This window comes from Gastrolobium bilobum, unplaced genomic scaffold (genome assembly GCF_033153095.1).
Source record: "Gastrolobium bilobum isolate Gb01-03AN ecotype WA unplaced genomic scaffold, APGP_CSIRO_Gbil_v1 utg647, whole genome shotgun sequence".
NCBI lineage: Eukaryota > Viridiplantae > Streptophyta > Magnoliopsida > Fabales > Fabaceae > Gastrolobium > Gastrolobium bilobum.
Window position 1 is genome coordinate 647,126 of NW_026899122.1, and position 71,839 is coordinate 718,964.

Sequence of the window (71,839 nt, forward strand, 5' to 3'; positions counted from 1 at the left end):
TCTTTCTTTTATCTGTTAAGAATATAACACTTGATTATCCTTATGTGCATATTTTTTGACTAGCTTACTAGACATAAACAGTGTTTTTAAACATATTTTTTCTAGCAAATACAGTGTTTTTTTTTTCTTCCCCCATTTTGAATAAACATCTTATAATGATAGTAATATGCTCATCGGACGGAAATAACATTCAGACTATTCATATATATCAAATTAAAATATGTTACTCCCCTTACCAAAAAAGAAAAAGAAAAAATGTCACTCCAAAGTTACTTAATTTATTAATTTATTATTTGTTAAATAATAATATAGGTTCTTTTGAATTTTTATTCTTTTATTGTTTAGTTTATTTATTATTTAAGTTATACAAATATTTTTCACTTTCAATATAATTTTTAGAGATTTTAAATTAATTAATTATTAATTATGCATATTTTTCTTGTAATTTTAGATTTTTAGAAGATATTTTCATATAACTTGTAGTTTTTAAAATTTACATAAATTTGAAATTTATTTTTATATATTAAACTAGAATATATTATTTTGAAAGTGTCTTATATTTTGTGTTGTTTAATTTTTTTTAATATATATTTTAACTAATAAGTACAAAAATTCCAACTCATTTTTATGTTTAATCAAGAATAAAAAGCGTAAGTGCTATATATATACATTGTGGTGTGCCATTATATTCTCTCACATAATCATTTTAGTCACAGTTAGTCGTAAACCACTCATGTCATCGCATTTGAAACGTGATAGAATTTTTTTAATGTTCAGCGGGTTAGATGTAACAACATCTGAGTTGTGTCTAGTTGTGATAAAAACTTTTGAATACGCAAAGTAACCAGCTCGATCGGAGTAATACACCCTTAAGTTAAGATTACTTCAAAAAAAATAAAATATAAACTTCAAATTTACGTGAAATTTGATCCAAAATAAATAAATAAATACTTTAGCGTATTGTTAAAAAATTATTTAATTATAACACAAAGGTAAAAATGGGGAAGCAGAAGAGGGAAGATGCCCACATTACAATTGTAATTGAAGTGTAAAGAACTCGGAATTCTGATGAAATTATTTTACCTAAAATCATTTTAGATAAAATGATTTTACTTAAAATCGGAAGGAAAATAAAAAATTATAAAATATAAAATTTTAACGTAAAAAAAATCATAAACAATTTGAAATTTTGATAAAATTATTTTGATAAATTTTTTTGTAAAAATACATATTTAAATAGGGATTTAAATTACTATAACTCGCAATATATATATATATATATATATATATATATATATATATATATATATGAAAAAAATATTTCTCCAACAACTTGAGATAAGTTTATCTACGGCCATCTCAAAATTTCGTCGTTTTGTTTATTTATTTCCTTATATTAATTGATTCACCTTTGAATGGTTATGATTCCCTTTTTCTTTCTCTTCCTTTATCATCATTGATCTATCTTTGCACGGTTATGATTTAATAGCCGGAGATAAAATTATCTCAAGCAGCTTGAGAAAAGATAAGGCGTATATATATGTATATATATATATATATATATGGGAAAAATGATTATTCTTTTAAATGACACAACTTATATACTTTCACTCTCATAAAGAAGTGAGATCCACACCTTTATTTTTTTTGTCAACTCTCTCTCCCTTTATCTATCTCTTTCTCTCTCTTAAAATGACACAATTTTACATCCTTTAAAATGACACACACTTTACCCTATATATATATATATATATATATATATATATGGTCAGGATCATTTTTTTATTTTTTTGGAAAGCAGGGTCAAGATCATTTTACACCAGTGTAAGTTACACTCTTAATTTTGTTCGTTAATCCCATTTATATCTAAGAGCTCAAATTTTTTAGTAATATGAGCCATTGGATACAATCAATGGTCAAGATTGAGTGTAAGACTTATAACTCTTACACCGGTGTAAGCATATCCTACCCCAGATATATATATATATATATATATATATATATATATATATATATATATATATATAGGGTCAGGATAATTTTACACCAGTGTAAGTTACACTCTTAATCTTGACCATTGATCCCAATTATAAATAAGGGCTTTAATTTTTTAGTAATGTGAGCTATTGGATACAAGTGGATCAATGGTCAAGATTTGTAAAGAACCTTGAGATACACCACCCCAAAAGCTACCTCAAAGGGTGAGAGTGTCCAAGGCCTTATAAATGCCACTTTAGTTGCCCACACAATAAATGTGAAACTATATATCTCAACACGCCCCCTCACGCAAGAGCCCTTTAGGCTAGAAGCGTGGAATTGTACAGGTCCAATTTTTGGTTTACCTTTTTGTGCTTTTTATTTTATTTTATTTTAATTCCACTTTTTAAAGCGGGGGACGGTGAGGCTCTGATACCATGTAAAGAACCTTGGGATACACCACTCCAAAAGCTCGCTCAAAGGGTGGGAGTGTCCAAGGCCTTATAAAGGCCACATTAGTTGCCCACACAATCAATGTGGAACTATATATCTCAACAAGATTGAGTGTAAAACTTTTAATTCTTGCACCGGTGTAAGAATATCCTACCCCATATATATATATATATATATATATATATATATATATATATATAGGTAGGATCATTTGACACCAGTGTCATATTTCAAATTTGACACCTCATCTAAAAGTTATTAGATAAAAAAAAATCAATGCCCGTGCTCTTAAGACTCAGACTACACATTTATATTCACTTTGTAGTTAAACTAACACGTAACCTTTATTTTCTATGAAGAAGGGTTTATTATTTTTCCATTGACTTAATATAAAGTTATCTTCAGTAATCACAAAATTATATCATTTTTAAAATTGAAAAAATTAATAAAAAGTGTTTTAATTTTTTTTATAGTATAAATTTTATCAAAAGACTATTTATTAATTGTTTCAATTCCCAAATTACGTTATTTTTGAGATTGTTGAAAATTATTTTATGTGGAGAAATAATAACCACTTAAAAAAATATTTAGAATCTTACACATTTTTGTAATATACTTTACATGAATATGATATGTAGTGATAAAATCAGAGCACAAATATGTAAAAAATTTAAGTTGCATGAGATAATTATTTCACGCAATAGAAATAAAATAATGAGATCTACTAATTTTTTTTAAAAATAAAATAACGGACTCTACTATATTATCTCTATTGTATAATATAATTATTTCATACAACATTAAATAAATATATACAAAATTTTAACAGGTCTAATTGTAATTAAATAATAAAAACTGATGTACGCGGATTAAGTCCCATTTTAAAATCTTTTGAATACGCTACAAAACAAAAAACTTGCACTTCCTTGCAATGCCACCGGTAACTTTTGTTACTTTCCCCATTAACAAATAACAAATAACAACTGAACAACACAAGTAATAAAACAACATTGTCAGTCTCGTGACTCTAGTCCTGTTTCTATTTTACTGATCATGGGCTGTGTAGTAACTTACTTATTTTACTCGGGTCAGGCCCACTGACTGCAGCCTAGCCACAGCCACAGAATTAAATCTCATTGAAAAATGGAACCATCATAATGTTATTTTAAGTAAGGTTATAGAAGAATTGATTATAAGAAATCTAACATTGAAATAATTTGTTGTGAGTGATTTGATATTAAAAATTATATTTTTGATCCTTATATTTGTTTCTAATATTCGTAATGGGATTTGAATTCATATCTTCAAGAGAAGAATAATATTAATTTTTTTTATTAGTCATATTAAATGAAAACAACTTAAACTAACAATTTTATTAATTTATTTTTCATTGACTTTAATGTTTTTATAATAATGCATATAATTTATTTACATTTACTCTCAAAACAACATTGTTTTGGATTGAAAAATTAAAAAAGTATAATGATAAATACTGTTATAATTTTGGAATAAATTATATTTATAAAAATATTAATTTTAACTCTAAAACGACGTCGTTTTAGGTTCAATGTAAATAATTTATCTGTATTTAACGCAAAAAAACAAATCCTTTTTCATTTTATATTTAAATTTTAAAATATTCAGCAATACATGGTGTTAATATATTTTATAAAGTTTTACACCTAACTTTTTTTTTTTTTTTTTTTTTTTACACTTTCAAATTACAATATAAATTTCTATTCTGATGTGACGATTAAGAGATGAGAACTGGGTGGAATTTGGACTCATTGTCTTTTATATATTAATAATAATTATTTTTTTCCATTACATTGAGATTCACCTTCCATAATTATTTCTCAGTCAATAAGCAACTTTAAAGGGTAGTGGGTTTCCCAAATGTAAAAGAAGACATATTTCAAACTTACCAATATGGGTTTGGTGCCAATTGCCAAATTATTTGTTGGAATTGACTTTGCCATTCATCTCATAAGAACAATATTTATCATATCAATGTAAACAAATATTAATGATTTATATGTTCACACAAGGATAGAGGTCACAAGTTTTTATATCCCCGATACAGAAAGTTTTTTTTTTTTTTTTTAAAAGATATAGAAACATTTTGATAAATTCCATTGTAATATTAGGAAAATTATAAACTGCTTCCATATTTATTTTTAGAATAGATTTTCACTACCAAATCAATAATAATTTTTGAAAATTATTCATATTCATTCATTAGGTTTGGAATTGTTATGATCTTTATCTTTTTGGTATCTTCACAAATCAACGAGTTAAAAATGCTTTTTTTTTTTTTATAAAAAAAATCCAACCATTAAATTCGTAATTTTATTTGAATAATTTAAAAAATCTTTCCATATTTTTGAATGACTTTTTCATATTTTCATAAATTATATATATCTGTATATAAGATTTATTTTGAATTTATTACCGATATTGTATTACGATCTTATAATATACTTAATATATTATTTAAGATTTACTAATTCTTTTATTTGTCTAACTAATTCTTGTGTATAGATGAGTTTGATACCACCTACGTAGCACCGACACTGACACGAGACACGTGACACGACACTCCGACATGTTAATTCTAAAAAATGTTAAATTTTTACATGTTAGGACACATTTTGATATTAAATAATATATTTACTTTATGTAGTATATATTATCTTTAATATTCAATAATTTAACAAAAAAATGTATCTAAACTTATAATATTCATAAATTTTGCAAAGACACGTAAGATATTCCAAATATTTATTTTAAACTCAATAAAATGGTAATCATAATCTAACGAATCTAACCGTTGGAACTAAAAACTCAACACAATTTAACCTTTGAACCGTTTTTTGAATTTCAATAACGCGTGTTGAAGTGTCGGAGTATCCGAGAGTGTCGGGAAGTGTCAGACACGACACTTTAGAGTTTTTGAAGTGTCGGTGCTTCATAAGATACCACACATATTTTTGTATATCAGATTTGGATTCATGATTTCGTGATACGAGACACAAAAACGAGTTTAATAAATTTTAATTATAATTAATTTTGTGTAAATAGAGAATAAAATACATGGAAGCTACCTTCCCTGATTGTTTGTTTTTTTTCTCACTTTTAGTTTTAATTACCGCATCAAATTTTGGAGAGGTGGCACTTGTGTTTCTCTCTTTTCTCTCTCTCTGACCTGACCCTTTCTTCTTCTACTTGTTCTTCTTGTTGTGTGGCAGTGCCTCACTCACTCACTCACCCTCTTTCTTTCTTTCTCCGACAATGGGAAAAGGTGGATCTCTGAGCGATGGCGTCGTGAAGAAGATCATCCTCTCTTACACCTACGTAGCCATATGGATCTTCCTGAGTTTCACCGTCATCGTTTACAACAAGTACATCCTCGACAAGAAGATGTACAACTGGCCTTTCCCAATCTCCCTAACCATGATCCACATGTCCTTCTGTGCCACCCTCGCTATTCTCGTCGTGCGCGTCTTCCACCTCGTAGAACCAGTTTCCATGTCGCGTGATGTCTACCTCTCTTCGGTGGTCCCCATCGGCGCTCTCTATTCGCTTTCTCTCTGGCTCTCTAACTCAGCCTACATCTATCTTTCCGTCTCCTTCATCCAAATGCTCAAGGCCCTCATGCCCGTTGCCGTTTACTCCATTGGGGTCATCCTTAAAAAAGAGAATTACAAAAACGACACCATGTGTAACATGCTCTCGATCTCGCTCGGCGTCGCCGTTGCCGCTTATGGCGAGGCGAGGTTTGACACATGGGGTGTCATCCTCCAACTGGGTGCCGTCGCTTTCGAGGCTACGAGGTTGGTCATGATCCAAATCTTGCTTACCTCGAAAGGGATCTCGCTTAACCCCATTACATCCTTGTACTACGTTGCACCTTGTTGTCTGGTGTTCTTGTCGGTGCCGTGGATCTTTGTGGAGTACCCTGTGTTGAAGGAGACTTCGAGCTTTCACTTTGATTTCGTGATATTTGGGACGAATTCTCTGTGCGCGTTCGCATTGAATCTGGCCGTGTTCCTTCTGGTTGGAAAGACATCTGCTTTGACAATGAATGTGGCTGGGGTGGTGAAAGATTGGCTCTTGATTGCGTTCTCTTGGTCGGTTATTAAGGACACAGTCACGCCACTCAATTTGTTTGGGTATGGTCTTGCCTTCTTGGGCGTCGCATATTACAACCATTCAAAGTTGCAGGCTCTTAAGGCCAAGGAGGCACAGAAGAAACCTGAGCAGCCTGATGAGGAGACAGGGAGGTTGCTCCAGGACAGAGAAGGAGATGCCATCGGCAAGAGGAACGACCAGCAGAATTGATTTTATTTTATTTTATTTAATTTCCTAGTTTACAAAGATTCAAGAATGGAGGAAACAAAAGAAAACCAAAAAAAAAAAAAAAAAGAGTATTAAAAAATAAAACGAGGAGGAAGAGCAATCTGGATTTTGGATGCAAAAAAGGAATTGGCGTTCTCAGGACAAATTACTGATTCGGTATGTGTAGTTTTCTTGATCCTCCCGGTGATTACTGTTATCAGGGATTTGAGATCTGCATTTGTTGCCTATGGAGCCTATTACATGTGTTACTAGAGTAAGAGTCTCAAATCCTTTATTTATTACTATTTTTTTTTTCTTCCCCATTCCCCCTTTTCGGTGCTTAGTTTTATGTAATGTTGTTGTAGGGACTCAATTTGTCGAGTTTAAATGCTTATTTATTCATAATACATTCCTATTTTGTGATCTAGCTTCTGGTATTGTGAATTCAGGGTTTCTCATACAAATGTGATATGCATGGTGTTAAAGGCTAAGCAACATATTTGGTTATGTCTGACAAATGAAAATTTTCACTCAAAAGTCTAAATGTTAACGAGCGAAATATTCTGGTCTGGTAATATGATCTTGAAAAGTGATAAAATATTTGGGGGATGACTAATCACTGGATGTATTAATGGTTTAACTCTGATGAAATCTTGAATTTATCGTTGTTTTAGTTAGCCAAGATTTTGCCGATTTACTCTGCTTTGGTTAGATGTTTTCATTGTCCCTTCTGTTTACTACATCACTTTTTCACTCCACCTTAGTTTTTGGATTGCCGAATGTTTGAAAAAAAAAGAACTTGTTGATCTTGTGAATTATGGTCGTCTCTGTTCGCTGAAACATGGCCATATGAATATTGTCTGATGCTGTCATTGGGATATCATGCATCCCCTACCCGTGAGAGAAATCTGATTCGTTTTTTTTTTTTTTTTTTTTTTGAATTTTCAACCATAATTCAAGACGTTGAGATTGATATAAACCTGTTTTGATGTTAGAAATGCATCATTAGACGATTATGAAATGGACGCCTGAAGTTGGAAATTATACAATGTCTGATGATGATCTTCTTGTTAAGTTATCCTCACATCTGCTAAATATATGGGCGAAATCCTCACCTTACGACCTAGCTTTTGGATTGAGTCAGACACAGTTATTCTAACACTTATCACTGCCTTCTTTTGCTCTTGTTTGTTTTGTCTTCCTCTCTGTTAAAAATTGCTATAATCCAAATTCCAACCTAGAATGGACAGGGACATGGTTCGTCCACTGGCTGAAAATCTAACACTCTTATCCGAATTGTCCAACAAGCTGAAGAAAACTTACTTTTTATTTAATAAATAGTGATTTGCACGTCTATACAAGTATGCACAATGTCCAAATTGTCCACATAATCTATTTTCTGTTAAGGAACTAAACCAAAGTATTTGAAATCACGCTTGTAGTTTTTGTCTTTGTGTGTATTGTGGGCATCACTCATCAGCTGTTGGCAATATTACAAAGATAGTAGTAACACGTGTTATATTTCTGTGATAAATACGAGTAATTGAGCTGTATTATTTTGTTTTCTCTATTGCATTGGGTTACAGCTGCTAGCGAGTGCACGGTTTTGTTTAACTTAAGTATATCAGCTTAAAAAACCCCTTAATTTGAGTTGAACTCACTACCTTGACAGTTGACATCTGCTTTGGTTTAAGCCTAGTACGCGCTCATTCACGATCCTTAAGGAATCTCCTTTCACAAATATTGTGAGTTCATTACAGTAGTACTACCCATGAATACTCACACTGCCATTTGTGTGGGTTTGATTTCCTTAAAGCGTGCGCAATCATGGGCCATTATGAAGCTTAAGTGGAAGGTACACTAGTACCGAGATGGTGATAAACTAGAACTGAGTCGAATCAACGTCGAATCCACTCTCAAGTTCGTACACAGTTCAGTTTATTAACCGTATGTGATAACAGTTTTAACTCGTTTATAAATGAGTTGAGGTTAACCTTTTACATATTCAACTGTTTAATCTGTGAACCGGTTTAATATTTAAATATAAATTTTTAGATAACAGGAGATAACTTAGAATTTAAGGTTTAATCATTTTGATATCAGGAGAAATATATTTTTATAATTTTGATTTGTTTATGAACAATTTTTTTTTTTCATATTAGGTGATTTTAATATGAATGACAAAATTTTTAAAATAGGTTAATCTGAATATGAATTTCTCGTGTCCTATATTCCGGATGATGTTGAAAATTTCTACCTCTAATTAAAACTATAAGAGACTAATTTTTCAAGATACGATCGAACCATTTTCGCGGGAATTATTAACTTAGTGCTAGGTTGATACATAGGAGTCGATGGGGGGAAAACAAACAAATTGAATCCTGCTTGATGCAGAATATGTTAATGCTACTAATTGAATTATTTTTGGCCGTCAATATTACTTTGGAGAATTATTATGAAGCTGAATTTTTATTTGGCCAGTCCATTGTGCTTACTTGCACCACTTGAAAACAAACACTTTGCCACTAACTATAGTATTAGGTTATCCTAAATATCTATCATGCACTGAGCTGCTCACTTTTATGATTGCCCTTTTTAGTTGATGCGTTCCCTACCACTTTCTCCTCGTATGCTAAGTGGCGTGCTTGCTATACTCAATTTATGCCTGCAAGATGTTGAACTTATTGGTGGATATGTTGAACTGAAATTTGCGACGACCCATTATGAATATATTATAACCACTCATACTGAATAAAACTGATCGAGACCTTTCCAAAAATGGGGTTGACTCAGTGGAGGTTTAAGCCTCATCTAGTGTGACTATTCATTGGTTCATGGTCAAAATCCATTATCTTGATTAATCTTCTCTGTTTCCTGGTAAAGCTGACTGAATCAAATCTGAACATTCAAATCTGGCGATAATAATATTGGAACTTCCATTGTTTCCAGCATGTTCATGAATAAAACAAGCCAAGCAGAGGAAACATTTGATTATTTGAATATTCAGTATTGCCAACATGTTCTAGATACCAATCCCCTTAGAAAATGCTAGTTGATTTCTGAAATTGTTTTTATGTTTATTTCTGTAAAACGTGTTAGTACTGATTCATAAGTTAACCCACAAACATTGTATAAAACCCTTAATCAATTTAATTCTACATAATGGATGTATTATGTATATAAGTTAAAATTTTGTCTAGAGATTATGTTCCAAGATTATATGGAAAGGATATAAAGGTGAGGAATTAATCGCATTCCTGAGAAGAAATCACCAACAAAACAGAAAGATACCCAAGTAATTTCATGTTAGTTTTGCTGTGTGTTAATCTCAATTAGGCAACTGTAAATCAAGGTGGAAAAGAATAGGACGCCTCTCTTTTGTATACATGAATTGGGTTGAAACTATCATATTTATTCACAGAGCATAACACCAAAACCCACATGTGAGAAGTGCTTAGCAATATACCCTTAATCTGGGTTTTATAAAATATAATACTAAATGATAGTGCATATAAAATAATATCTATCAAAACGTGCTTCCTTATCCAAAAATAATGAACATAAATTCCACGAATGGTGAAATATGTGATTTGAATTGAAATACTGAAATGCTTATTGTGCCTGTGACATGTGAAAGCATTAAGTTTCCCATCTATAATGACTAGCTAGCAGTCTTATGAACTGCTGCAATTTTGTCGCTTGAATGTGTACGTGAAGAGATTTCAAATTACACAACCTTGCTTGTATCCTTAAACTTCCACACCATGATCGAACAGAATGCGAAAAGAGAGGTGCCATTTTGCACCATATTGAAGCACTAAAATTCAATTAAAAAGCACTAGATATATATATATATATATATATATCCCCTTGTGCTACTGGAAGAAACCTTTAAATATCGTTCCCACAATGACAAACTTGTGTTTTTTCGTTGATCTTGAATTCTTTGTACACTATTCAGTCCACTAATTAAGTACACAAAGCCTAGTGGAAAAATGGTAGTGCCAGCTGAGACAAGAACATCAAGCAACTTCATGTTCATTAATTAATATTGGTATAATCAGCTTCAAGTTATTCATGAACTGATGACGCTTGTTTCTCTAGTTTTAGATTGTTGTTGCGAATGTCCAATTCCAGTTTCAAATATTGTCGCGAGTCTTAGCCATCCAGGCATATATACGAATTAATTCTGTTTTCCCAAATTAATTATTATATATGCTATTATAATTAATTGACTATCAACAGTGTCAATGACATAGGCAGTGATGCACGCACGCATTACAATTTATGATTGAAACAGGACAGGTCAAAAGTATTTTATTAGATCAATGCTTTGGCTCCAAGAAGCAAAATCTTGCTTACTACTAAACAACAACAACCTATTGACGTGACGTCAGGATATCAATTAGTAGTATATGGGGTATGGCTTCTGAATAGAATTAATGGTCATATCCTGTAAGAATTGAAAAGCAGTGGAATTAAGATGATAACTTGGATGATGACATAGGAGCATAGAGAAGATAAAAAGATATATGTATAAATATACTTACTGGGTAAATTCAATATTGATTTTTGCAGCAGAGAGGCGTGAGATGGCTGCAAAGGCATCATTCGACATGAGCATAGTGTTGGAACATGGAGACCTTGGACAGAAATCAACCACTTTAACGTCAATACTACCACTTTTGCATGGCTTATTGTTTCCACTCACACACCTTATTCTGTATCGCCTTCCACATGCTGCCCCGTTATCCCACAACCCTTCATTCACAGCCACAAAAAGATTTCCCGGAGGAAACTGATCTCTTCTATTTCCATCACAAGCAGTAGCTGAGCAAAGATGAAAACCAAACAATTACGAGAAATCAAACAAACAAACTAAATATAAGACATAGGTCTCTTTGTCTTCTTGTGAAAGAAATACAAAAGAAATTTAGTATTGTATCTTTCCACTTATATTATTATTGGAGCAAGAAATAAATTGTTCACTCACGTATATATGGGGTTCCATAAGAAACAGCAGTACCAACATCTCCAAGAGCTAGGCTCACTTGTTTGAGCAATAGGCTTACAAAGATTGCAAGGGGAAAGAGACTCATGATTATTAATTCCACCTAAGGATATGATTTTGCTTAATGGGACATCCCGTGCGATCTCAATTTATATAACTATCAAGGCTTTATATCTTACCAAGCTATATATTCGTATTTATCACAATGTTTTAACATCAAAAACTTAAATTATATCATTACTTTTTTAGGAATACAAATCACGTGACATATGTTCACGGTTAAAATTAATTTGATTAATTGAAAACTTCTAGATGAGCTTTATGAGATTCTTATGGCTGAGAGTTTTCCCTCAGTTTGTTGCACATCTAATCCCATTTGACTCTGCCAAGTAGTAAACTATATATAGGATAACGATAAGACACATTAGAGTTTACTTCGTAGACACGTATACATCCAATTTATTGGATCATTATTCATCCTGTTCTTGATTATGTGGATTCTCGAGTGACCATGCCAATATAACGTCCACGCTTAATTTTTTAATGAGAAATTAGAGTGTGACGCTTTACAAGATTGAAAGGGAATTTTTATTTTTAATTTTAATTTCTCACCCGCTTCATCAAATTAATTGAGGTTGAGTTGGCATTATAAGGGCGGCAAAACTCTTCCTATCGAATAAATCTTTGGTACTACTGTTTGTACCTAGATTCAGTGCATCTCATCAATGAAAATATTACACATCAGAGGAGAGAGAAAAAATTTGACAGAAAAAATAGAATTTTAACTTACATGTAATATTTTCATTGGTGTGATGCACTGACCAAAGATTTATTCCTTCCTATCATATTATTAATATAATATGGGCTGTATATCCAAAACTCAAACGTGGAATTCTAAACTTCTATATATAAAAGAACGGCCGCCCAAGGTGTTAATGGTGTATGAGAAAGCAAAGCACTTTTCGTGCATGAACTCCACTGTCTACTGGTAATATGTGATACTTTACATTCCATTCTAATTTCTTTGGACTGTAGCACCGTTGTTAATCGAAGATATGTAGATAGCTTTTTTGGTTTAGCTTACTGTTTTGAGGTTAGAACATCGTTTTTACCAGTAACTTAAGCGACATTTTGGACCGATCCCAATCCAACTAAAACCAATCTTAATGGCTAAAAAATTTTATTTTATAAAAAAGAATTGTAAACAAAAACTAAAAATCATGGTCGTGGGAATAAAATAGCGCACCATGCAGTTAAAATATTAACTACAAACGATCCGTATTGCATTTTGGACAAATCTTTTATTTTTTATTTATTCCTATGGCGCCAGAGAAATTTCTAGTACTAAAAGAAATTTTTACGTGAACTTGTTTTAAAATACATAAATAAAGATGTTTTTATTTTTTAATTTAATTTCAAATACATTATAATTTTAATTCTTTTTCCTATCTATTATATTACCATATAAAGAATATGCATTTAGTATTTTGACAACAAAGAAACAGCTTTCGCATATCCAACTCGGCCTTTATTACATGAGCAGACTACATATGTTATCGTCCATAGTTAAGGCATGACTTTGAAGGAAGGGTAACTGATGAATGTACATGACTTCATAAAGACATAATCTATATCATAATTTTATGAAGCAACAATACCCTTTATATTTTATGTCATATTATTAGTTTTGACCTTCACAAATGACAAAAAAAGCTAATTGTTTGTTTATGAAACTTAGTTCCAAAAAAAAAAAAAGTCAAATGATACCAAATTCATTTGGAGACTCCCTGAATTGAGGAACAAATCCGAGTGAGGCTGTTTGGCACTTCACCTCTATTTTCACTTCCGCATTCTCTTTATTATTGGACTTCCTTTGTAATAAAAGAATAAATATTTTAATTAATCTTTTAAGAAAAAATTGTTTGTCCTTTTAAACACACAATTTTAATTACTTTCACAAAAATGTGAGACCCATACATTTATTTATTTTTTTGTTCACTTTCTCTCCCCATGATCTATCTCTTTTTTTTCTTTCTTAAAATGACATAAGTACACAACTTTACCTACTTTAAAATTACACACACTTGTTATCAAAAAAAATAAAAAAATTACACACACTTTCCCCATCTTTTAAAGATAAAATTTTTAGACATTAATTTGATAATTTACGTACAATGTATAATAAACATTAATTTCAGAACCAAATTGATGTCTAAATATATAATAGTGGAATAAATTCATAGTCATTTTAGGAACTATTTGATGGTGTCCTGGTTTTTTTAATTCTTAAAATTATTTTGTAAAGTAGTCAATAAAATAAATATTTTTGTATTTTTTTTTAAGTTAAAAGTCAAAACATAAAACAAAAACAACTGAAATATATTATATAAATTTGATTCTAAAAATTAAAAAATAGATATAATTTTAATTTTTTTTATTATAAAACAGGCATTATCCAACAGTTTTTTTTTTAAATTAAAAAATTATTTTTGAAAATAAAATTCTGTTTCTTTGGGTTCATCTCTCATTAGCACTTGAACCTGGGCCTGTTTCATAAGAGTTTACTTTTATAGGCCAATGAGGCCTGAATTCGATTATCATCGAATTTGAAAGGCTTACCAGGAAATCAGCTCATAAGAAATGTTGAATTGGGCCGAGTACATTTATACAAGCCGAAGAATAATGGGCAGCCCAAGAAACCAACAAGAAACACATGCTGTAGCGCATATCCGCACACGATAATGGCAGAACACGGCGTGTCGGCGTGCAAGAGTTTTCCAAAGCAATTGAATTCTGCAGAAAGCAAGACTTTGACTACTGGCAGTAAGCTCGACAGAAAAAGGTAGAAAAAGGAAAAAAAAAAGCACTAATTTATTTTTTATTTGGAGTTACCCAACCCTATTTACTTTTTTGAGGCGAGTTGGCTCTCTCCGGTATACCCACAAGCTTCGACTCTTTGAGCCGGCTATGAGACTAATCCGAAGTGCGGAGATCAATGATGGCTAAAGGTTCAGCCCCTCCTCAAGAATGCATTCAGCGGAATTCAAATACAAACAGACCGGTTGGTCAATTAATCAGTGACAAATTTTAGCTTCCAGTGTTTTGGCAATCTTTGGAGTTATGTTAAGAAAATTGATCTAGTGATTGTTTTTTTCTTTTCTTTTTTTTTTTCTTTTTGTAATAATCTAGTGATTGCTTTATCTCCAAATATACATAAATTTTAATTTCATTTTAATTAAATAACAACAATATTGTTTTATAAAAATATAAAATTGTAAACCCATGAGAGAGTTTTTTTTTTTTTTTTTTATGATTGCGAGCGAGCAAATTAAATATGACAACATAGATAGATAGTTAAGTTAAATAAAAATAACATATTTGAAAAAAAATTAAACCTAGATATATTGAGAAAATTCTTTTTATAATAATGTATAAAATAATATAAATAATAAATGCAAAGGTGACGAATTTGAGGAACAAAATAAGAAAACAAGTCAAACGACGTCAAAATGCGATCTCTTTCAGTGGAATTAAGGTTTTTATTTATTTTCATTTATTTAATTTACGAAAAGAAATATAAAATAGAGGTTTTGGATTTGGTGGCACCGCAATGCTACGCAAGGAAGCAAATACCTAACTTCTCAACCCACCAAGAGGTAGCAGCTGCAGAAAAAAAAAAAAAAAAAAAAACATAACAAAACCTGAGATTTAGATTGCGATATTTAACGTAAGACCCCTTTCGTTCCGAGTAGAGGTCTAGGGACAAACAAGACATCTTCATTCATTCAACCTTCTTCTCTCGATTTTGTCTTAGAATGACTGTATTACTATCTCTCTGAAACCATGAGTGTGACATAGTTGTCTGTGTTATTCATTAAGCCTTGGGAGAAAGAAAAAAGCAAGCTTTATCACACATCACAACTCAAAAGGTCTTTGATGTTCATGGGTAGGAGGGGAATTCAACAATACGATGACAAAACAGATTTGGGGTACTATCATCCCGGTGGTTTGTTTGCCAGCGTTGGCCAAATGGGAATGGGGTTTGGTGTGGAACCAAACCCTTCTGATTCCCGTGACAATGGTGGCATGAAACTTCCCTTTAACGAATTGTACGTTAAGTATGTTCAGTCACTGGGGAAAGTTGAAATTGTTGGAGTTCCAGGTGAGGGGGAAGGAACCAAGATGAAAAAGGGTGGCCTCACACTCAAAATTAAGATCAAGAATCCTTCGCTTAGGAGGTTGTTTAGTGGCGCAATTGCTGGGGCTGTGTCCCGCACCGCTGTGGCACCATTGGAGACTATAAGGACTCATTTAATGGTGGGAAGTAGTGGCCATTCTACCGTTGAGGTTTTCAACAATATTATGAATACTGATGGCTGGAAGGGATTGTTTAGGGGCAATCTCGTTAATGTCATTCGGGTTGCACCTAGCAAGGCCATTGAGGTAATATACACATGTTTTTCAGGACTTGTGTTTCATTTATTTACCCCTATATGATACTTGGTACTTTACTTTTTGGTTGGTTGTTTTTCAAGGACTCCATTGTATCATTAATTTTGATACCGATTGTGGGCTTTTTGTTTGTTTTATTTACTTTGTTCTTGGTTTGTGCATTCCTTGTTGTCATGGATTTACTTCTAATTGGCAGCATTTGTTTTATGAGGGCCATTCATATTCTCAATGTCAAGAAGAGTGTTTACAGGATTCTTGAATCTATAAATTTTGGATTTTTTTTTTTAAATGTTGTATACACCATATTGGAAGTCTCTGGTCTGTTAACTACAAGTTTTGATGAGTGATTTATTGGGTATGGAGGCCATGAGACCATATTTTCCAAGTTTTTAAGGACATCCTAACAAACAACTTGATAAACCAAATCTTCTCATGGTTTTAGAAAGAGTTCCCTGGAACTTGTAGATTAGATACTTTTTGTTGTGTATAGATGGTAAGAGGAGTTAAAATGAACTTTTGTAAGATCTAAATTGAATTTAACACACCAAAGCTTTGGGGGTTTACTTTCTGGATTGGAAATAGGATGGAATCATGGATTTTAGCAGGTTTTGCTGGATTCGCTTGTAGCTTTGGAGATGATTCAACATGGGTGTAGTGATAATCACCCTTGTAATCCTCTTATAGAGCCATTTGCAACATCCTTGGGCAGCATTGGTATCTGGAGCTTTGTCATACTCTTAGAGAAGCTAATAAAGGTTCAGATTGGCTAGCTCATATCTCTCACTCAAGGGTATTTTAGTATCAGCTCCATCAAGCTCGTCCAAAGGGACTGTGTCAGAATCTGCTTGATGACTTATTGGGAGTAGCTTTTCCTACATTAGTTTTGTTTTATTTTCTGACCCCTTTTATGTGCCCAAAAGAAAAAGTCAATCTGATGCATCATTTTTATATGAAGAGAGAGAAACTGAGTGAGTTTGCCATAGGCCCATAGTTATGGTGCTATAACGTGCAATAGCTCTACTGTTGCAGGTAGCGGCACACAACCGTTATTTTCGCAGCGCCACGCTACAGTTTTTCGTAGTGGCTGTAGCACATAGTTATCAAATTCAGATTGCGGCCGGTCGCGACTGACCCCTATACGCTATACCGGGTTGCAGTATATCAGAATAAAATCTTGATATACCACATGAATGTTCAAATTTTTTATTAAATTCTATGTGATACCTCTATGTTCAGTGAAAGCACAAGTTATCCCACAATCATACTTAAGAAATCAGTATGGGTAGTGGGTACAGATATACAGTAGAGCAGAATGGAAACCATAGAATCATGACCTATAATAAATCAGTATGGGACAGTGCAGTAGAACAGAAATATACTTGAGAAATCAGTGTGGGTACAATCATTCTAAACAGAAATATACTTAAGAAATTAGTACCAGAAAACAAGGACAGAATTGGCACCTGTTTCGTTAAACGAGAGAGACAAGAGGAAGAGAAGCAGAGTCGCAGAGGCGAGAGAGAAAGAGATGCAGAAAGCCAGTAGCGAGAGAGAGAATATCGAGGGTTTGACACTAAAACCCAATTAAAGACCAAAACAGCAGTCAAAAATAGCTATTACAAATTAAAAATGAGGGCAAATACAAAATTTTATGATATTTCACTGTTGTGGAGCAATTGCGCCGCAACACATCTCTATTTGGCTGCAATTGCGACCGTAACAGCCGCAACACTTACTTGTTGCATTGCGGCTGGTCGTGGCCAGCCTCCGCAATCTGCTATTGTAGTGGAATAGCATGCAATTGCGCTGAATTTAATGACCCTGCTGTTGCAGCTGCTATTGTGGGTCAAATCACGGGAATTGCGCAGGGGTTCTAACATCCCATATTTGCCCTGTATATGGCGTCCCAACCTTCATAGCGAAGGGGGTTCTCTTAACTTCCCTTCCTTTTGAAGCCCTAACCCATCGTCATGCTGCTGCTGCTGCTGCTGCATCCATCGTCTCTTCGACTGAGTGCCTTCTCTGTTTGGCTGAACCTGAATTCCCATTCTCTCTGTTTTGAACCCTGTTGTGCTGAATCCCTCTTCTATTCTGCTGCTGCTGCTGTTTTGGCTAGTTTTTAACCTCTTCTCCTTTGGTGCTGTTGTTTCTGCTAGTTTGGCCACTATCTGGTTCAGCTGGGTTGGGCGTTACTGCAGTATGGCTGTTTCAGACTCTTCTGTTCTATTGTTCTATTTCTCTGTATTGCTGCTTTTATATGCCTATATATGTGTTTGAATATAATTTTGTATCCTAGGTAGTATCTTACAATCAAATAATTTATGCGTTCCTCTCCCCCTTCCGAACCTTGGTAGGACCTCGATTTTGACTCCCAAGGCTCTTGAAATTCAATTTATTTTAAGTTGTAATTGGATGCTTTACATTTTACTGAACCTTTTTTTAATACTGTTGCAGTTTTTGGGCTTAATTTTCTTTGATTTATGTTTCTAAAGAACTTGCTTATGATAGTTGCCTTGTTCTTATTTTATTGTTTTTAGGTGGGGATCTTATATATATATATATATATATATATATATATATATGGCCCTTCAAGTAGTCAATGTGCAAGTATGCTTTAATCGTAGTTTCACAATTTTGTGTCAGTTAACTTGTGAATTCAAATTCAATTTCAAATAAGTCAGCCAAACACCTGTACTCAAATGAATATCATTCCCATACATTGTGTTTGGAATATTTGAAACTAGGGAATGATTTGATTTGATTTAGAAATCAAATTTTATGTTTGGAAACCATTATGGAAAATAGGATTTGAATTGATTAAGAAATCAAATCTTATGTTTGAAACTCATTAAAAATGGATTTGATTGGATTTCATTTTATTAAATAGGCCATTTAGTAAGAGTAAAAAGGTAAATCTATATCATTAAAATTCAATTCAAATCAATTCCCACCAAATCCTAGGATTTGTAAAAAAGCAATGAAATCCATGGGATTTTTTAAAATCAAAATCATTTCCTATTTTTTAACATTTCGAACACACTCATAGTGATTTTTATGAGGTTTCTACCTCTCCATTTATTGGCAATGGGTCTTAATGTTTAGCAGTTCTATGGGTGCCAGTTCCATGACATTTATTGGCATGCCCGAAATGAAGATCCGCACCCATTTAGAGAAGAGAAGCAAAAAATCTCATAATTTGCAAACTTCCTAGCTATAGAAATTTTACATTTCTTTGCCTCATATTTCCCTCTCTGTCTGATCCATTTTGGTGTGTACATGAAACTGTCATGGATACCATCTGATTTTGCACAGAGAAAAACAGCTTACTTGCACTTGTACTGTTAATGATTTGTTGGAGAATCATGCTTCTAAATGTGAAAAGCGTTATTGTTGCAATCCCTAGTTTTCAGCATCTAGAATGTTTTATTTTTCCTCCTTAATCTTAGGAGTTTGTTTCGTTATTTGTTATTTAAATTCCTAGGATTAGTTTGTTTCTGATATTTTTCCTGTTTAGTTAAAATAGGATTCAGTTTTCTAGTTTTATCTCTTTCCCTGATTATAGGGATTTGTTGCACTGGAATATTTCTGGTGTCTATTTATTGTACGTTTTTTTTCTTTTAGTTTTAATGGAAAAACTGGTTCCATCATTCAAACTTTCTATATGGTATCAGAGCTTGATTTTTAAGGGACTGATCCACCCATGGCTACCAATGTGCCACTCTTTGGCACCATGAGAGCCTACCAAACTACTTCTTCCAATACCACCGGTACAAATACCACTCCAACAACAACCCCACTCAATGTTTCAGCATCAAACCAAACCAACAACAACTCAGCAGCTGTCATTACCAACGATAGTCCAGCATTAGTCATCACTGGTCATCGATTCAATGGAGACAATTATTTGTTGTGGTCACGCAGCGTTCGTATGTTCATTGGAGGCCGTGGCAAGGGAGATCATCTCACCGGTACGGGTGATGCTGCTCCTCTGGAAACCAGTCATCCACAATACAAGAAGTGGTCCATTGAAAATAACCTTGTGATGTCTTGGTTGCTGAATTCCATGGTGCCTGAAATAGCTGAAACATACATGTTGTGCTCCACAGCCAAGGAAATTTGGGATGGCGTGAAGGAAGCCTTCTCTAAGGAAGATAACACAGCTGCCTTGTTTCACATCAAGGGGATTCTTCGTGATCTCAAACAGGAGGACAAGGATGTCACCAGCTATTATAATTCACTCCTAAAATTCTGGCAACAATTGGATCTTTATGATCAACATGAATGGACTACTCCAGCCGATACTCTTCAGTATAAGAAAATTGTTGAACAAGACCGCACCTACAACCTTCTTTTGGGACTCAATCCAATCTATGATGGAGCTCGCAGCCGCATCATGGCCACTCGCCCTCTGCCATCCTTGCGAGAAGTTTTTTCTGAATTAAAGTGGGAAGAAAGCCGCAAAGTTTTGACCAATAGCATCCCAAAAGTTGATGCACCTTTGGAAGCAGCAGCCTTTGTCTCTAGACCCAACAATGCAGACTCCAGACCTAGGCGAAATGGTAAGCTCTGGTGTGACCATTGCAACAGAACTGGGCATATTCGGGATACATGCTGGAAAATCCATGGCAAGCCAGCTGATTGGAAGCCAAGACAAAACAGAGACTTTAATCATGTTGCTGCAGTTGTAGAAGATGTTCCGCAAGCAAAATCCGAAGGCCATACATTTACAAGGGAACAAGTGATAGCCATACAACGCATGCTGCAAGATTGCAATAAGGACAAATCTAATCCCTCATCTGATAGTCATCAATCAGGTACATTCCATACAGCTCTCCAATCCGATCTTGATAAATGTGATTCCTGGATGGTAGATTCTGGGGCTACAGATCATATGACTGGTAATTCCTCTCTTCTTTCTGAATACTTTCCCATTTTCGAGGCAAAATCAGTAAAAACAGCAAATGGAGGCTTAGCCAAGGTTCACGGAATTGGTGTTGTTCACCTATCGTCAACCATATCTTTAACTGGAGTTCTCTACGTTCCATCTCTTACCTGCAATTTAATTTCTATTACCAAATTGACCAAGGATTTAAAGTGCACAGTCAAATTTACCCACGTTGATTGTATTTTTCAGGATTTGGCATCGGGGAGGACGATTGGCAGTGCTAGGGTCTCTAATGGTTTATATCAACTTTACACAGCCGCGGTTATGAAGACTCAAGACAGCACATTTGCAGCAACTAGCAATTTGAATAAGGCTCTTTTATGGCATTTTAGATTAGGGCATCCAAACTTTCAATATATGAAAAAGATGTACCCTTCTTTATTTAATGAGAATTCGAATTTTCCTTCATGTGATATATGTCAACTTGCAAAACAAACTCGGTCTCATTATCCCTTACAAATGCATGTTCCTTCTAAACCATTTGCCATTATCCACAGTGATGTGTGGGGACCTGCAACTGTTAAAAGCCTTACGGGTGCTCGTTGGTTTGTCACATTTATTGATGATCATACTCGAATGACATGGGTGTACCTATTAGCCAATAAATCTGAAGTCACATCCACCTTTAAAGTCTTTCACAAAATGATCCTTGCCCAATTTCAAACCCAAATCCTTACCCTTAGATCTGACAATGCACGTGATTATTTTAACTTGGACCTTTCAGCTTACCTAAAAGACCATGGCATCATCCACCAGAGCTCTTGTGTCAATACCCCACAACAAAACGGTGTATCTGAGAGAAAAAATCGCCATTTACTTGAAGTTGCTCGTAGCCTACTCTTTGCCTCAAATACATCCAAAAATTATTGGGGGGAAGCTATTCTTACAGCCACTTACCTTATCAACCGCATGCCATCTCGGGTATTACACTTCTCCTCACCTTACCAAACACTCCTCACTGCATTCCCTTCATTGACCTTAACCCCAAATCTCCCACCAAAAATTTTTGGTTGCACCGTGTTCATTCATAACTCTCAAGGTGGTAAATTGGATCCTCGGGCTCTTAAGGGCATCTTTCTTGGCTATTCCCCTACTCAGAAGGGGTATAAATGCTTCAGTCCAGCCACACATCGATTCTACATTACTAAAGATGTCACCTTTTTTGAACATCAGCCTTATTTTTCCCAAACCGCCATTCAGGGGGAGATCCCTAATTCCAAGGAATGGTTGTTTGTGACTAATACTCCAGAAAACTCTGCTTCAACAGCCCCTACACCGGTCTTAGGTGAATCTCAGGAAAATGACACTTCATCTAATGGCTTATCCTCTTCCGGCCCGCTCCAGAAACCGCCTGAACAGCAGCCCCTGCAAGTCTACACGCGACGGCCCAAATACAGAACAGCTTCTGAGATGCTTGAACATGTTGACAAACAGATTACCTTGGCTCCTGGTCCAACTGAAGAAACCATTAGTCCTGCACTTGACCAAACTGAATCCTTGCTGCCAAGTTCTGATGATGCTCTGCACATGCCAATTGCACTTCGTAAGGGGGTAAGGACATGTACAAGTCATTCCATCTGTAATTTTATATCCTATGCTAATCTTTCCTCCAGGATGCAGCATCTAGTCAAGAACATTGACAAGGAAACCATTCCTACATCCTACTTTGAGGCATCTAAGACTACTGAATGGTGTTCTGCTATCCAGGATGAATTGCATGCACTCAAAAAAAATGGCACTTGGGAGATAGTTACCTTACCACAAGGAAAATCAGTGGTTGGCTGTAAGTGGATTTTTACCATCAAATATAATGAAGATGGGAGTATTAATCGCCATAAAGCAAGACTTGTGGCCAAAGGATTCACTCAGACACAGGGCATTGATTACCAGGAAACCTTTGCTCCAGTAGCAAAATTTAATTCAATTAAAATTCTTTTGTCCATTGCTGCTTGCCTAGATTGGCCCCTTTGGCAAATGGATGTGAAGAATGCATTCTTAAATGGTGACTTAGAAGAAGAGGTTTACATGGAAATTCCCCAAGGAGTGGAAGATGGTCAAGGATCTCGAAAGGTATGTAGATTATTAAAATCCCTTTATGGTTTGAAGCAATCTCCAAGGGCTTGGTTTGATAAGTTTACTGCAGTTGTCAAAAATCAAGGGTACTCCCAATGTCAAACTGATCATACTATGTTTGTTAAAACTGCACCTCATCAGAAAATTACAATATTAATTGTCTATGTTGATGATATTGTGATTACTGGTAATTGGGAGGATGAGATAAAGCAATTAAAGGAGACGTTAGCTCACAAATTTGAGGTCAAGGACCTTGGAAAATTACGATATTTTCTTGGAATGGAAGTGGCAAGAACTAAGGAAGGAATTTCAGTTTCTCAAAGAAAATATACTCTTGATCTGCTGAATGAAACAGGGATGTTGGGATGTAAACCTTCTGATACACCAATGGAGGCGAACTACAAGATAGGACTCAAACAAGAATGTGCTTCGGTAGACACTGAGAGATATCAAAGACTAGTTGGAAAACTCATTTATTTAGCCCACACTAGGCCTGATATTAGTTTCCCTGTGAGTGTGGTCAGTCAATTTATGAACAGCCCAAATGAAGAGCACTTGGAAGCCGTCTACAGAATCCTACGATACTTAAAGATGACTCCTGGTAAAGGATTGTTCTTCAAGAAAAATTCCAGCCGTGATATTGTGATTTACACGGACGCTGATTGGGCAGGATCCATTATCGATCGAAGATCAACCACAGGCTATTGCTCATATGTGTGGGGAAATTTGGTCACTTGGAGGAGTAAAAAACAGTCTGTGGTAGCCAGAAGCAGTGCTGAAGCCGAATACAGGGCATTGTCCTTAGGCACTTGTGAGGGAATGTGGATTTTAAGAGTCCTAAAGGAGCTACACCTCGAATACAAGGATCCTATGAAGATTTTCTGTGATAACATGGCCACCATTGGAATTGTCAATAATCCAATCCATCATGACCGTACCAAGCATGTTGAACTTGATAGAAATTTCATCAAGGAAAAAATTGATGCAAATATTATTGATCTAAGTCACATTTCCACAGGGTCCCAGATTGCTGATATCTTAACCAAGTCTTTATCAAGAATTAAATTTGAAGGACTAATTTCCAAGCTGGGAATGCTGGACATCTACCACCCAGCTTGAGGGGGAGTGTTGCAATCCCTAGTTTTCAGCATCTAGAATGTTTTATTTTTCCTCCTTAATCTTAGGAGTTTGTTTCGTTATTTGTTATTTAAATTCCTAGGATTAGTTTGTTTCTGATATTTTTCCTGTTTAGTTAAAATAGGATTCAGTTTTCTAGTTTTATCTCTTTCCCTGATTATAGGGATTTGTTGCACTGGAATATTTCTGGTGTCTATTTATTGTACGTTTTTTTTCTTTTAGTTTTAATGGAAAAACTGGTTCCATCATTCAAACTTTCTATAGTTATTTTATCTATCAGAGAGTGATCAAATCTGCAAAGTGTTTTTATGTATCTCAATATATTTTCACCTGTTTCTGCAGCTATTTGCTTACGATACAGTAAACAAGAACCTATCACCAAAGCCCGGGGAGAAGCCAAAACTCCCTATTCCTGCATCATTGATTGCAGGTGCCTGTGCTGGAGTGAGTTCAACTATATGCACATATCCTCTTGAATTACTCAAGACTCGACTAACTATACAGGTATGTACTTTAAAAGTATACAAAATTTTTGCTATCCCATTTTTATGTTTTAGCATCCTACTTTGAAAATAGAAGGGAAATCTTAAGCAAGCTTGATTAATGATTTTGCAGAGAGATGTTTATGATGGTCTACTTGATGCATTCTTGAAAATAATTCGAGAAGAGGGTCCTGCAGAACTTTACAGAGGCCTGGCTCCTAGTCTTATTGGAGTTATTCCATATGCTGCTACTAATTACTTTGCCTATGACACTTTACGAAAAGCATACCGAAAATTTTTTAAACAAGAGAAGATTGGCAACATTGAGACCCTTTTGATTGGTTCAGCAGCTGGTGCTATTTCAAGTAGTGCAACTTTCCCACTTGAGGTGGCTCGCAAGCATATGCAAGTGGGAGCTCTCAGTGGAAGACAGGTTTACAAAAATGTGGTTCATGCCCTTGCAAGCATAATGGAAAAAGAAGGGATCCAGGGTTTATATAGAGGACTGGGACCTAGTTGCATGAAGTTGGTGCCAGCTGCTGGAATCTCTTTCATGTGTTACGAAGCATGCAAGAGCATACTGATTGATGATGATGACGAGGAATAGTTTGAGTCAAGTGCTGGATTTCCATTGAAGCTAAGAGGCGAAACTGCATATTCTGTTTATAAACATTCAGTTAACTTATTTTGGATTTCTCTTATGTTACTGGAATTTTTCCCTCCACAAATCACATTTATATGCAATTGAGAATGGAATATTGGTTTTGGTTTTTCGTTTATGTATGTTACCAATGCCCATTTCACTGTGTCCTGGCTTTCTCGTGGCTTAACTGCTCATCTTCAAGGTCAAAATCAACTATTCTTGTACTCTTGTTCTTCTAGAGTATAACTTAATAGTAATCACCGATCATTGGCCAATATACATGTGTTCATTTTCTGATGAAGTCAATTTATTTTTTTCTTAGCATATGCAATCAGGGGTAAATCTTTAAATTCTGATGACCCTTTACAGGAACATCACGATACTTGTTATTTTGCTCGTATAGATTGGGAAAACATGACAGAATCCTGGTATTCTCGGAGTTAAATTTCAAATAACAGATAAAACACATGCAATTTTTCTCTCTCTTTTATTATGAGAAGTTCGAATAAAAGGATACCCTTTCCAAGAGCAGATAGTTCCACCTCATTTTACTGTTGCGTGTACCTCCGCATGAACTAAACGGAAACTTGTTAAGAGGATTAAAAGTTGCAAGAACAGTGATATAATAAAGATCCTAATATTTCCAAAAAATAAAAATAAAAATAAATAAAGATCCTAATTCTCAGCCAGCAGATTTAATGTATATTGACTGATGGCCGATGGCAATGACAAATTGACACGCTATTCTGTCAATCATACTCACTAACACTGAGAAGACAACTCTGATACGATTCCCAGGTCTCGTTCATACTTCAGACCACATCACTACATTGAAATAGAATACATATATCTAATTAATAATTATCATAAATTTCTAAATTGTTAGTTTTGGGTTCTTGCCCTATCCTTGTACCGCAAAAAGAGGATAACAAAAGGGACATACAAAGGAATCAAACAGCACGCAGCAACTAGTTAGCTTAAATTAAATTATTCGCATAAACAATTTATATTATGCGGCAAAAAATATAATAACGACGTACATCTCAACATAACTATTCTTGTAAGGACCAAAAAAGGAACAATTAAAATAAATAAATAAATAATACACAACACGAATGCTACAAGGGTAACCCATCTATTCATGCTAAATAGAGGGGTCCATCCTCCATACAACTTATGATAGTGAGTTCTTGTTATATACACAACTACAACCTTGAGTGTCTCCAGACAGAAGGGGATGGTAAAACAGAAAATGAATCTTTAAGAGAACTAACAGTTGATGCCACATTGACCATTCGCTGCTTTGTTGGAGCCAGAGATGAAGGGGTCAATCCTCACCCACAGCAAGGAGAAAATTGAAGCAAGGAGAATGGACCAAACAATAACAATGGTTGGGGTACGATTTTGCCTACCCAAAAGACCCTTCAAGAACGGGTACAGATGGGCAATGACCCAGATAGCAAAGAATAGTTTGCCAAAGAGTGGACCCCAAGATTGATAACCACTGTTTATGGCATAGGATACACCAGCAACAATCCCTACCAAATTCACAATAAGTACTGTTGTAGGAGGGATGAGAAGTGATGTCCATTTAAACACATAAAGCTCGGCAAAGTCCCCATCTTCATCTGATGCCTTTGATGTAACAGTAAAATTTGTATCGATCCCAGCAAGCACTTTTAGAAGCCCTTGGAACACAGCAAAGAGATGTGCAGATGTCCCACCGATGACCCAAAACTGTTCATTCCTCCACCAGTCTTCTATACTAACCCCACTCCACCTAAGCTCAAGAATAGAAGTAGTGAAAATGGAGACGAAGAGGAGAATGAACCACATGCTGGCAAAGTTGCTTATCTGCAAGTGCATAAGATAAACCAAATGTTATTTCCCAAAATTTAGAAAGCTCAGAGCCTCAGATCGACCATCAGACTACATCAGGAATTATAAATTTATCAGCCAGAAATGAGATATAAGAAATCACTTACCTCAGGAATAATAAATTTATTTGTGAGAAGACAAAATGCAGGAAGCGTACAGTAAGCAATCAATGGGATTGAAGTAAGGGGGTAGACAATAGTGTTAATATAAGCAAGCCTCTGCAGATGCCTCAACCTCCCATTGTAGCCATACCACAAGGGACAATGCCTGCTTAGAAAGATCTCAATTGAACCCAAGGCCCACCGAAGCACCTGATTGAGACGGTCAGAAAGATTAATGGGAGCAGAGCCCTTAAATGCTGGGCGAGGTGGCATGCAATAGATGGAAATCCAACCACGAGCATGCATCTTAAACCCAGTCAAAATATCTTCAGTCACAGAACCATAGATCCATCCAATCTGGTGAAGTCAGAAAATGTTTAATTAATAACTAAACAAGCCACCCATTAATCTCACATCTCATATTTCTTTAAACCAGAGCACAGGAATAAAAAACACAATTGTAAATAGACATGTTCACCTCTTTGCCCCATTCTGTCTTGTCTTCATAACCACAGCTGATAACATGGATTGCTTCCTTAAGAAGAGTTGCTGGATTGGTCGAAGGTGGAATGCCACCCTGCTCCATGAAGGTGGCAGCAATAAACACTGGCGACTGACCAAAGCGCTTCTCTAAGCTCTTTTGAGACATAAGAAGTGACCTTTCATCATCATAACCTGCAGAAGGACACATTCCATATCATCTAAGATAAGACATTGTCATCTCATCTATCAGACAATTTTGTATACATATCTCGCCAACAAACTATAACAAATTAGTGAGTGTGAAGTTGATCAGTGGGATAGGGGGGAAAATGAAATCACATGAAATCAACACACAAAACTCAACATGCATAAACAAACATAAATATCGGAGGTTACGAGAGTTTTTCATAACAGCATACCTTCAACACCCTCCTCCATGTCTTCCATATTAAATATGGGAACTGTGGATTCGGTTCTTTTAATTTCCCTCTTATTGTCATTGTACTTCTTATTGCCACCCCTTCCCTTCTTTCTAGAACCCCAGCAACTCTTTACAATAATGTTAGGTTCCAAATCTTCCTCGGTCAAAACAGGATCATAACCATACAAAGCCTGCCTATTGAAACAGCAACCAGTTCCCACATAGACTGGGCCCTGAATACCATCCAGGCCTTTCATGTTGATCTAAAAGGAATAAAAAAAATTGAAATTCAGCCAAAGCAGCGGAAAGCAATACTTGAAAGAAAATATTTTCTTTGTTGCAACTTAGCAAAGTTACAAAAGAAAAAGAAAAAGATGAGACCTACATCAAAGAATACAATATTGCGATTGGCATATCGATCGTGCAAGTCAATGCCATCAAACCTCTGAGGGAATTGAACATAGCATGTCTTCTTTCCAAAAAGAGGATCCATCATGAAACACATGGCTTCTTTAAGAGCTTTGCTATTATTGAAATAGTGGTCACAATCGACATTCAAAAGATATGCACCATTGGTCAGGACAGCAGAAACTCGAATCTACATCACATAAGATACACCATAGTTAGATATGCTCAAAACAGATCTTTCTGGTAAAAAATAGCAGCCATACCCAACCAAGGAACAGTAAGGAAATGCCAAATTGGTTTACAGAAAGGAAGAATAAGAATTTCCCCTATTATCTCAAATATGAAATCCACATGATCAACTAGTAACATCATTCACATCCTAAAGCAGCTTTAGAAAATTTGTCATAGTCTATCACTGTGCAATGTTATCACAGCAACAGCGCCATTTGGTAGGTTATTTCCATAGATATTCAGTTTTTTAACATAAGCATATGAACAAAAGCTACTGCCACATAAAGGCCATAAACTTGTACAAGAGCAAAGCAAGACACAGGATACAGCCATTAACAAAAAAAAAGTACTTATCAGCAAAACCATAAAAGATATAAATAAGAAGTTTCAGCAGGAAAAACCAAAGCATTCATAGCTCCAGCCTTCTTGTGATGTTGGAAGCCAGGTCGCTTCTCACGAGAAACATAAACAAGTCTTGGTAGCTCATTTCCATCTGTATCAAGCCCTCCGCTATGACCCAAAAACACCTGTATAAAACAAATATTACAACTAACTTGAAAATATAACAAAGGGAAGAGATTGATTATATGTGCACTTTGGAGAAAATGGTAGTACCTGAATCATTCCAGGATGATCCCTAGGATTATTTCCAGGCCAAGGAGTTCCATCCTGCATTGTCCAACCTTCCTCTGGCATCTTCTGAGCTTTGGCTACAAGGGCATTAATCCGTACTTTGAATTCTTCATATTCTCTCTGTTAAGCAAAATCATCCATATTTAATTTTCTCTATCCATGTATCCAAAGACAGGCCAGGGGTGGGGGGAGCATAGAAGATTTTATATGCTTAAGTTCTAGAACAGCATGCTTTGTTTCCAACAAGGTTTTCACTTGGGTGTATTAAACAACTCAGGATATAAATATTTAATTGGAAATGAAAACATGATGCCTCAAGAACAACCTTCATTGCTCGGCGCTCCTTCACAAAAGAGGGTTGAATTTTGTCCTTCAAGTAATCAATCTTCTGGGAAAAATAAAACTCAGGGGCTCTTGGTTCAATATTGTGCTTTTTGCAAAAGGGCACCCACTTTTTTGCAAACTCGGCTGTTTCTGATAGGGCTTCAAAGGTCAACATAGCTGAACCATCATCTGATACATAGCAGGAAACCTTGTCGACAGGGTAATCAACAGCAAGTATAGACAAAACAGTGTTTGCAGTTACAAGAGGAGGCTCTTTGAGAGGATCCACTGTACTAACAAAAACGTCAACAGGAGCCAACTGCGATGGTTCTCCTTCACGATCATATCTAAACAAGACAAACAAATATTAGCAAAATAAAAAATGTCACATAATAGTTAAACCAAGATGCCAAGCCCAACAGAACGTGGATACGATGAGCAATTCAGACCTTAAAGCAAGCCTGTCAAGATAAGTCTCTCGATTGACGGGAGACCATTTTGGAAACTGATCCAAGATCCAGGATAAGGCAAACCAAATCTCACAAATAACTGATGTCAACCACAGAGGGTATGCATCTTTCACAGGGTGAGTTACACGATATTGTAAGAAGAAGCCAAGAATAATCAGCCGGAGTACAATAACAACACGATAAGGGGTCAGCTGAGATGAAGAAATAGGCACCACACGACTCAAAGGTTGTCGAGCATCATCAACCCTGTCAAGAACAAAATCAATCGACCATTTAACTTAAAAATAAAAGAAAAGAAATTCAAACTGCATAAGTATTGAAAGCTTCTATATTCTGGCTATACGTTATTAATTCAATAAGAAAAATAACTCTAGACTTATAGGCCCTGAAAATAAAATAAAATAAATAATCAAAATGATGTATATAATAAAACCATGAGTAACAAATAATCCTATAATAACAGGGTAATAAAATGCAATCTTTGTAAGAAAGAGAATGCAAATCACCTTCAATGACTTTGAATGCTATTCAAAGTAAAATAATTTAATTGTCAAACTTAAATAAGCAGAGGTTGCAGCAATATTTCCCAATAATGATCATCTAGTCATTGAACATCAATCGAAATGGTGTAAGTGGCTTACATTTGAAGCTCTTCTCCATTAGAACCAGTCCCTTCAATGTCTCCCCCTCTCCCTTCAGTGTATCTACCAGTCATTTGCACCATATTTTTCTCCTGCTTGAGCTTCCAACCTTCAACCCTTTCTTTCCAGTCAACATTTCCCAGACCATAAGAATTTAAATCCTTTGACGGGTCCACAATTCTCACTGGAACTGTAATAATCACAAAGATATGGTCAATAGAAAATTCATAATAACCACAAAATATCATATTGTAACGTCACTTCATGATAACTATATACCTGGTTGCCTTGGATCAACATAGGGAAGTGAGTGAACTTTTTCAGATGGACCCAAAGGACCCGAAGTAGTTCGGACAGATTGCGTATCCGGCGTTGCACACGGAATCTCACCAGACATCTGACCATATTAAGAGACAATTAGTGTACAGTATTGCAAATTAAAGTAAAAAAAAAAAGATTAGAGAATTATTGACCAACTGGCAGTCTATGAAAGATAAAAGTAAAATGTATGCATTATTTTCGTGTAATGTACTCCCAGATACAAACATACATAACATTAATTACAGTGAATAAAAAAATAAGTTTATAATAGCATCTATTGATGGTTTGTATTCACTTCCACATTACCGCTCAAGACAAAAGACAACTGAACACATTTGAAAAGTAAAAAAGTAAGTGACAGAGAGATCAATAGTTTAGGCAATAGTTTAAACCAAAATGTAGTACCAAAAAACGGGAAGTAAAAATGAGCAGAAAAAAATAAAATAAAAATCTAAAGTAAGATAACCTCAGTGAGAAGAGAAGCCTAAAACAGTTTAATAGATTACCGTTTGGCCATTGGTGAGAAGGGGAATTGGTTGTTGAGAATGGCGTCTAGAAGATGAAGAGAGGTCAGCATCTTCTTCCAACTGCCGCCTTGGCTTGGTTTTTCCTTGGACATAATTGAACTCATTCTCTAAATCATCAACATCATCTTCATCATCATCTCCCTCCACACGAGGACTCCCTGATAATATCCAGGTTCATCATGTTCATTTCAAAATTAAGATACAGGATCAGACCAAAAAAACTGAAGTAAGACAAATTCACAAGCTAACCTGTGTGCCTCTTGTATCTAGTCTTGCACTGGGGACAAGATTGGTTCCCATCCTTACGTTCATATTCATAACAAGGACGACAAACTGGGAAGGCACACTCATTGCAAGCAACAAAGACATCACCAGTGTCTGTTAATCCAACATTATCACCACATATTTGACACACTTGACCATTCAAATTCTTCATGGGTTTAGACTGCAGAGTTCAAGAATTATTATTATTATTATTATTATACCAAGTTAGAAATCATGTGCCTAGAATTATAGAACCTTATCCACGTCAATTTCTTATAAAGATTATCCAGATCTGATCTGAACACCCTGATGCAGAAAACAAGAACAACATTGTTTATGGTTTGAAAGACTAACCCCACTGTCAGAAGAATCGTGGCGAATCCGAACAAGCTCGTTCCTCTTATGGGACCCAGCAACCATTCCAGCAGTTGCTTCCATCTCCTCTAGTTTGTCAGAGAGAGTGCTGCAAATCAATGATCGTTAGATTTCGAGGTAAAGCTTGAAAATCTTCGCCCATTCAATACGCTCTCTCTTTCTCTCTCTTCACTTGCAGAGTCCAGCTATAGCACACTCGCTGTCTGATTTATCGTTGTGATTTTACCGGATCGACCGGTTCCCTGTCCATTCCTGATGTCGTTTAAGTGTTCTAACTTAGGAGGCTCAGTTCACCTAAATAAAAAATCAGACAGTGTGTTATCAAAAAAAAAAAAAAATCAGACAGTGTTTTAATTTTTTTTTTAAAATAAAGTAATTTTTAGATGTTATGTCACGCGTGAAAAATGTTATCGTACTATATGTGCCAGAGGGGTAAATTGGATTAGACCAATTTACAGAATTCTACGGTCTAGTTTATATTAGGACAGATTTAATCTATTACAAATAGTAAAATATAACATATTTAGACTTTTAAAAAAAGTTATTTAGAAAATAGACTATAGATTTATTTGTGTGTACAGATCGACCAAATCACAGTATTTATTTTAAATAAAATAAATAAAATTATTATTTTAATAATTCTGAATAATAAAATAATATTATTTTAGTTATTCTTTTAATAGTTAAATGTTTAAGGCTTTAACCGAATCTATTTATACTTTTTTTGGAGTTTACAAGGAATTGAACACAACATCCTACACTACACACACTCCTAACACACACACCCCACAAGTGCATACATATCTTATAAAAAAAATAAAAATAAGTAGCTGTGATTTGTAAAAAAATTAATTATTTTTTAGATAAATAATTTTTGAAAAAAAGATGTGTTATTTTAAATGACATATCTTACATCTTTTTACTCTTACAAAGATACGAGACCTTGTTATCAAAAAAAAAAAAAAAAAGATATGAGACCCACATCTATAAAAAAATTTCCTCCGCTCTCTTCTATGATTTATCTTTTTCTCTCACTTAACATGTCATGACTTTGTGTCCTTTAAGATGATACACATTTTTCACATAATTTTTTATTAGAATTTATTAATCTCATGTTGCATGAGATAATTATCTCATGCAATAGAGACAAAATAGTGAAGTTCATTATTTTTTTTTTCTTCAAAAAAATAATGAATCTCACTATCTTATTTTTATTGCATGAGATCATGCAAGAATAATTATTTCCTTTTGTATTTGTTATTTTGGAAAAAGTGCTCTTAGTCTTAGGTGAATTTCTTGTGCGAAGAGCCAATAGCATTTTGACACGTAACAACCGTTGTGAAAGAGACAACTTTGCCAATTTGCAATGCCTGAAGTGTCGCCAGGCTGTCGACGAAATACTCTATGCTCTTGATTTTCTTTTGATATGTTGTCGGTGCCCCTCCATTTAATTAGAAATATATTCCATCATTGAGTAAATTACAGATCTGCCCTGTTACACTCTGTAAGTTGTCAAATTCTTTTAACAATAATATTAATAACACTATACTCTTATTTTTTAAGTTCACATTAGTTATAATTTGGATAGGGATTTTTTCTTTCTTTCTGATGGAGTTAATTAAAGTTGTTGTCAGAACTGAGAAGAATGTCTTTTGAACTATGATGTGAATATCCCCATTTAAAAACTAGCTTTTTTATTTTTTTAGAAAAGAATAAAGAAAACAGCTTTAATTTTCTACAGAATGTTTTGCTTTTACTATGAAAGAAAAGTATACCCAGTATGGTGAATGAAATGTTGCCAGAAATATCTTGTGGGAAACTATGGGTAAAATATTATTTTCAGATTTCGATAAATAATTGCCAAAAAGGAGCTAACACATTTTTTTAAAATGTCTCATTTTAAGCAATGTTGTAAAATTCGGAACAGACCGGTCGGGTTGACCCAGAATTCGATCATTTGATCAATCTAGTTATCACATTGAATCGGTCAAGTATCAGATTCCATACGATCCGGTGTGACCCAACCGATTTTGATGAAAAATCAGTGACTTGGCCCGGATTTTAAAAAAAAAATATTTTAAAAAAAAAAGTTTAAAAAAAATTAATCATAACTGACATATTTGAGTGATCTGTTACTTATTGATTTACATAAGTTATGTACCTACAATACTAATATTATCTCAGTTATGCACTATGCAGAGAATTTTGATTTGATAGTTAGAGATGTCGTTTACTGAACCTGAAACACCCATATAACAAGCATTATGTGTTTGTTTGATTCTTTATTGGACAATAATGTATAATTTATTATTTTTTATATTAAAATATTTAGAATTTATATTTTTTTCAGCTATTTGAGTATTTTTATAATTTTTTAATATAAATTATAAATTTATATATAATCACCGAGTCATGCGATTGAACCAGTGACCTAATACTTTGATCGGATCATTGACCGAGCTGGTTTTAATAACATTGATTTTAAGTATATATATAAAATTAAGTTAGCGGTGCAGTTTGCATTTTTGTATTTAACAATTTTTTAAAATAAATTATTGAAATCTTACAATGTTCTTTTGTTTTAATGCGAATGTCATATTAGTCTTGCTTATGAGAGACTTCATATTTGTGAGAGATTAAAATCCTCTTCACTTTAATGCTATATCAAAATTGGGTCACTCCACTTTAATGCTAAAACAATATGAATTATAAAACATTCAAAATATATTAGGATTTTGTGATATTTTTTGCAAAATGTAACATTAATTATTTGTATTTTACATTTTGTATTCGCAGAATTTTATGTATTACTTTTAGCATATTTGGCATGATTCATGTGCCAAAAGTAATTTGACATATAAAAAAGGAGTTGACTCATCATATATATGTATATATTTATTTGCCAATTTATTTCTTTAATATTAAGATAATAATATAATATTATAAAAAATTAGTTATATTTTTATTTTTTTAATATTTTCATGAGATGACATTTTATACTTATTCTGAATAATTATTATTTATTAAATATTATACATTATTTCAAAAGTAAAGAATTATATTATTATACACAACTATGTTCCTAGGAATAAAAAATAAATTGTTAGCAAATACAATTTTTTTATTATCTAAAAACCCTTCCCAGGAACAAATAGAAAAAATATATATTATTTCTCTCTAAAATTAATGCCAAACAATGGCAAAAAAGTTAAAATATTGCAATTAAAAAAAGTTATGATATTAATACCGTTTAAAAATATTTACGGATATACTGTAATTAGTTGCGCACAAAATTATGCAAATAACCATGTAGCAATTCTGTATAAGTTGGGTGCAATATTGTGCAACTAGTTATGCCTAATTTTGTGGGCAACTAATTGCATGTGGTTATTCATTGATTCCCCCATATGATTTATTCATTTCCCTTTTCTTCTTTGCCGCTTCTATTTTCGGCCTCTAACAGCAACCAATAAAGGTATAGCAGATAAATTTTGCATGGCATTCTTATGATTTGCATCTCTAATAATATCCTCTTCATTGTCTTTAGCATTGGGTTTGCTGCTAAAAGCTCTCATAAGACTAGCAAATGCCCAACCCCAACTCTTAACCCTACTAGATGAAAATAAGAGGAAGATGATGATAATGAAGACGAGGAGATCATGAACCCATTAAATAAGCCTCCATACCAAACTCTTTTCTTCATGCAGTGGTGATCGCTGTTGCCGCCGCCACAGTTCAATCCCGCAGCACCTCTAGCAATTACTTTGGGCTTACCTTCATGTTGAGACTCGATCAAATGTGGCAATTCCGATTAATACAAATACGTCACCAACATAAAAATGGGTCAAAACCTTCAACAAGAATACGACACACTATATGAATAACCTTATAATCTCAAACTGTATAGCTTATTATGTAATTTGACACAACACCACATAATACAACACCAATAACCTATAAAAAAATTAACGTCGATAAATTTTGCGCCTACAAGTTAGCATACTACGCAATACAAATTTTTTCGTCTCAATTTTTACCAACACAAATACAATTTGAATTAGAAAACGGATCAAAGGCGAACACGAATTTTTGGTATCATCTACATGTCATGTCAGTATTGCCTCCCCAGAGTCTCGACCCTCTAAAAGTGCAAGATGCGCACCCAGTAGAGATTCTCAGAGAAATCACTAGAGAAGCTTCTGCTACCACACCCAACACCTTGCGCTCAAAAGAAGAGGCAGTGGTGCGGCTATTGGGATTGTTATCCTCTTCACAACAATGTCACTCTTTCTTCCCGAAGAAGAACCAAAACAACACTTATCCTTAGGCTTTGCCCGTAGTCAAAACTCTTGTTGCTGATGTGTTAATTGTTGAGATCCTTGGTGTATCATCCCTAAAGCTCTTGGAATTCAATTTATTATTGGAAGCTGATGACTTCGAAGAAAAGTAGACAAAGTACCAAAATCAGTTTCTTTTCCAGGGACTGAAACCCTCAATGAATAACCATTTTGGGGGCTTGGGAATCAATGAATAACCACATGCAAATAGTTACGCACAAAATTTGGCGCAATTAATTGTGCAACTCACGTGGAGCTACCATGTGGTTATTGCGCACAACATAACTAGTTGCATTTCATCTGTGAATATTTTAAAATGACATTAATGGATGCTATGGTTACCAGCACACCTTATGACTATTTGAGATTGGCTGCTATGGACCAAAATTGCACACTGTATCAGGTGATCGCAGCCCCATTTTGAATAGCCAGTGTCATAACCTAAAAGCATGAGCAGGGTCGGTGAAATATGAATTTCTATACAATTATAAGACTTCTCACAGTTTAAAAACAAATCAGAGAAGATAAGTCTTCAAGAAGTTTCAGGAACAGAGCGTTGGTAAGGAATCCGGCGATCTGGAACTCCCTCCTCATTGCGTTTGTCTTCAAACCACTTAACAACTCTTTTTCGAGGAATGTTTGTTACATGCACGATACTACTGATCATTGCATCCTGCATTGTGATTAAACGCAGACAGATAAGGGTTATGTTTCGGAGAATACTGCGTAATAATTATAATAACTATCAAGACTCATGTTTGCCACACTACCAAATGCAACATATATATTAAAAAGTAATGGAATGCAGAGCAGTTTGCTTTGGGTTTTTTTTTTTAAATTTCTTGGCTCCTTTTTTACTTTTATTTGGGGGCAAATAAAGATAAGAACTTATGCATATGTAGTGTTTAATGACTTTCAATGTGCATATGTGATCTCCCCCATTCTCTTGAAGTCTCTATCTATCTATCTGACTAAAATGGAACATTTCGCTTAAGCACTGAGATTGAAACCATTGATTGACCTTCATTTTGGCAATTCTACATGTCATGGAATTTTCCAACCGAAGGTATGACCATACCACATAATCCTGAAACACAGACAAACGGATACAACTATACATCTTAATTCTTTTGCCTAAAACCATAATACCGGTACAAGCATTCATTTATTTGAAGTTTCTACCGCATAACTTTTGATTCAAGAGGGAATCGTTATTAGAAGAGAAAAATGAAGTGAATAAAATCAGAAGATCAAGTAATAAGCCACTACTTAGTTTGAAGCATGGCAAGTTAAACTTTACTTACGGTGGGCCGTTTTGATCTCCTATAAACTCTCTCCAGAGTGTCAACTTGGGCCTTTTTCAGTCTCTTTTGAGCAGACCAACTACGTTGCATGGTATGAATAGGTTCTTTAGACTTGGGTCCAGAATCCACCCGATCCATACTTATTTCTTTATGAACAGTCTCTCTAGGTTTAGTTTCAAGTGATGTTATTGTTTCTGTGGGTTCATCAGGTAATGATAGACTCATCATTAGAAGATTTGGAGGAGGGTCACGAAGCAAACCAAGAACAAGAGCCCTATCAAGACAAAGCTCAGCAGCAAGATTTTTTATCTGCAACAAATAAGAAAGATGGTTAGAGATTCTCAAATATGAATAGTTAATCACAAGTTAGTTATTGCAGAGTATCAATATTTAGAACAATTAGTTCGAAGTTGATTGACCAATGGAAAAGTAGAAGTAGGGGGAAGACAGAGTGGAGAATCTGGGTAACGAAAACCATCTTTGAGGTAACAAAGTGTAGGTGAACACTGAAGACGAAGAGGGAAACTATCCCTATGGATAGCACGATGGTGTAGCAGGTTACAACCATGAATCTTGCCATATGTTGGGCCACAGCCCCCTTTCCTTGTTGGATGCTTTCAAGCCCAACAATCTGCTAAGCTTCAGCCTTGTGTCATGGCAGCACATTCCACAAAGCTCAACATCACACATGACACAACCCCTGTTAGCGCGCCAAAAACAAAGCTCCAGAATCCAACCTTTCACCATGAGGACAAGGTGAATCTTGAACAGGAAAGTATTCTTAAAGATTCCCAAATATCAACTATTAGTTAGAAATTAGTTATAATAGAGTATCAATAGTTAGAACAATTAGTCAGTTGGTTGGAAGGATAGGGGTTTTACTTAAATAGGAGGGGGATAGAAGGGCGGCAGGACTGCAGGAGAGTTATTAGCATTGACAAAACCGAGCAGTGGCTCAGTTGTAAGAGAAACCTTGGAGGATATTTCTCTCCTCTTCTGAATGATATTCAATCATCATCAACAAAGATTCGCTCATTTTCTTTTTATCTTTAGAACAATTTCTCTATTCGTGTTAGTGGGTTTGTAACAAAAGATGAATTTGAGGAACAGAGTCCAAAAGTTATTAATATTAGGGACTGACCAGGCATAGATCTTTCATGTTAAGTATGTATGACAATACAAAGATTTCCCCCTTTCTTTCCTCTTCGTATGAACACATAATTACTACCTTCAAATTTGCATCCCTTTCAAGGAAAATCCATCTCGAGTTCTTAACCTCGACATTTCAAAAAAATAAAAGAAAAAAAAGTTGAAATTAAGGTGTTTGCAAATTAACTGGAGATCCTCTGCAGTAACTAGTATGAATCAGCTGGTCCATCTAGTTTTCTACCTACTTAACAATTTCAATCAGGCTATAGAAAGCTTCTGTCTACAAAATACCATGAAAGCAGGGAAATATCAGAAGGTGCATCATATTGCTAACAAATAATATTGGAATAAAAAGCTTCAACAAATGGTTGACATTTTCCAGACATATTTTGATTTGTCAAACACGTCTCATGTGGTATTATTCAAATGAAAATCACACAGGCAGTTCAAGTAGGGAAGAAATCAGAACACTACTCCACCTCTGCAAAGGGAAATCAAACAATCCCATCACCCGATATCCTCAGTTATAGTGCCAAAAAACATAAAGATTTCTTTATCAGTTATCCATTCTGAAAAGACTAACACGCAAAGAAATGAAATTGGATCGAAGTGAAAGATAAGGAAAAAGTAAAATTGCAACAAGGGAACAAACAAATTGGGCTGAATATTCGTAAAATACATAACACACTTACACTTGTTTTACGACGGCCAGTTTTTAAAGCTTGAGCCAACTTCTTCAGTTGCCAATTCCTAAGTTTGAGTGACCTTTCATCTCCATCATCATTACCATTTTCCGGATCATCACCAGTCTCTGTGTCGTTTATATCTTCCGAGTTTAACAATTCAGTATCATAGTCTCCCAATGCATCTTCTAACTCACGTTCAAATATGGCAATGTCTTCCTCAGTTATATCATCATTGCTATCACCTTTAGACAAATCATCGTTTTTGAGATCTTCTTCAAGTTGCTTGAAGAGCAGCTCAAATGCGTCCTCATCCTCGTTATCCCCCTCAGTAACAAGATTATGAGACAATTTTTTCTTTAAAAGATAAACCAATAAATCAGAGACATATTTAATCACGATATAAATTAGAAAACCTTAATATAAAGCTAAAAGCAAGGATGATAGGCAGAATTATTCAATGAAGATAAAGAAGTAAATTAAAACAAGTAAATTTCCTCTCTCGTTTCTGAACTTTGCATTCCATTGGAACAACCAGAAAGAATTTCTTTATATTCAGATCACCTTGTTTTTGTTTTTGGAAGAAGCGGCGACAATTGAAGAGCAGAGGTTCCGAGGGCGAGAAGGAAGAAAAACGGAGCAGAAAAGAGGCTTGCGTTGCAAAGGAATAGGTCGCCATGGTGCAAGGAAGCGTTCACTCTGAGCACACGATAAACCCTGAACCGCCATACCCATCGTCCTCTTCTTTGGGTTTATCTTTTACAGGAAATAAAAAGGCACATTATTTGTTATAAAAAAAATGGGAACGGTTGTTAATACATAAATATATTTGAAATAATTGAATTTATTATTACTATTATTATTATTATTTATTTTGGCGATAAAGTAATAAAGTACTGAAAAATTACAATTGGATACCCTGTTATTACTGGGAAGTGGGAAGAGGTAGAAAACTGGGTAGGTTACACCACCACCACCACCGCTACGTCGAGAAGCATAAGATCCTTCCTCTTGCTGTCACTCCATGGCAACCACCTCCAGGGTATCGTCGAAATCGTCTTCTTCATCCAAGAGATGGACGAAGAATATTTCGTCAATAGCTGCTCGTATCTTCTTCGTCCTCATCATCTTTCAGATCCCTCTTTTCAGGTACCCTAAATCCTTTCTTTCTTTCCTTTTTTTTTTTTCATGTTCCTATTAAGTATCAATGAGGTTGAACATCTGTAAAAAGCTCACGGGAATTTAAGCGAAAAGCTAGGCACTCGCCTTAGCAGTTTATGCAAAATATTTTGATTACTTCCTCCACGGTTGTTTATTGATTGAATTGTGGCTATGGTTTAAAAAATAATAAGAGTACTAAAAAGGAGAAAGAAGAAAAAGCATTAGTGTTCGATTAAACAGAGATCAAAATTTGATTAAATAAATTAAGAGCTTGTTATCAACTTTCAGATTATTAAACATAACTGAGAATATTGTTATTGAAACATTGTGGCTTTGGATATTATCATCTTCTGTACTTGGCATGAACATAGGTAATACATAGACTAATAATCTCCATTTCAAGATTTTTAAAGATCCTCCTCCTCAGTTGATGGAACTTATAGTTGTGATGCTAGAAATATGTCTAGCTTGTTAGTTTCTGATTTGTAATTTATTTATGTTTCTGGGGCTTAGCCCCTCTTTATTTAAAAAAAAAAAAAAAAAAAAATTTGCTTAGTTTCTACTCTTTTTTTTTTTTTTGGTGTGGCTTAGTTTCTACTCTATTACACGTGTATCGCCTTTCTTCTGCGATATATAGTTTGTTATTTATATTTTGGGGAATATTATTATGTTATGTTACTTGAGAATATTTCTTTCATGTTACATAGAGAAGCTAAGTGAGGTCCACTATTAAAAAAAAATAAAAAATAAAAATGGAGATGTGATTTTCGAAATGAGATAACATGATATAAATATCTCAAGTATAATGAGAGTAGTATTTTTCTTATATTTTTACGTTGTAGTTAAGTATTTTTATTTTTTGAAATATTTTATCGGTTCATAACTTTTCGACTAGTACGATTGGGACAAGTCTAGGATTAAAATTTTAAACTTCTCCGAAATATGGTAGTGAGGAGGTTCTAGTTAAGTATATTCTAGGTTGTAGCATTGAGCACATTTGAAATTTATCCTTCTTTTTTTTTTGTTACTTTTACAGGGTGACTTGCAGATCTGGCATGTGTACAACCCCTTTGCATGTCACATCATCACAGTTAATTGCAAGTGAGATCATTCCTGTTTCAGTTGTCAAGGGCCTTCTGTACCCAGGGGCTGCGGTAAACAGCCTCATCCACAACCGGACTGTTCCAAGTTGGAATAATTTGTTGGACTTGTATAACTTAACCAATGTAAAGGAAGCTTCTGCAGTACATGATCTTCAACGCTTGGAGGTTAGGCCATTTAATTGATCATACATACACCTTTTGTCTTTTGATGATTGAGGTCTCTTATATAGCCTTGAAAGTTAAAATCCCCTACTTTTTGCTGTGTTAAATGGGCTTATTCTCATCTCTGGAGTTGTCAGCTGTTGTCTGAGTTAAAACCTTCCAGTTCCATTGCACGGATCTTTTCTAATTAGAGCCTTTGCCTTGTCCTGGATTTTTGGTGGAACATACACTTTTGAAATGGTTGATGTCTTTACTAAGTTGAACAACAAAATGAAAATTGATTATTGGATTTCAAGTTTTGCTTGCCAATGCAATAATTTTTCCAATGAAGGAAAAAAAAAGAATAAAAAAATCCTCGGGCAATGAGAATACTCTGTTAGTTAAGTCAAAGAGGCATTAATTCCTAAAAGTCACATAAAATGTACTCAATTATTGTTGTTCTTATTCTTGGCTATTTGCAATTTGATATACCTTCATCTGTCCTATTGCGATTCCCTGTAAATTTTTCAATTATTTTCGTTGTAGTGCATGAGTCCATTTTCCATTAGTTTTCTGTTTTTAATGTTTTGTTCATACTTTTCATTCATCTCAATATACATGGATTGGATTGTTTACTAGGTTCTTGCGGGAAGCTACTTCTCAGTGGCAGGAGCACTTATGGGTCTTCTAAAACCTGGGAGAATGAGTATGTTTGGGACACTTCTTGTAATTTGGGGACTGGTCAAAGAAGGGATTTTAGGAAAGCCAGTTAATTCTGATCCTTCAAAAGCTGTATACGTCTACCCAACAATGGTGATCGCCTTGATATGTGCCTTATCTTCCGTGAAGTATGATGTGAAAAAAGTTGTTAGGTCAGCCCCTGTCCGGTCAACTGCTAAACCTCTTCAGAGCTCGTCTAAGTCTAAGCTGAAATAAGTGATTCTCTTGGCGATGTGTCCTAATTGTACGCATTCCTACCATATTCATTTTTTAATATAAAGTTCAGTTTTTCAAGAATCATTTCGTTCTCATTTTACAATTTTCCTATTATGATTTATATATGGGATTTACATTTTGCTCTCATTGTACGTGCATCAATTAAATACTTGTCATATATATACTTGAAAGCATTAAACGTGGAAAATCATAACCATACAAAGGATGAAAGCATTAAATGTGAGGAATCATAACCATACACATGTCGTTGCTGTACATAAAGCGGCTGCATGGCGGAATATTTTCGCGATGTCAATGAACAAGATGTACTTCTATTTATCGACAATACCTTCTGCTTCTATGTACAACAACGACAGTTTTATGGTTTTGATTCTTCACATTTAATGCTTTCATCCTTTGTATGGTTATGATTTTTCGCATTTAATGCTTTCAAGTATATATATGACAAGTATTTGATAGCTGCACATACAACAGCTGCAAAAATGTAAACCGCTTTACATTTATATAATATGATATCATATGTTGAAAGCTTTCCTAACATAAGAAATTTTCACTTCTTAAAGAAAAATTTCATCGTGCACAACAGGTAACTATATATGATTTTGGGACTTACATACCAAATGGTGAGTTTTGATTCAACCCCGAGAAAGTTCTGATACATTTTCATCGAATAATGAAAACAGTTTGTTTCCCTTTAAATCTTAAACCAACATATGAATTGTTTTTCCGCCTGTAAAGAACTAAGCATATTTAACCCCAAAATTTCAATCTCTGGATCGTGATGATCCCAAAGATCTCAATTAATATATCTATAATGTGGAGTTAGTTCCAAAAATGAACTTCTCAATTAATATAACTATAATGTGGAGTTAGTTCCCAAAATGAAGTTGCGCAAACCGTGATTTACTTCTACATTTCAAATGGTATGCATGATTTGCAAACACTAAATTCACTATATTTAAAAATAAAGTAATAACAAAAGATTAAAATATACAAACACTAGCTTGTTTTTTGTGGCTTTTCAGGTAACGATGATGCAATTGAGGAGGAGTTCACATTACTGAAAAATGTTGGATTCATATAGATACAAAAAGAAATATTCAGAATCTCTAAAATTATGTCTCAAGCTGTCAAGATTTAGCAACGTGTATATCATTCTGCAACTCCGATCACCCATCACAGATTCACAACAATTATAGTAAAAAGTTTAAAAACTGCCAGGCCTACCAACCAATAGGTAATTTGTGGCGATGTATTCACCTAATTCGTCAAAGATAATACATATAAAGGATATGAAGAAGGGTTCCGAATACATAGCTGCAACTGAAGCCTGCAAGGAGATGATGTGGAAGAAGAAACTTCTCCTTGAACTCAGTCATGAACAAGAAAGGTATGAGCTGAAATATGACAATTAAAGTGTTATCCATTTAGCGAAGAACTCGACCTATCACTCTCACACAAAATGTATAAATATGAGGTATCACTAGATTTGGGATGTGCTAGAAGACAAAAAACTTAGAACTCATCAAAGTGCACACTTACCTTAATTTGTCTGACATGATGACAAAGCTGGTGCCAGAAAAGAAATTTGAAGATTATTGTCAAGGTGCTAGGATGATGAACTCGATGCATTACAGTTGAAGGAGGGAGAATTGTTGGATGTGTTCCTCCATTAATCCTTGGTGGCTAAACATGCACCACATTTATTGGGGCATGGCTCAATGTCTAAATAACAACCTCAATGAATACCACATATATCATCAATGATGAAGATTCTAGAAGAAGGTAGAGGTCCTTGGCAAACCGTTGCTTCTATTACTGGAATTGTACTCTTTATTCTCTCTTTACTTCAATCAGTTTGTTCTGTCTTACAGTGGTAAAGCAATGTAATGCTCTGTGAAATATTTATTCAATTCCTCCCCTTTGAACATGTTTCAATTGTTTCTTTATTTTATGTATTGTACTATATTATTTATTCTTTCATGCGTCAAACTTGATAGATGCAATGCTAAACTTTCGTGATAAAGGTTTTCACATGAATAAAAACTAGGTTTGACACGAACATTACACAGAGAAATGTATATTGTGGTTCGAAAGGGAATAGTGGTTAACTATTTGGGGATAGTAATTCTATGGCTAACCTATTTAAAAGTCTGCGTAAAAATATTCTCTATTCAAAATTCAATTCTGATTATTTTCAAATCTATCAAGACTTGAATGCTTTTTGTATAGATCTTAGGAAAAAATTGAAGGGCACTTTGAGGCGTGATTATTGTAACAGTCCTTGCGGCTTCCATTGCTGGAATTATACTCCTTATTTTCTCTTTACTTCAATCAATTTGTTCTATCTTTCAAGTAGTAAACCAATGTAATGGTCTGTGAAACATTTATTCAATTCCTTCCCTTTGAACACGATTCAATGGTTTCTTTATTTTGTGTTGTATTAGCTTATTTATTCTTTCATGCATTAAACTTGATGAAAGCAATGCTAGCTGGAATATAACTTCGGTAATAAAGGTTTTGACACGATTAAAAAGTAGGTTTTGAAACAAATATGACACAGAGATGTGGATATTCTGGTTCGAAAAAGAATATTGGTTAACTATTTGGGGATAGTGATTCTGTGGCTAACCTGTTTAATAGTCTGTGTAAAATTATTCTTCTTTCAAAATTCAATTCCCATTATTTTCAAATATACCAAGACTTGAAGTCTTTTTGTATAGATCCTTGGCAAAAATTGAAGGTCATTTTGAGGTGTGATTGTTGCAACAGTCCTTGGTAAACCACGACTTCCATTGCTGGAATTGTACTCTTTATTCTGTCTTTACTTCAATTAGTCTGTGTAAAAATATTCTTCATTCAAAATTCAATTCCCATTATTTTCAAATCTGCCAAGACTTGAATGCTTTTTTTATATATCCTTAGCAAAAATTGAAGGCCACTTTAAGGCGGGATTATTGTAACAGTACTTGTCAAAATTCGACTTCTATTGTTCGAATGGTACTCTTTATTTTCTCTTTACTTCAATCAGTTTGTTCTGTCTTACAAGTAGTACAACAATTTAATGCTCTGTGAAACACTTATTCAATTCCTTCCCTTTGAACCCGTTTCAATGATTTCTTTATTTTATGTGTTGTATTAGATTATTTATACTTTCATGCATTAAACTTTAAAGGTGGCAATATGGGTTGAGCCCGGCGGGTCAACCCGCCAAAACGGGGCAGGTTGGGTTGAGATTTTCAACCCACCAACCCACCTCAACCCGCCCCGCCTAGAAGTGGGTCAAAACGGGTTCAACCCGCTGAGGGGCGGGTTGACCCGCCGGGTTTTAAATTTTTTTATTTTTTATTTTTTATTTTTTTACAATTAGGTAGTATTTCATTAGTACTTAAATTTTTGTGATATTCTATTTTTTTTTATCCTAGTACTTTTTAGAAAAAATAAAGATAACAATTTTATTTATGACAAATGTTATCTATTTATAAATTCCTAAAGAATGTTTGACAAATATTAGTATACATTTAAGATTGAGACTAAAAAAAATATAGAGAAGTGTCAAATAAAATAAAATAATATTAAAAAAATTCATAAAATATAATTTATTTTTGAATTTTAATTAATTTTTTTTAATTGGCGGGTTGGTGGGTTGACCCGCCAACCCGCCAACCCACCATAAAACGGGGTGGGTTCATTTTTACAACCCATATTTTTTGGTGGGTCAACCCGCCCCGCCCCGTTTTTGGCGAGTTGGTGGCGGGGCGGGGCGGGTCAACCCAAATTTCCACCCCTGTTAAACTTGATAAAAGCAATGCTAGCTGGAATATAACTTCTGTAATAAAGGTTTTGACACGAATAAAAAGTAGATTTTGACAAAGATGACACAGAGATGTGGATATACTGGTTCGAAAAAGAATATTGGTTAACTATTTGGGGATAGTTATTATGTGGCTAACCTGTTTAATAGTCTGTGTAAAATTATTCTCCATTCAAAATTCAATTCCCATTATTTTCAAATCTACCAAGACTTGAAGTCTTTTTGTATAGATCCTTGGCAAAAATTGAAGGCCATTTTGAGGCGTGATTGTTGCAACAGTCCTTGGTAAACCACGACTTCCATTGCTGAAATTGTACTACTTATTCTGTCTTTACTTCAATTAGCCTGTGTAAAAATATTCTTCATTCAAAATTCAATTCCCATTATTTTCAAATCTGCCAAGACTTGAATGCTTTTTTTATATATCCTTAGCAAAAATTGAAGGCCACTTTGAGGCGGGATTATTGTAACAGTACTTGTCAAAATTCGACTTCTATTGTTCGAATGGTACTCCTTATTCTCTCTTTACTTCAATCAGTTTGTTCTGTCTTACAAGTAGTACAACAATGTAATGCTCTGCGAAACACTTATTCAATTCCTTCTCTTTGAACACGTTTCCCTGATTTCTTTATTTTATGTGTTGTATTAGATTATTTATACTTTCATGCATTAAACTTGATAAAAGCAATGCTAGCTGGAATATAACTTTTGTAATAAAGGTTTTGACCCGAATAAAAAGTAGGTTTTGACACAAATATGACACAGAGATGTGGATATACTGGTTCGAAAAAGAATATTAGTTAACTATTTGGGGATAGTTATTATGTGGCTAACCTGTTTAATAGTCTGTGTAAAATTATTCTCCATTCAAAATTCAATTCCACTTATTTTCAAATCTACCAAGATTGAAGTCTTTTTGTATAGATCCTTGGCAAAAATTGAAGGCCATTTTGAGGCGTGATGGTTGCAACAGTCCTCGGTAAACCACGGCTTCCATTGCTGAAATTGTACTCCTTATTCTGTCTTTACTTCAATTAGCCCGTGTAAAAATATTCTTCATTCAAAATTCAATTCCCATTATTTTCAAATCTGCCAAGACTTGAATGCTTTTTTTATATGTCCTTAGCAAAAATTGAAGGCCACTTTGAGGCGGGATTATTGTAACAGTACTTGTCAAAATTCGACTTCTATTGTTCGAATTGTACTCCTTATTCTCTCTTTACTTCAACCAGTTTGTTCTGTCTTACAAGTAGTACAACAATGTAATGCTCTGTGAAACACTTATTCAATTCCTTCTCTTTGAACACGTTTCAATGGTTTCTTTATTTTATGTGTTGTATTAGATTATTTATCCTTTCATGCATTAAACTTGATAAAAGCAATGCTAGCTGGAATATAACTTCTGTAATAAAGGTTTTGACACGAATAAAAATTAGGTTTTGACACAAATATGACACAGAGATGTGGATATACTGGTTCGAAAAAGAATATTGGTTAACTATTTGGGGATAATGATTATGTGGCTAACCTGTTTAATAGTCTGTGTAAAATTATTCTCCATTCAAAATTCAATTCCACTTATTTTCAAATCTACCAAGATTGAAGTCTTTTTGTATAGATCCTTGGCAAAAATTGAAGGCCATTTTGAGGCGTGATGGTTGCAACAGTCCTCGGTAAACCACGGCTTCCATGGCTGAAATTGTACTCCTTATTCTGTCTTTACTTCAATTAGCCCGTGTAAAAATATTCTTCATTCAAAATTCAATTCCCATTATTTTCAAATCTGCCAAGACTTGAATGCTTTTTTTATATGTCCTTAGCAAAAATTGAAGGCCACTTTGAGGCGGGATTATTGTAACAGTACTTGTCAAAATTCGACTTCTATTGTTCGAATTGTACTCCTTATTCTCTCTTTACTTCAATCAGTTTGTTTTGTCTTACAAGTAGTACAACAATGTAATGCTCTGTGAAACACTTATTCAATTCTTTCCCTTTGAACACGTTTCAATGGTTTCTTTATTTTATGTGTTGTATTAGATTATTTATTCTTTCATGCATTAAACTTGATAAAAGCAATGCTAGCTGGAATATAACTTTTGTAATAAAGGTTTTGACCCGAATAAAAAGTAGGTTTTGACACAAATATGACACAGAGATGTGGATATACTGGTTCGAAAAAGAATATTAGTTAACTATTTGGGGATAGTTATTATGTGGCTAACCTGTTTAATAGTCTGTGTAAAATTATTCTCCATTCAAAATTCAATTCCACTTATTTTCAAATCTACCAAGATTGAAGTCTTTTTGTATAGATCCTTGGCAAAAATTGAAGGCCATTTTGAGGCATGATGGTTGCAACAGTCCTCGGTAAACCACGGCTTCCATTGCTGAAATTGTACTCCTTATTCTGTCTTTACTTCAATTAGCCCGTGTAAAATTATTCTTCATTCAAATTCAATTCCCATTATTTTCAAATCTGCCAAGACTTGAATGCTTTTTTTATATGTCCTTAGCAAAAATTGAAGGCCACTTTGAGGCGGGATTATTGTAACAGTACTTGTCAAAATTCGACTTCTATTGTTCGAATTGTACTCCTTATTCTCTCTTTACTTCAAGCAGTTTGTTCTGTCTTACAAGTAGTACAACAATGTAATGCTCTGCGAAACACTTATTCAATTCCTTCTCTTTGAACACGTTTCAATGGTTTCTTTATTTTATGTGTTGTATTAGATTATTTATCCTTTCATGCATTAAACTTGATAAAAGCAATGCTAGCTGGAATATAACTTTTGTAATAAAGGTTTTGACCCGAATAAAAAGTAGGTTTTGACACAAATATGACACAGAGATGTGGATATACTGGTTCGAAAAAGAATATTAGTTAACTATTTGGGGATAGTTATTATGTGGCTAACCTGTTTAATAGTCTGTGTAAAATTATTCTCCATTCAAAATTCAATTCCACTTATTTTCAAATCTACCAAGATTGAAGTCTTTTTGTATAGATCCTTGGCAAAAATTGAAGGCCATTTTGAGGCATGATGGTTGCAACAGTCCTCGGTAAACCACGGCTTCCATTGCTGAAATTGTACTCCTTATTCTGTCTTTACTTCAATTAGCCCGTGTAAAATTATTCTTCATTCAAATTCAATTCCCATTATTTTCAAATCTGCCAAGACTTGAATGCTTTTTTTATATGTCCTTAGCAAAAATTGAAGGCCACTTTGAGGCGGGATTATTGTAACAGTACTTGTCAAAATTCGACTTCTATTGTTCGAATTGTACTCCTTATTCTCTCTTTACTTCAAGCAGTTTGTTCTGTCTTACAAGTAGTACAACAATGTAATGCTCTGCGAAACACTTATTCAATTCCTTCTCTTTGAACACGTTTCAATGGTTTCTTTATTTTATGTGTTGTATTAGATTATTTATCCTTTCATGCATTAAACTTGATAAAAGCAATGCTAGCTGGAATATAACTTCTGTAATAAAGGTTTTGACACGAATAAAAATTAGGTTTTGACACAAATATGACACAGAGATGTGGATATACTGGTTCGAAAAAGAATATTGGTTAACTATTTAGGGATAATGATTATGTGGCTAACCTGTTTAATAGTCTGTGTAAAATTATTCTCCATTCAAAATTCAATTCCACTTATTTTCAAATCTACCAAGATTGAAGTCTTTTTGTATAGATCCTTGGCAAAAATTGAAGGCCATTTTGAGGCGTGATGGTTGCAACAGTCCTCGGTAAACCACAGCTTCCATTGCTGAAATTGTACTCCTTATTCTGTCTTTACTTCAATTAGCCCGTGTAAAAATATTCTTCATTCAAAATTCAATTCCCATTATTTTCAAATCTGCCAAGACTTGAATGCTTTTTTTATATGTCCTTAGCAAAAATTGAAGGCCACTTTGAGGCGGGATTATTGTAACAGTACTTGTCAAAATTCGACTTCTATTGTTCGAATTGTACTCCTTATTCTCTCTTTACTTCAATCAGTTTGTTTTGTCTGACAAGTAGTACAGCAATGTAATGCTCTGTGAAACACTTATTCAATTCTTTCCCTTTGAACACGTTTCAATGGTTTCTTTATTTTATGTGTTGTATTAGATTCTTTATTCTTTCATGCATTAAACTTGATAAAAGCAATGCTAGCTGGAATATAACTTTTGTAATAAAGGTTTTGACCCGAATAAAAAGTAGGTTTTGACACAAATATGACACAGAGATGTGGATATACTGGTTCGAAAAAGAATATTAGTTAACTATTTGGGGATAGTTATTATGTGGCTAACCTGTTTAATAGTCTGTGTAAAATTATTCTCCATTCAAAATTCAATTCCACTTATTTTCAAATCTACCAAGATTGAAGTCTTGTTGTATAGATCCTTGGCAAAAATTGAAGGCCATTTTGAGGCGTGATGGTTGCAACAGTCCTTGGTAAACCACGGCTTCCATTGCTGAAATTGTACTCCTTATTCTGTCTTTACTTCAATTATCCTGTGTAAAAATATTCTTCATTCAAAATTCAATTCCCATTGTTTTCAAATCTGCCAAGACTTGAATGCTTTTTTTATATATCCTTAGCAAAAATTGAAGGCCACTTTGAGGCGGGATTATTGTAACAGTACTTGTCAAAATTCGAATTCTATTGTTCGAATTGTACTCCTTATTCTCTCTTTACTTCAATCAGTTTGTTCTGTCTTACAAGTAGTACAACAATGTAATGCTCTTTGAAACACTTATTCAATTCTTTCCCTTTGAACACGTTTCAATGGTTTCTTTATTTTATGTGTTGTATTAGATTCTTTATTCTTTCATGCATTAAACTTGATAAAAGCAATGCTAGCTGGAATATAACTTTTGTAATAAAGGTTTTGACCCGAATAAAAAGTAGGTTTTGACACAAATATGACACAGAGATGTGGATATACTGGTTCGAAAAAGAATATTAGTTAACTATTTGGGGATAGTTATTATGTGGCTAACCTGTTTAATAGTCTGTGTAAAATTATTCTCCATTCAAAATTCAATTCCACTTATTTTCAAATCTACCAAGATTGAAGTCTTGTTGTATAGATCCTTGGCAAAAATTGAAGGCCATTTTGAGGCGTGATGGTTGCAACAGTCCTTGGTAAACCACGGCTTCCATTGCTGAAATTGTACTCCTTATTCTGTCTTTACTTCAATTATCCTGTGTAAAAATATTCTTCATTCAAAATTCAATTCCCATTGTTTTCAAATCTGCCAAGACTTGAATGCTTTTTTTATATATCCTTAGCAAAAATTGAAGGCCACTTTGAGGCGGGATTATTGTAACAGTACTTGTCAAAATTCGACTTCTATTGTTCGAATTGTACTCCTTATTCTCTCTTTACTTCAATCAGTTTGTTCTGTCTTACAAGTAGTACAACAATGTAATGCTCTGCGAAACACTTATTCAATTCCTTCTCTTTGAACACGTTTCAATGGTTTCTTTATTTTATGTGTTGTATTAGATTATTTATTCTTTCATGCATTAAACTTGATAATAGCAATGCTAGCTGGAATATAACTTCTGTAATAAAGGTTTTGACACGAATAAAAATTAGGTTTTGACACAAATATGACACAGAGATGTGGATATACTGGTTCGAAAAAGAATATTGGTTAACTATTTGGGGATAATGATTATGTGGCTAACCTGTTTAATAGTTAAAATTATTCTCCATTCAAAATTCAATTCCACTTATTTTCAAATCTACCAAGATTGGAGTCTTTTTGTATAGATCCTTGGCAAAAATTGAAGGCCATTTTGAGGCGTGATGGTTGCAACAGTCCTCGGTAAACCACGGCTTCCATTGCTGAAATTGTACTCCTTATTCTGTCTTTACTTCAATTAGCCCGTGTAAAATTATTCTTCATTCAAATTCAATTCCCATTATTTTCAAATCTGCCAAGACTTGAATGCTTTTTTTATATGTCCTTAGCAAAAATTGAAGGCCACTTTGAGGCGGGATTATTGTAACAGTACTTGTCAAAATTCGACTTCTATTGTTCGAATTGTACTCCTTATTCTCTCTTTACTTCAATCAGTTTGTTTTGTCTTACAAGTAGTACAACAATGTAATGCTCTGTGAAACACTTATTCAATTCTTTCCCTTTGAACACGTTTCAATGGTTTCTTTATTTTATGTGTTGTATTAGATTATTTATTCTTTCATGCATTAAACTTGATAAAAGCAATGCTAGCTGGAATATAACTTCTGTAATAAAGGTTTTGACACAAATAAAAATTAGGTTTTGACACTAATATGACACAGAGATGTGGATATACTGGTTCAAAAAAAAATATTGGTTAACAATTTGGGGATAATGATTATGTGGCTAACCTGTTTAATAGTCTGTGTAAAATTATTCTTCATTTAAAATTGAATTCCCATTATTTTCAAATCGAAGACTTGAAGACTTTTTGTTTAGATCCTTGGCAAAAATTGAAGGCCATTTTGAGGCGTGATTATTGCAACAGTCCTTGGTAAACCACAACTTCCATTGCTGAAATTGTACTCCTTATTCTGTTTATACTTCAATTAGTCTGTGTAAAAATATGTTCCATTCAAAATTCAATTCCCATTATTTTCAAATCTGCCAATACTTGAATGCTTTTTGTATATATTCTTAGCAAAAATTGAAGGCCACTTTGAGACGGGATTATTGTAACAGTACTTGGGAAAATGCGGTTTCCAGTGTTCGAATTGTACTCCTTATTCTTTTTTTACTTCAATCAGTTTGTTCTGTTTTACAAGTAGTACAACAATGTAATGCTCTGTGAAACACTTATTCAATTCTTTCCCTTTGAACACGTTTCAATGGTTTCTTTATTTTATGTGTTGTATTAGATTATTTATTCTTTCATGCATTAAACTTGATAAAAGCAATGCTAGCTGGAATATAACTTTTGTAATAAAGGTTTTGACCCGAATAAAAAGTAGGTTTTGACACAAATATGGCACAGAGATGTGGATATACTGGTTCAATAAAGAGTATTGGTTAACTATTTGGGGATAGTGATTATGTCGCTAACCTGTTTAATAGTCTGTTTAAAAGTATTCTCCATTCAAAATTCAATTTCCATTATTTTCAAGTTTACCAAGACTTGAAGCTTTTTGTAAAGATCCTTGGTAAAAATTGAAGGCCATTTTGAGGCGTGATTATTGCAACAGTCCTTGGTTAACCACGGCTTCCATTGCTGAAATTGTACTCCTTATTCTGTCTTTACTTCAATTAGTCCGTGTAAAAATATTCTCCATTCAAAATTCAATTCCCATTATTTTCAAATCTGTCAATACGCTTTTTGTATATATCCTTAGCAAAAATTGAAGGCCACTTTGTGGCGGGATTATTGTAACAGTACTTGGCAAAATGCGGCTTCCATTGTTCGAATTGTACTCCTTATTCTCTCTTTACTTCAATCAGTTTGTTCTGTCTTACAAGTAGTACAACAATGTAATGCTTTGTGAAACACTTATTCAATTCCTTCCCTTTGAACACGTTTCAATGGTTTCCTTATTTTATGTGTTGTATTAGATTATTTATTCTTTCATGCATTAAACTTGATAAAAGCAATGCTAGCTGGAATATAACTTCTGTAATAAAGGTTTTGACACGAATAAAAAGTAGGTTTTGACACAAATATGACACAGAGATGTGGATATACTGGTTCGAAAAAGAATATTGGTTAACAATTTGGGGATAGTGATTATGTGGCTAACCTGTTTAATAGTCTGTGTAAAATTATTCTCCATTCAAAATTCAATTCCCATTATTTTCAAATCTAAGACTTGAAGACTTTTTGTATAGATCTTTGGCAAAAATTGAAGGCCATTTTGAGGCGTGATTATTGCAACAGTCATTGGTAAACCACAGCTTCCATTGCTGAAACTGTACTCCTTATTCTGTCTTTAATTCAATTAGTCTGTGCAAAAATATTCTCCATTCAAAATTCAATTCCCATTATTTTCAAATCTGCCAATACTTGAATTCTTTTTGTATATGTCCTTAGCAAAAATTGAAGGCCATTTTGAGACGGAATTATTGTAACAGTACTTGGCAAAATGCGACTTCTATTGTTCGAATTGTACTCCTTATTCTCTCTTTACTTCAATTAGTTTGTTCTGTCTTACAAGTAGTACAACATTGTAATGCTCTGTGAAACACTTATTCAATTCCTTCCCTTTGAACATGTTTCAATGGTTTCTTTATTTTCTGTGTTGTATTAGATTATTTTTTCTTTCATGCATTAAACTTGATAAAAGCAATATAAGCTGGAATATAACTTCTGTAATAAAGGTTTTGACACGAATAAAAATTAGGTTTTGACACAAATATGACACAGAGATATGGATATACTGGTTCGAAAAAAATATTGATTAACTATTTGGGGATAGTTATTATGTGGCTAACCTGTTTAATAGTCTGTGTAAAATTATTCTCCTTTCAAAATTCAATTCCCATTATTTTCAAATCTACAGGGCTTGAAAGCTTTTTGTATAGATCCTTGGCAAAAATTGAAGGCCATTTCGAGGCGTGATTATCGCAACAGTCCTTGGTAAACCATGGCTTCCATTGCTGAAATTGTACTCCTTATTCTGTCTTTTCTTCAATTAGTTTGTTCTGTCTTACAAGCAGTATAGCAATGTCATGCTCCGTTAAACACTTATTCAATTCCTTTCCTTTGAACACGTTTCAATGGCTTTTTTATTTTATGTGTTGTATTAGATTATTTATTCTTTAACGCATTAACTTTATAGAAGCAATGCTAGCTGGAATATTACTACCGTGATAACTTTCTTTGCAATTATCATTTTTTTCTTACACCCACTTTTTAAGAAAATTTTCTCTGCATCATAAGTGAAAGTTATCTTGTTTATTAAAACAAGGTAGCTTGAATTAAAACCTCTAAGGTGATAGACTAAAATTTACAAATGATCTGCATCTTTCATTGGTATTGATTTGGTGTAAGTTCTATTTTGGCTTGTTTTATAAATTTTTACGTGGTACCTAGATAATACATTTAAATATTCTATAATGAAATCAAATGTGAGCTTGGATTTTGCTTTACAATTCATTACGTGGTACCTAGATAAATTCCTTTGGTTTGGCCGATTTTAGCTATATGAGAAAAACAAGGTATCGAACACGCTTCTTCATAAGACATTTATTCTTCAATCTATTTGGGGCAAAAGAGGCATCTCAACTTGAGTCCCAACAACATAGTTGTTATGTTCTCTTAAAACATTGTGGGTGTAAAATAGGGGTGTAACGAACCAGCCAATAAAGGGCCTACAACTTGCTTTTGACACAAACAGGACGATATATGGATATATTGATTCAAAAGGGAATATTGTTTAACTATTTCGGGATAATGATTTAGTGGAAAACATGTTTAATAGTCTGTGTAAAAATCTTCTCCATTCAAAATTTAATTCTCATTATTTTCAAATCTGCAAAGACCTGAATGCTTTTTGTATAGATCTGTGGAAAAAATTGAAGGCCACTTTGAGGCATTTTATTGCAGTAGTTCTAGGAAAACTGGGGCTTCCATTGCTGGAATTGTACTCCTTATTCTCCCTTTATGTCTATCAGTTTGTTCTGTCTTACAATTAGTACAACAATGTAATGCTTCGTGAAACACTTATTCAATTCCTTCCCTTTGAACATGTTTCAATGGTTTCTTTATTTTATATGTTGTATTAGAGTTTTTATTCTTTTATGCAATAAACTTGATATGAGCAAGGCTAGCTGAAGTATAAATTTCGTGATAAAGGTTTTGACATGAATAAAAAGTAGGTTTTGACACGAAAATGACGTAGAGATGTGGATATACAGGTTCGAAAAGGAATACTAGTTAACTATTTGGATAGTGATTCAGTGGCAAACATGTTTAATAGTCTGTGTAAAAATATTCTCCATTCAAAATTCATTTTCCATTATTTTCAAATCTGCCAAGACTTGAATGCTTTTGTATAGATCTTTGGCAAGAATTGTAGGCAACTTTTAGGCGTGATAATTGCAACAGTCCTTGGCAAATTGTAGCTTCAAGTGATGGAATTGCTCTCCTTATTCTCTCTTTACTTCAATCAGTTTGTTCTATCTTACAAGCAGTACAATAATGTAATACTCCGTGAAACACTTACTCAATTTATTCCCTTTGAACACGTTTTAATGATTTCTTTATTTTATGTGTTGTGTTAGATTATTTATTCTTTCTTTCATTAAACTTGATAAAAGCAATGCTAACTGGAATGTAACTTCCATGATAAATGTCATTATAATTATCGCTTTTTTTTTTCTTACACCCACTTTTTCAGGAAATTTTCTTCGCATAATAAGCGAAAGTTATCATATTTATTAAAACAAGGTTGTTCGAAATAAAACATCAATATGATAGACTAAAATTTAAAAATGGTAGGCATCTTTCATTGGTGTTGATTTGTCATAAGTTCTATTTTGGCTTGTTTTAGAAATTCGTACGAAGAATTTTGTGAAGAAACCTTTTAAAAATAATATGTTTTAATATGCTATAATGAAATCAAGTGTGAGCTTGGATTTTGCTTTACAGTTCATTACAGGATGCCTAGACAAATGTCTTTGGTTTAACCGAATTTAGCTATATGAGAAAAACAAGGTATTAAACACGCTTCTTCACAAGGCATTTGTTCTTTAATCTATTTGAGGCAGAAGAGATATCTCAGTTTGAGTCTCAACAACATAATTTTTACGTTCTCTTAAAACATTGAGGGGAAAGTAGGGGTGTAACTGGGTCAGGTGGCCTATTAGGGGCCTACAGCCTAGCCTATCTTACATCTGACCTAAAACGTCTGTTTAATATTTAGGCCATAGGCCCATTTTTAAAAGTTTGCAGGCTAGCCTTTTAACTTTTTTAACAATATAATATATTTATGATATATATTGTTCACTTAAAGTCATTTTCTGATATCATAATTTGTAACACTAATTTTCAAAGTAATAGGATTGATGTTATTTTAACAAATAATAAATATTTATTTAAAATTCAAAATACAATATTAAATCAAATTAGTAAAGAAAGGGAAAATTATATATATATATATATATATATATATATATATATATATATATATATGATGTATGTATATATGTATGTACAATGGCAGAACCAGAAAATTTGATTTATGTCTGCATATTTAATCGCGGGGTGCTGCCCCCAAATTTTAAAAAAAAAAAAAGTTTAAATGCATTAAAAAATAAAAAATTATTTGTGATTATTTTAAAATCCTACCTTTTTTAGAAATTGAGTTAAAGAATTTGCTTAAATCAAAATTCTATTCAGGGCAACTGTATGTCTTACAAAGGCTCTTGTTAGAGTACAAGAGCGAGCTTTGAATAGAGAAATGTGGAACCAATGCATTAAATGTGGAGAATATGAAGGTTCAAGAATTTTTATAATAACAAACAAGCATGGAAAGAAAGCTTCAAAGAGTAAGAATCAAAAAGAAGTTTAAAGAAGATCAAGACTCAAGATTCAAGAGAAGACTCTAAGTCCAAGCAACCTCATAGTAATATCTTAGGACTTAGGATTACTTGAAAGGGAAATTGATCTCTTAGGTGAACAAAGCTCAAAGCATTTTTCAAATACATACATTAAATCATCGTTTAACATTTAAATTCATTCTTATCATGAAAATCTATTTTTACATGTTTATCAAATGATTAAAAGTATTTGAAACTGATTTAGATCATAAGAAAATCATTTTGGGACGAAATCCAACCTTTTAACAGGTTGGTAATCAATTACCTAAGCAATGGTAATCGATTACCCTTCATGTAATCGATTACCCACTGTGCAGAAGACAAAAATAACGGCTATAAAATGACTAATTTATGAAAATGAGTGGATAAACACCCATGGGGGGCCTCTATAAATAGGGATCATTGTTCCATTGATTAGACACTTCTTCTTGATCATTATTCTTCATTTAAATCATATTACTTGCTTTATTCTTCTCTTCTTGATCATAATACTCTTTGAGCTTTATTCTTGTGAGAGTGTCAACACCCATAGTTCTTCAACTTGTATAATCTGTACTTTAAGAGTACTTAGCTATTGTTAAACACGGTGGTGGTGACCGAACCAGGATACATCTAGTTTGCAATTTCTCTAACCTTAAACTCCTTACTTTAGTATTGAAGTTGAATTTTTAGATTGTGTCTATCTATTCGCTTGCTTACTTTATTGATCACACACTTGCTCTCACACTTAGATTTTTCCTTGTTAAATCATTTTATTGAAGAAACACTCTTTAAAATATCAAAAGAGGCACTTTGCGAAAAGATTTTGTAAAACTCAATTCACCCCCCTCTTGAGTATTGAAGCCACTTGTCCAACAAGAAAGCGAGGTGTGAGCATGTTTGAAGTAGGAGAGCAATTGGTAGCGAATTGATGAGTTTTTTTTCATCTACTAAAAACTAAGACAAATGGCCCATTTAGTCTTAACGTTTGGGCTAATGGACACAATAAAAATAGTCAAAACCTATTTTTGAAAGGTAAGAGTTTGCAATCGTGACCATGACAGAGTGCAATTCAGAGACAACAATGATGGTTGGAACAAGAATAACGAAATAATAATAATAATAATTTCAAAATTTTATGTTTGTAAGTGCAATCATTTGCAAAAGAGTGGGTCCGCCACTGTGTATATACGTATGTTTGTGTGTGCGTGTGTGCGTTGCGTGTGTGTTATTTGTTATATTTTGTACAGAATATCGTCGTCGTTCTCTTCTTCTTCGATGCCTCTCCACCGGTCCAGTAGCTCCCGCCTAGTAGCAAATTTGTTCACCATTGACATTGGTAGGGTTTGAACATCAGCTTTTGCATTCGCACATAAACTCCCACATCATCATACTAATGATATCGGGAATGGTAACGTCTCTTTTAACATGTGAGATAAAAATGGCGAAAATTAGGTTAACCATTTTTTTTGGCGCTCTTCATAATTTAACGGTGAATTTAGTCCTTTTGTTTGAGAAAAAAATAATATATTATTATTGTTTTAATAAAAAATTATGAAAATATAGTTGTTTTGAACCAATTTATGGATCTATTGCACACAGTCACCCCACACAAACGCAACAAGTCGGGGACAACGACTAAATTGTCATTGTTTACCTAAAATATTACCTGAATGCCACGTCCCAGGAAATTTTTACTAGACTGTTATCAGTCTTGCTACGCCACGTGGCGAGTTGGGATTGGCCATGTGGCAGCACCTGGTTGGCCACGTAACTAGCTGCGCGGTGCAGCTAGATTACGTGGCAGACAACCCCTGTCATCGTCTGCCACGTGGCCTAAAGCGTCGGGCTACGTGGCATCCTTCGTGGCCAAAACCGCTGGACTACGTAGCAGTTTATGTGGCGGCCGTTGAAACAGTCAATGCATGTGTGACACGTGGCATATTGTGGTAAATTCGCTGGGCTGAGCAGCTGGTTAGTGCATGTGTGACACGTGTCATTTAAATGAAATTAAATAACATTAATTTAACACTCCTAAATTAAATTACTTAACATTTACAAATAATTTAACTTAACATATTGCTAATTAAAATAAAATAATTAACAATCCAAAAAATAAGTAATTAACAGTTATAACATAAATAATTAATCGTTATAATCAATTTAAATTACTATAGATTAAATTAAACTATTTCAATTAACAAACATAAAATTTATTACATTAATTAACAACCCTTGATTAAATTGAGTAACGTAACAGTTCACAAATATTTAACATAACACAAACTACATTAAATTATTTTAGTTAACACCCCTAAAAATAACTATTAATTATTCTAAAATAATTAAAATTAATTTACATTGAATTAAACTAAAATAATTAACATTAGTTTAATTCTTTAATACAATTCAATTATATTAAATTTTTTAACCGTTACAAACAATTTCAATTAGCATAAATTAATTTAAATTAAATTAATATAGTTAGCGCACCTAAAATTATCAAATGATAATTATAAAATAATTTAATTAAATTTATACTAATTTACACTACATTAATTAACAAACATAAAAACTCCTAAATTCATTAACACTCATAACTTATGTTAAACTCCTAAATTATTTGTAAATGTTAAAGTAATTAAATTTAAGAGTGTTAAATTAATGTTATTTAATTTCATTTAAATGACACGTGTCACACATGCACATAACTAACTGTTCAGCCCGACGAGTTTACCACAGTGTGACACGTGTCACACATGCGTTGAGTGTTTCAACAGCCGCCACCTAAACAGCTACGTAGTCTAACGATTTTGGCCACGTAAGATGCCACGTAGCCCAGTGCTTTAGGCCACGTGGCAGACGGTGGCAGGGGTTGTCTTACGTGGCCAACCAGGTGCTGCCACGTGGCCAATCCTAACTCGCCACGTGACATAACGGGACTGATGACGTGGCACTTTGGAAAAAAAAATTGGGGCGTAGCATTCTGGTAATATTTTAAGTAAACAGTGACAATTTAGTCATTTTCCCAACAAGTTGCGCCTCACATAGGCGCAACCTGTTTCAATGACTCTAAAGGTGCATTTAAAATTTTTATTTCTTGGAATAGATTCTACTTCACCTTAAAAATTGTTTATCACTTATCATGTATGATTGGTCATTACTTTGTTTAAAAATAAGTAATTATTTTTCAAGAAGGTGACATTTGAATTACGCAAAAAATGAAAATGAACAATCAAAACAGGAAAAAGATAAGAAGAATACTAAAAGATTGTGAAGGTTGCCAACAACAAATAAAAAAGATAATAAAAAATTATTTCATGTGTTGTTACGAATATTATTTGAGGATCTTTGTGATCTTGTTAAAAAAGCTGTTTGAAAATTTTTAATGAAATTTTCATGTAATCTTTATGAACATTATTTCATGTGTTATTAATGAAAATATTATTTCATGTTATCTTTATGAATAAGAAATTTTATCTTTTATATTTTAGTTTGGTTTGGGCTTATAAACTTTAATTTGCTACTTGGTAATGGTAAGACTTATAGGCTGTGTTAGATTTTTTAATTTTTTATAATAGAACAGGTCAAATCTATAAATCAAGTCTTTAATAAAATAATAGATCAATATATGTTCTAAATGTTTTATTTACACTTAGATTATCAAAGTCAAAGCCTGACTTGAGAAATGAATTTTGACAATAAATATAGATATAACTATGCACCAATATATTGTTAGTTTTCATTCCATAATTTCTTGGTTCACTAAAGGCTATGAAGCACCGACACTTCAAAAATCTTGACGTGTCGTGTTCGACACTTCTCGACACTCACCGACACTCCGACACTTCCTGACAATCCAATACTCGTTGCAAAGACTCAAAAAAGGTTCAAAGGTTACGTTACGTTGCATTTTGAGTTTCAACTATTAGATTCGTTAGATTACGATTAAGATTTTATTGAGTTTAATATAAATATTTGGGATATATTATGTTTCTTTGCAAAATTGATGGGTATTATATGTTTAGCTTTATTTTTTGTTAAATTATTAAATAGTTAAGATATTCTTACTACCCATTTTTTTTTACTACCACTTCACTACCACTCTAATCACCATTGGATTAGAGGAAAAGTTGAATGAAGAGAGAAAAAAAAATAACTTTTGAATCCAATGGTGATTAAAGTGGTAGTGGAGTGGTAGTAGAAAAAATTAGTAGTAAGAATATCTTACCTTATTATTAAATACTAAATATAATATACACTACATAAATTAAAAGTATTATATAATATCAAAATGTGTCCTAATAATTTAACATTTTTTAGAAGTAACATGTCAAAGTCGTGTCGTATCTCGTATTCTGTATCAGTGTTGATACAACATAGGCTAAAGGTCAGGTTCGTAGGAGTCTTCTATTATATTTCCATCCCAAAGTCTAGAATAGAAAATAACTATCGTTATTATTATGTAACTAATTAAAAACATAAAAAGACTGATAAGTCCGAAATAAAGATTTCCAACCTCCAGCTGGCAAACCCGCACAAAGAAAAGGGACAAAGGTTTTGATATCCTAATTAGTCGTGTCTCTTTTTTGGTTAAGAAACTGGGCTAAAGCCCTAAACAAATTAAAGAAACAGAACCACTTAGGTGGCGTTTGGTTGAGGAATTTTTTTTCGAATACTAGAGAAATAAAATTAATAGAGAAATGATAAGAAAGTGAGATAAAATGAGATAGATAAAAAAATGTAAGAAAAAGTAATTTGATTGGATAAAATTTTACCAGGAAAGTATACAAAGAAATTCAACAAACAGTGACTTATCCGTGGTTTTTCAAAAACCCACCTACTAAAATGGTTTTCTAACAATGCCGAAAGCCGTCTTTTTCATTTCCAATTGAGAAACCTATGCATTTTAGTTGTCTAGTTTTTTGGTCTGAAAGAGCTTCACCAAACATGTGCTTCTTGAAAACCTTGTGTTAAATGTCTAGGAAAATTTCATAAAGATGCCAACCAAACGCCACCTAAAGGACCGCAGTAATGCAGGAAAGAGGATCAACTAAACACAGCAAGCCCAAGTTCGTAGAATGATCCCATCTTAGGTAATGCCGCCCAATTAGTTTTTGTCTCTGGTTCTTAGTTTTTGATAGGATTCTATCTTGACATTACTTTGGATTATTTTATGCTAGAATATAGTGTGTCCAACATTTTTATAAAAATTGAAATAAGTACTGATTTAAAAGCTTATTCTCACATATAAAGTCTCACTCACATATATATATATATATATATATATATATATATATATATATATATTAAAATTATTTCTGCAGCCACTTTACGTACTGTAACGACAGGTGTATGATTATGATTTCTTATATTTAATGCTTTCATCTTTTGTATGATTATGATTCTCCACATTTAATGCTTTTACATATATATATTTGGCAAGTATTTGATTATTGCACGTACAACAGCCGCAGACTGTAAATCCCTATATATATATATGCATTTAATGTTTTCACGTATATATTTGACAAGTATTTAATTGCTGTACGTACAACAGCTGCAGAAATGTAAATCTCAATATATATATATATATATATATATATATATATATATATATATGGGTCAGGATCATTTTACACTACTGTAAGTTACACTCTTAATCTTGTCCGTTGATCCCACTTATATCTAAAGGCTCTAATATTTTAGTAATGTGAGCCATTAGATACAAGTGGATCAATGGTCAAGATTGAGTGTAAGACTTCTAACTCTTACACCGGTGTAAGAATATCTTGCCCCTATATATATAAATTGACCGTTGAGTGTGTGTCATTTTAAATGAAATAAAGTTGTGTCATTTTAGCAGTTATAACTATGTATTACGGGTAGTACATAATTATAATATTAAAGTTGTATTTTTTTTTTCTTTTCACGTTAGCAAACAACTTCTGAAGAGAGAAAAAAAAATACAACTCTAATATTATAACTATGTACTACTCGAAATATATAGTTATAACTGCTAAAAGGACACAACTTTGTGCCTTTTAAGAGGACACAAAATTTTCTCATATAAATTACAAAAAAATCATTATATATATTATTTTCCTCAATCTAATTTATAATTATCGAATGTTATCTTTTTCTTTTGCAAAGTTCTTTCTTGAACCTTATTTATAAATAAATTTATCTTATTTTCAAACTAAAAACCCATGCTTGATTTGATTCACTTGTGATACAGTCTTATGATTTTTTAAAATATCAAGAAAGGTTTATCACTACGGAGATAGAGTGTAATTAAACTTTTTTTTGTTATTATTTTGTTTTTTTGGTTTGGGCATAACTCAGTTCCCTAGTTTCCAACGTAGCATATATCTCAATTATATATGTATAACTTTGGGAGAGATAGTGAGTTTGACCTGTAAACCAAAGCTAAAATCATATATTTTAAAGGAAGAAAAAGTAAACCTTTAAACATGCTTGCTTGGGTTGAAAAGAAAGGGAAAGGGAAACTAAAGCTTTTGAAAGTGTATCTCATTTTTTTCGTGCATTGAATTGGTTAAAAAGTCCTCTTGTTTTTGTTAACCTTGACTGCCACAGTATACGGTTTTCAATCCGAGCTGGTTTGGTTTTGATGGTATTTGGGACCCAATTGACATTACAAATCCTCATGATTAAAGATGTTTTTGTCGTGCTTTCATGAGCAAGGGTCTTTCGTAGGTCTTCTGTAGGGAATAACTATTCTTAAAAACTTAAATAAATAAATAAATAAAAATCCTGAAATATTCAATGTTTAAAAAATAAAAAAATAAATAAAAAAGACTCAATTAAATCTCCTCCCATAAATTTCATCAATATCGATCCTCAGCATAATGAGATTTTGATTTAAGCTTTCATGTAATGCGTGCGTGCAACTGCAACGCCCAAATTATGATGGGGAATATGCAATGCACTGAAAATGGCTCAAACCTCAATTGCCTAGTTGGGAACCCCAAAGCACATGATTGAACAAGCGAGCGGGACGTACTTCACTAAAGCACATGATTGAACAAAGCATTTGAAGTAACATAAAGCTTAGACTAAAGTGAATTAAAAGAATCTTGTTAAAAGCTATATAATGTAGTGTAGTAGCAGACACTAATGAAGTTGTGGCTACTTTTGACCAACGAATGTTGCTGTTAAACGTAACCCAGGAGGTCAATGGGGAAACCCATGAATTTTATCATAAGCTTGTAAAGTTTTGGAATCCTATGCTAATTAATACTTTAAAAATTCTAGTCATTCTTGATCTGCTTTGTTGGAAACAGGAAGCATGGTTTTGATTAAGCAACGTGATTAAACCCCCACCATTGATCAATACGGAAAATTGATATTATTTATAATTACGAGAAGATAAGCATTCCTTGAGGTGGTAAAGGATTTCCGGTTCAACCAATCAAAGTTTTTAATTAAATGCCTTTCTAAGAATCTTAACATCGAATCCGTTGTTGTTATTCCTCCTTTTTAAGTTCTATTTCAGTTTCCTCAAACAACTAGAAAAAATAATTTAGCTTTACACTATTTTAGATAATATTTTTGGCAAAAATGGTTGAACAATCACATAGGAAACTTTGTAACAACGTTATTTATATATCACCCTCATTATATCATATAATCATACTTGAGAATATGAATGCCAATTTGTGTCTGCTACGTGTAAATGTCAAATTAAGGTCTAACACAGAATATAAATTCACTCAACATAACCACGATACGAATAGAAATTCGTGTTAAAACTTTCAAAACAAATACAACTAACTCATTTTACAAGTTAACACAATGTCAAATGAATGAGAAATGATATTGTAAAAATCAAGTTGTGTTACTACCAATCAATCTCACCGTTAGATCGATTATGTTGATCCAACGGTTATATTTATTTTCATCTTTGTATGGTCATGATTTTCCAAATTTAATATTTTATATTTATTTTCACCTTTGTATGGTTATGATTTCCCATATTTAATGTTTGTATGGTTATGATTTTTCATATTTAATGTTTTTACTTTAAATATGAGGAATTATAACCATACAAATATGGAAATAAATATAACCGTTGGATCAACATAATCGATCTAACGGTAAACTTGATTGGTAATAACATGGTAGTATAACACAACTTGGTTGTTACAATATCTTTTCCCTAAATGAATAACCCATTAATTTTAAAGTGTTTTATTTTTATTATGCTGGTTAATTGAAACAATTAATATTATTTTTACGAATATCAACACGATAGAACACGACAAGCATAATCCTAATTTTCAAAATTAAACAATCATAGATTTTCTCCGTCCAGCGTCAAGTGGTGCAGGAACGACATTTTGTTTCCCCACACCACCACCCTCAATGCGTGTTTGAACAGTATCCCTTTCACGATCTTCGTCTTCGGGTTAATATCCATCACGAAAACTTTGGCGACGCGAGAATGTAGCCAACACCATCGACAGCTGCATGGTGCGCCTGCAAGCACACTCACATGATCACAAAATAACTTGATAAAACTAAATAATAGTAGCTCAGTTGGCTACAAGAAATTGAATAGGATGAGAGCATGTATTCAATTATCGTTTTCTGATAAAAGTTTAAAGTCTTAATTTTAGAATCTGTCGCGGATCCGATTAGTGGAGAAGTTATAAACATTGGAATATCTCATAAAAGAAAAGTTGATAAAGCGCAAGGTGCAAATTGAAAACCCTAAAATTGAAGAATTGGGAATGGGCAAGCGAGGAAGCCCTTGAAGTTGAGGAGTAAGTGGGAGTAGGAGACGCATGCAGGCGAGGATGCCAAAAAAAAGATGAATGGTTGTAATACAAATTGAAAGGTAGTAAAATTTACACCGATTTTCTTTTCTTCCCAAAACTAAACATATTAATTCCGATTACAAAAGGAATAGTGTCATTGCCCCTTAATTACTAGCTACAGCTGTTTAGGTAGGTGGAATTAAAATTTCTTAAACGTAACTTCTAGAACTTGTACATTAGTGTCATTTGTCTCTCGTCTAACATATTAAATTCACCATAGAACCAAAAATAAAAGCCGAATATTTTTTGAGTTTTGCCTTGAATTATGGATACATTAGTGTATCTCTGCGATGCTGTGAATTTTTACCCCACTAATCTTCCTGTCAAACGAGGAACCGCGCGTATATATATATATATGGTTATGGCAAACTCAACTTTTTTGTAATGGTTTATCCCAAAGTGGTCCTTATATTAAAGAACTGCTTTGCGGATATGGGCTAAAACATTGAGTATTTACGACTACAGTTATATGAATCAATTATTCCTTGGACCACGAGTCCTCACTAATGAGTAACTGAGAGAAAGGCACAGAAGAGGGCATCTTTTCTGAACACATCTTGGAGAATTAGATAAAAGAACACCTTTGCACCAAATCATAGCGAGGCGTAGAAGCTAGCCCCCTCTCAAACACTGATATTAAATTGTTAATACTTAAAAAAGAGTACATGGGCTAGCTGCTGAGTCATATACCAGAAAAACTCTGCTAGCGCCAACAAAACTCAAAATCACAATTCACCTAAAGCTAGGATCCTAGCCGGAAGAAAATCAAAGAAGCAAAAATAGATATCCGCAAGAGATGATGAAGAAAGTAACATATCGGTAGAGACCAAAAAAAGCAAATAGCCTCTCAATTCTCTTCTTGGACAGCAAACCTGAAAATGAAAAAGTGAGGGAACTAATTAATAGACAAATTTATATGTATAAACAGCATGATGATAATTAATTATGTAAGCAGACATATATATAGATAGATGATTACAATTACCACGTTCAGAAACTCTACGATGAATATGGGGACCTGCCACTACTGGAGTCCCTCGGCGCATTGCATCGGTAACACTCCATTCTATTAGCAAAGTTATGCTCGTTACATCCAGACCTGCACATTTTTATCACAACCCCCTCGTTACTGTTTTATTTACAGACATTTTATTTATTCATAAATTAAAAACATTATCCTAATATTGAGTGTGTGTGAATATGCATAAGAAATGAAGTCACCTGGTGCATATCCAGTCACCGGATTTCCAGCCAGGGCGGGTAGAACCGCCACCGCCACCGCCACTGCTGCTGCTGCCAAAACCATAGGCTCTCATTCTGGGCATGTCGAGGTCGTATGATCCTCCCGCAGAGGAGTCCTCTTTGGGGGCACCACACTTGAAGCAGCTGGAGCGGCTGGCGAAGTTGTGGGCTCCACAGTTTCCGACGGTGCAGTACCAGTCACCGGGGCGGACGTCCGGTCCAGTGGTGAAGCCAAAGGAAGAAGAGCCTCTGCCGCCGAAGCTGCCACCGTAGTCACCGGCACTCCTTGGCTCCCCGCACCGTTGGCACGATTCCCTTCTCTGAAAGTTGAGGTGGTTGCATGCCCTGCAGTTCCAATCTCCTGGTCTGCTCATTTTCCCCTTCACAGTTTCCAAAATGCTATAGTGAGCATGGATTGAAAATATATAGTCAAAATACACACACACATACATAATACATATATGCAGTTATGATGAATATTTTTATATGCATGGGATCGAAAAGCAATTAGAATTAAAGAAAATGAATGAATATATTTTGAACAAGGGAAGTGGAATGATATTCACCTCTGGAGTTTGGAAACTGAAATTCAAGGTGGCCTGGTGACACAGTTGAAGGAGAGATTATTAATGTTGATGGAGGAAGAATTTGTGATTGTGGTGCATATCAGTGCTGAGCTTGAGGTGGGTTTATATACTGCCAATTAAGACCTCGAAAATCGGACAGATATATATCCAAGTAACTAGCCAGTGTGCAGGTAGGACAAGAGAGGTTGTTCTCTTTCCACTTCCTTCAACCCAATCTGAATCAAATACTAAATTTGGAAAAAAAGCTAAGAGCAATTTCGAAAATAATATATATATACACATATTATTAATTAATAAAAGAAAGTTACATGAATATGATTTTGGGTTTTTGGAGTTGCCAAGTACACATATCACTAATTAGTATCTCATATATATACATTTCCAGAAAAAGAGAAAAAAGAAAGTATCTTAAACTCCAAAGAAAAGTGCAAGTATATTATTTATTACTTGCAATTAATGTCTCATTATGAACGTAAAAAATAAAAATTTATTATGGAAATTAAGTCTGGTAGCTTAAATTAATTTGTTCAACTTTGTCAAGCTGCACTTTTTTGTCCCCACATAAAGCAAATTAGCAAGCATTCTAACCTCTAAACATTACAATGACCATGCCCTATCTTTTAAATCATGCAGTCCATAAGTTATAGCAAAAGACCTTTTTTGACCGTGGATATGTATTAATTGGACCCTCATTTATAGTGAAATGATGGGGAAAGAATCACAATAAAATGGTCCTTATTATTTTGGGAAATGATCCTATTTACAAATTACATTAAGTATGACCAGTCATACACTCTTGACTGAAGTATGCCTGCCCAATCATACTTAGTGTAGTTTGTAAGAGCTTGTAAACAAAAAGTTTGTAAATATAACCTTCTCCTATTATCTTATCTTACGATCACACCTCATGGTCTCCAAGTGCATCCTTTTTATTTGCTCCTTTTTTTTATGTTATGGATCTATGAGTGGATTGGATAAGAAGGAACGAAATTCATTGTTTATCACCAGGCAAAATGAATATTCCTCACACTTCAAGGAAAAACATTAAGATCAGAGATTGTTGACCCCAGTGCGTAGTGGCCCAGCTTATATTCATATTCAAAAATAATTGCCAAGGAGGTGTCATGTCTCGCTTTCAATATTATGCTTTCAGAACCCGGCCGGGAGTTATAAGGATCATCACAAACTCTATGGTAAAAATTGGTGCGGCTTTTTCAATTTTGAATATTCCTCTTTTGTACTTGGGACTTAATTTCTTTTGGGTGCAAGTCAAAAGGATTATAATATCACATAACCTTATTATGTAATGTTCTTTTTGAATATTATATATTTAGGTGTGGACATTGGGTCTATAGGTACCTGTCTACCTAAATCATGTACTCTATTTCCACTCCATCTTACTAACCTAATTAATGATTAACGTGGAGTCTAAAATGTCTACACAATTTCCATTCCTCCTTTACCAACCTTATTAAATGAATTTTAGATGTGTTCCCATTCCCCAACTTGTTATAAAATCACTAAACAGAAGGAAGACAGAAAAAAAAAATTATAATTATGTTGGGAGTTAAATGTGTGTCAGTTTAGCAATATTAAGCCTCTTTAAAGTGGTCCCAAATAATAATTCATGTTTGAAGAACTGTTTTTAACACATACAGATTTTTATCCCAACCACAGAATAATTAAGAAGAACGCGTATATTTTATTCATCATAATGGCGATAAGATTTGGGCCGTGAACATATAAATATGTATTTATACATTATAAGGAAAATATTCAGGGTCACTCGTGCATGTCAGATGCTGAAGATCTAGAGGGTAAAATTGTGTATAGCTCCAAGACGTAGGCGAAGTTAAAGTAAAAGTTGCATGGCCATTACTTCAAGGAACGTCCTTTGGTTCAAATTATTGCACTAGGACACCATTTAGTGAAAGAGAAACGATTCTCATTGATGACTAAATGTTGATTGGAATTGAAGGAATAGTTCAAAAATCAAAGAAAGGAGCAAAACTTGGTAGAGTTTCGATAAAGATAGTCGAAGTTGATGATGATGGAAGAGAAGTCTTCGAGGTTCAAATTTTGACCATCTTTTCTTTTTCTTTTTTCCCCCTTCGTTATACTGATATGGCTTTTTCGCTGTCATGTTCTTTTCCTTCCTCATTATCGCATATTCTCTCACACTTTTCCTTCTCTCTCCGTGAGAAAGAAAGAGAGATAGAGGGGAATTAGCTATAGGGAATAACAGCAAAGAGGGGGAGAACATATAGAAAAACGAAAACCCCAAAAAAAATAAAAAGAAGGAAAACTTAAAACTAATAAAAATCATCCACCATTTTTCTTGGGGAATGGTAAAGAAGGCTGTAGCAAGCTGTGAAAGCAAAAAGAAAGGAGAGTGAG

At 33.8% G+C, this 71,839-nt stretch overlaps 7 protein-coding genes across 10 annotated transcripts; 3 read left to right on the forward strand and 4 right to left on the reverse strand.

Moving 5' to 3' along the window:
• The first annotated feature begins 5,580 nt into the window (after positions 1–5,580).
• LOC133287434 (probable sugar phosphate/phosphate translocator At4g32390) lies at positions 5,581–7,144 on the forward strand. Its single transcript, XM_061485052.1, has one exon. It carries the CDS (start codon positions 5,722–5,724, stop codon positions 6,769–6,771), a length of 1,050 nt encoding a protein of 349 aa, XP_061341036.1. The 5' UTR covers positions 5,581–5,721; the 3' UTR covers positions 6,772–7,144.
• Positions 7,145–11,032: 3,888 nt separating this feature from the next.
• LOC133287449 (EG45-like domain containing protein) lies at positions 11,033–11,897 on the reverse strand. The gene is made up of 3 exons (XM_061485069.1): positions 11,762–11,897; positions 11,319–11,598; positions 11,033–11,221 (listed from the first exon to the last, which is right to left on the reverse strand). Exons 1-3 carry the CDS (start codon positions 11,865–11,867, stop codon positions 11,215–11,217), a joined length of 393 nt encoding a protein of 130 aa, XP_061341053.1. The 5' UTR covers positions 11,868–11,897; the 3' UTR covers positions 11,033–11,214.
• Positions 11,898–15,411: 3,514 nt separating this feature from the next.
• Positions 15,412–25,641, forward strand: LOC133287436 (adenine nucleotide transporter BT1, chloroplastic/mitochondrial-like). Its single transcript, XM_061485054.1, has 3 exons — positions 15,412–16,222; positions 24,729–24,890; positions 25,002–25,641. The coding sequence occupies exons 1-3, from the start codon at positions 15,716–15,718 to the stop codon at positions 25,473–25,475; spliced, it is 1,143 nt and encodes a 380-aa protein (XP_061341038.1). The 5' UTR covers positions 15,412–15,715; the 3' UTR covers positions 25,476–25,641.
• An 889-nt stretch (positions 25,642–26,530) lies between these two features.
• Positions 26,531–32,756, reverse strand: LOC133287400 (cellulose synthase A catalytic subunit 1 [UDP-forming]). The gene is made up of 14 exons (XM_061485002.1): positions 32,568–32,756; positions 32,199–32,394; positions 31,929–32,107; positions 31,381–31,498; positions 31,102–31,291; positions 30,440–30,706; positions 29,992–30,337; positions 29,649–29,786; positions 29,435–29,560; positions 28,780–28,992; positions 28,393–28,657; positions 27,969–28,165; positions 27,497–27,847; positions 26,531–27,365 (listed from the first exon to the last, which is right to left on the reverse strand). Exons 1-14 carry the CDS (start codon positions 32,649–32,651, stop codon positions 26,781–26,783), a joined length of 3,255 nt encoding a protein of 1,084 aa, XP_061340986.1. The 5' UTR covers positions 32,652–32,756; the 3' UTR covers positions 26,531–26,780.
• A 3,721-nt stretch (positions 32,757–36,477) lies between these two features.
• LOC133287393 (protein OVEREXPRESSOR OF CATIONIC PEROXIDASE 3) lies at positions 36,478–41,112 on the reverse strand. Of its 4 annotated transcripts, none has more exons than XM_061484993.1 (6): positions 40,980–41,112; positions 40,626–40,817; positions 40,071–40,388; positions 38,230–38,538; positions 37,276–37,598; positions 36,478–37,022 (listed from the first exon to the last, which is right to left on the reverse strand). In XM_061484993.1, exons 2-5 carry the CDS (start codon positions 40,794–40,796, stop codon positions 37,458–37,460), a joined length of 939 nt encoding a protein of 312 aa, XP_061340977.1. In that variant the 5' UTR covers positions 40,797–40,817; positions 40,980–41,112; the 3' UTR covers positions 36,478–37,022; positions 37,276–37,457. The 4 variants fall into 4 exon arrangements, with proteins under 4 accessions (XP_061340977.1, XP_061340976.1, XP_061340974.1 ...); XM_061484992.1 differs by having other exon boundaries at positions 36,479–37,015; positions 40,071–40,418; XM_061484990.1 differs by having other exon boundaries at positions 36,479–37,022; positions 40,071–40,418.
• Positions 40,982–43,606, forward strand: LOC133287395 (uncharacterized). Its single transcript, XM_061484994.1, has 3 exons — positions 40,982–41,210; positions 42,259–42,490; positions 43,106–43,606. The coding sequence occupies exons 1-3, from the start codon at positions 41,086–41,088 to the stop codon at positions 43,400–43,402; spliced, it is 654 nt and encodes a 217-aa protein (XP_061340978.1). The 5' UTR covers positions 40,982–41,085; the 3' UTR covers positions 43,403–43,606.
• Positions 43,607–68,400: 24,794 nt separating this feature from the next.
• LOC133287452 (RNA-binding protein involved in heterochromatin assembly dri1-like) lies at positions 68,401–69,477 on the reverse strand. Its single transcript, XM_061485073.1, has 4 exons — positions 69,422–69,477; positions 68,835–69,235; positions 68,599–68,712; positions 68,401–68,485 (listed from the first exon to the last, which is right to left on the reverse strand). The coding sequence occupies exons 2-3, from the start codon at positions 69,227–69,229 to the stop codon at positions 68,613–68,615; spliced, it is 495 nt and encodes a 164-aa protein (XP_061341057.1). The 5' UTR covers positions 69,230–69,235; positions 69,422–69,477; the 3' UTR covers positions 68,401–68,485; positions 68,599–68,612.
• Positions 69,478–71,839: the final 2,362 nt, after the last annotated feature.

Bases quoted from the DNA above. Each gene is read 5' to 3' on its own strand.
- LOC133287434 (XM_061485052.1), top strand. From the start codon at position 5,722: ATGGGAAAAGGTGGATCTCTGAGCGATGGCGTCGTGAAGAAGATCATC.
- LOC133287449 (XM_061485069.1), bottom strand. From the start codon at position 11,867: ATGAGTCTCTTTCCCCTTGCAATCTTTGTAAGCCTATTGCTCAAACAA. The intron at 11,599-11,761 runs GTGAGTGAACAA...ATCTTTGCTCAG, and splicing joins TTATGGAACCCCATATATAC to CTACTGCTTGTGATGGAAAT.
- LOC133287436 (XM_061485054.1), top strand. From the start codon at position 15,716: ATGTTCATGGGTAGGAGGGGAATTCAACAATACGATGACAAAACAGAT. The intron at 16,223-24,728 runs GTAATATACACA...CTGTTTCTGCAG, and splicing joins CACCTAGCAAGGCCATTGAG to CTATTTGCTTACGATACAGT. The intron at 24,891-25,001 runs GTATGTACTTTA...ATGATTTTGCAG, and splicing joins AGACTCGACTAACTATACAG to AGAGATGTTTATGATGGTCT.
- LOC133287400 (XM_061485002.1), bottom strand. From the start codon at position 32,651: ATGGAAGCAACTGCTGGAATGGTTGCTGGGTCCCATAAGAGGAACGAG. The intron at 28,993-29,434 runs GTTTTTCCTGCT...TATGTGATGTAG, and splicing joins CTGGAGCTATGAATGCTTTG to ATTCGAGTTTCTGCTGTCCT. The intron at 28,166-28,392 runs GTATGCTGTTAT...GTCCTTCTGCAG, and splicing joins CATGGAGGAGGGTGTTGAAG to GTTATGATGATGAAAGGTCA.
- LOC133287393 (XM_061484992.1), bottom strand. From the start codon at position 40,796: ATGGGTATGGCGGTTCAGGGTTTATCGTGTGCTCAGAGTGAACGCTTC. The intron at 40,419-40,625 runs GTGATCTGAATA...TATCTTTTAAAG, and splicing joins CTTCCAAAAACAAAAACAAG to AAAAAATTGTCTCATAATCT. The intron at 37,599-38,229 runs GTAAGTAAAGTT...ATCACAATGCAG, and splicing joins GGAGATCAAAACGGCCCACC to GATGCAATGATCAGTAGTAT.
- LOC133287395 (XM_061484994.1), top strand. From the start codon at position 41,086: ATGGCAACCACCTCCAGGGTATCGTCGAAATCGTCTTCTTCATCCAAG. The intron at 41,211-42,258 runs GTACCCTAAATC...TTACTTTTACAG, and splicing joins TTTCAGATCCCTCTTTTCAG to GGTGACTTGCAGATCTGGCA. The intron at 42,491-43,105 runs GTTAGGCCATTT...ATTGTTTACTAG, and splicing joins ATGATCTTCAACGCTTGGAG to GTTCTTGCGGGAAGCTACTT.
- LOC133287452 (XM_061485073.1), bottom strand. From the start codon at position 69,229: ATGAGCAGACCAGGAGATTGGAACTGCAGGGCATGCAACCACCTCAAC. The intron at 68,713-68,834 runs GTGACTTCATTT...AAAAATGTGCAG, and splicing joins GGTGACTGGATATGCACCAG to GTCTGGATGTAACGAGCATA.